The 72,089-nt window shown below is 33.4% G+C and overlaps 4 protein-coding genes and 1 pseudogene across 4 annotated transcripts; 3 read left to right on the forward strand and 2 right to left on the reverse strand.

The window, feature by feature from the left end:
• Window positions 1-15,228: 15,228 nt before the first annotated feature.
• On the forward strand, window positions 15,229-18,449 carry LOC11405289 (protein IWS1 homolog). Its single transcript, XM_003599480.4, has 2 exons — window positions 15,229-15,318; window positions 16,578-18,449. Exons 1-2 carry the CDS (start codon window positions 15,277-15,279, stop codon window positions 18,318-18,320), a joined length of 1,785 nt encoding a protein of 594 aa, XP_003599528.4. The 5' UTR covers window positions 15,229-15,276; the 3' UTR covers window positions 18,321-18,449.
• A 7,695-nt stretch (window positions 18,450-26,144) lies between these two features.
• Window positions 26,145-31,321, forward strand: LOC11411870 (protein IWS1 homolog). Its single transcript, XM_003599483.3, has 2 exons — window positions 26,145-26,240; window positions 29,661-31,321. The coding sequence occupies exons 1-2, from the start codon at window positions 26,199-26,201 to the stop codon at window positions 31,098-31,100; spliced, it is 1,482 nt and encodes a 493-aa protein (XP_003599531.1). The 5' UTR covers window positions 26,145-26,198; the 3' UTR covers window positions 31,101-31,321.
• Window positions 31,322-35,766: 4,445 nt separating this feature from the next.
• On the reverse strand, window positions 35,767-37,590 carry LOC11411871 (late embryogenesis abundant protein D-34). Its single transcript, XM_003599485.4, has 2 exons — window positions 36,879-37,590; window positions 35,767-36,127 (listed from the first exon to the last, which is right to left on the reverse strand). Exons 1-2 carry the CDS (start codon window positions 37,512-37,514, stop codon window positions 35,954-35,956), a joined length of 810 nt encoding a protein of 269 aa, XP_003599533.1. The 5' UTR covers window positions 37,515-37,590; the 3' UTR covers window positions 35,767-35,953.
• Window positions 37,591-40,804: 3,214 nt separating this feature from the next.
• On the reverse strand, window positions 40,805-44,350 carry LOC11426182 (pheophytinase, chloroplastic). Its single transcript, XM_003599486.4, has 6 exons — window positions 44,189-44,350; window positions 43,215-43,966; window positions 42,402-42,628; window positions 41,970-42,161; window positions 41,733-41,889; window positions 40,805-41,222 (listed from the first exon to the last, which is right to left on the reverse strand). The coding sequence occupies exons 2-6, from the start codon at window positions 43,947-43,949 to the stop codon at window positions 40,974-40,976; spliced, it is 1,560 nt and encodes a 519-aa protein (XP_003599534.2). The 5' UTR covers window positions 43,950-43,966; window positions 44,189-44,350; the 3' UTR covers window positions 40,805-40,973.
• A 10,294-nt stretch (window positions 44,351-54,644) lies between these two features.
• LOC112420079 (zinc finger protein CONSTANS-LIKE 4-like) lies at window positions 54,645-55,276 on the forward strand (annotated as a pseudogene).
• The last annotated feature ends 16,813 nt before the right edge of the window (window positions 55,277-72,089 follow it).

Raw genomic sequence — 72,089 nt, forward strand, 5'->3', positions numbered from 1 at the left:
TATAATATTATATCAAATGGATGTCAAGAGTGCTTTTCTTAATGGTGTCATTGAAGAATAAGTGTATGTCAAACAACCTCCTGGGTTTGAGGATCTTAAGCATCCTGACCATGTTTATAAACTTAAGAAATCACTATATGGCTTGAAACAAGCTCCCAGAGCTTGGTATGATAGACTAAGTAATTTCTTAATTAAAAATGATTTTGAAAGAGGACAATTTGACACAACACTCTTCAGAAGGACTCTTAAGAAAGATATTCTGATTGTACAAATATATGTTGATGATATAATATTTGGTTCTACTAATGCATCTCTTTGCAAAGAATTTTCTAAGTTAATGCATGATGAATTTGAAATGAGCATGATGGGAGAATTGAAATTCTTTCTTAGAATTCAAATCAACCAAAGCAAAGAAGGAGTATATGTTCATCAAACAAAATATACAAAGGAGCTTCTGAAGAAGTTCAAGCTAGAAGATTGTAAAGTGATGAACACTCCAATGCATACAACCTGCACCTTAAGCAAAGAAGATACTGGAACTGTAGTGGACCAGAAGTTATACAGAGGTATGATTGGTTCTCTGTTATACCTCACTGCATCTAGACCTGATATTTTATTCAGTGTATGCTTATGTGCAAGATTTCAATCAGATCCTAGATAATCTCATTTAACTACAGTTAAGAGAATCTTCAGGTATATGAAAGGAACAACTAATCTTGGACTCCTGTATAGGAAATCCCTAGATTACAAGTTGGTTGGATTCTGTGATGCTGATTATGCTGGTGACATGATTGAAAGAAAATCAACCAATGGAAATTGTCAATTCCTAAGAGAGAATCTAATATCCTGGGCAAGCAAAAGACAAGCAACTATTGCTATTCCTACAGCAGAAGCAGAATACGTTTCAGCTGCAAGTTGTTGCACACAACTACTTTGGATGAAACATCAGTTGGAAGATTATCAGATTAATGCTAACAGTATTCCCATCTTTTGTGATAATACTGCTGCTATTTGTTTTTCAAAGAATCCAATTCTACATTCTAGAGTCAAGCATATAGAGATCAAACACCACTTTATCAGAGACTATGTTCAAAAAGGAATTTTAGATATACAATTCATTGATACTGAGCATCAATGGGCTGATATATTTACAAAGCCTTTATCTGTTCAAAGATTTGATTTTATAAAGAAAAATTTGAACATGCACTTTGTGTCTGATTAAAAATTTTGCTTGTCTCTGAATAAGAAGTTTGGTTCTGAAGTCCATTCAGAAGCATCTGGTCCATCAGAAGCTCTTAACTGAGGTTCTGAGGAAAATGTGCTTCTGAAGATGACGTCAGCTCTAAAACTTCAGAAGCGGTATTCTTTGCTTCTGAATAGCAAGGCTAGTGGGATCGTTGGCAGTTACTTTTTGTAACAGCTGTCCCATTACCCAAAGGTTAGTTTTCTGAAAAGTTTCTGACGTGGTCTATTTGTATTGGAGTATAACAAAAAGGGCAATGATGTTTTATTTGCTTTTAAACGTACTAACACGCGCCCCCAATTTGTCATTAATGCTATGTTTGTTTGTCTCTTTTGAATTGCAAACGTTTTAATAAAAACACTTAAACAAACACACACTACTCACTTCACAACTCACACTTTCATTTCATCTCAAACCTTCTCTGCTAAGAAACTCTCAAACCCTAGAAACCCTTTTCATCTTCAATCAATCTAATGGCATCTTCTAGCTCAGTTCCGTCTATCAGAATCAACACCAATCAATCATATGTTCTAAAGGAAAGAACTATGACTGTACCCTTGGATAGATTGGACGTTCAAGTGGAATCTTCCATCGATTTTGGTTCGTTGAAAAGGAATGGGATGGACATTGCTGATTATTTTGCCGCTCAGCATATGATGCAATACGTTAGTATGCTGAATGGTCCTTCTTAAATGAATCTGGTGAAAGACTTTTGGGTTAGAGCAGAAGTGTTCGACAGAAAAGCTGCTGAAGAAGAAGAATCTGAGATGGTAAAGAAGAACCTTAAGCTGAAAGGGAAATCAAGAACAGAAATGGGTTTGAAACCGTTTGAAGGAACGGAGATAAGGTCTGCTGTGATGGGAATGGAGATCACTATTACTACAGACATCATTGCAAGAGTATGCAGATGTGAAAACGCTGGTTTATATCAGGTGGATGCTGTTAAAAGCCAGTGGGAAGACAAGGTCAATGAAGTCCTGTTTCAAGGAAATGCAAAGGGAAAATCTTCAGAACTATCACCTGTTCACAAGGTTTTCAAGAAAATTCTGTCAGAATGCATTTTCCAGAAGGGAGGAGGTACATATTATCCATCTTTGGATCACAAGGTAGTTTTGTACTGCCTTGCAACTTATCAAAGAATAAATCTGCCAAAGTACATCCTTCATCACATGTGCTGGGCTCTGAAGGAAAGCCAAAAGAATGGAAGAAGGCAGATTCCCTTTGGAAGGCTACTCTCTGAAATTTTTGTTCAAGGGAAGCTTCTGAAGTATCTCAGAGAAACAGGAGTATCTTCAGATGAAGAGCTGGCAACTGTTGTTGGAAAAATCATTAATGGAAAGACTCTGAAGTCTATGAAGCTAACTGATAAGCTAGTCACTTCCAAAGAGGATTTGGCTGTAGAAACTGTTCAATCAGATCTAATGATGGATTTCCCCTCAATCTCTAAAGAGGATAATCCTGAGGTTCTGTATCAGTTCATCAAAGCTCACTTTGAGCTTACTGGTACGATCATCAGTGTTGCATCTATTCCTGACAAGATTGGAGGAGCACCTCTCAAAGTTAAAGGGAAGAGGTCAAGAAAATCTGATAAGGATGAAGTTGCAGCATCCAAACCCAAGAAAGCTAAAACTGCCAAGACTGAAAGCTCTAATGTTTCTGCTTCTGAAGAAGTTTCTGCTTCTGAAGAAGTTCCTGCTTCTGAAGAAGTTGTTCAGAAGCAAAGAAACAAAAAGCCTGAGGTTCAAGCTGATGCTAGGCAAGCTGCTCTTCAAACCATCAGGGACAAGAAAGCAAGGAGTTTAAAGACTGCTCAAGAGCGAATGAAGGAAGCTGCTGAACAGTTAGAAGCTGAGAGTGATGATGAGCCAAGACCAAAGAAGGCTAAGACTGCTGAACCAATAGAAATGCCTTGTTTCAGACCTACTGATGAACAACTGCAAGATGCTAGGGAGTATGCTGCTTCTGAGATAGCAAAGAGGAAGCAAATGAGAAAGCTGTTTGAAAAACAAAGAGATGAACAGCTCAAGGCAGCTGGGTATGAGCTTGCTCCTGAGAAGGCTGCTGTGATAGCTACTTTAACTGCTGAATTGGAAGAGGAAGCTGTCAAGGAAGGAGTAAAATTGTTATCACAAGCCCTGAAAGGAAAGCATGCTTCAGGAGCTACTTCATCAGAACCAGCATCAAAAGCTTCAGAAGCAGCTCATCCAGAAGCTCATTCTTCAGGTATCCCTTCTAAAGCTAAAGTCAATACTCAGATTCCTGACCTTCCATCTCCACCCTCATCATCCTCCACTGACTCAGATAATAAACCTCTGAGTCGGCACATCAGCAAATTCCTCACAGATTTCAAACCAACCAAACTAACAGCTGATGGAAGAATAGATTATGAGCAAACACAAATTGAATTCTCTCAAGAGAGGATAAACATCTGTGAAAGGTTCAATTTGCCTGCTGATCATTTCTTCCAACCACCCTTAGTTGAACCTGTTAGTATCCAACACCCTGTAACCAACCAAGAAACCAACCCACAAAATAACCAAACTCCACAAAGAGCCTCTGAGGTAGTTTCAGAAGCAACTACTTCAGAAATCCCCCAACAACAAGAATCCTCAACTCTTCACAACGTAGAAAAACATCTAGGTGGTGAAATGCAACCAACACCTACAAAGGCCTTTAAAACAGTCCCTGAAAAGACTGTTTTGGAAAACCAACAAACAGAAACCCAATCTGAAACTCAAACCATCCCAGAGCAAATTGTTCCTGAACATACTGTTCTTGAACAAGGTGCTTCTGACCTATAGCAAAGTGTTCCTGAACAACATGTTCATGAACACATTGCTTCTGACCAACAAACTACCACTGAACAACCCCAGCCTAACACAGAACAACAACAACCAGAATCACCAACCATCAATCTAGCTTCTCCTGAACAACAAACAGCTTCTGACCAACCTTCTACATCTCAAACAACCATTCCTGAACCTTCACCCATCCCAGACACCATCCTGGAATCTGATTATATTGATGAACAGCTTATCAGGTTAAGTGATGCGATTCAGAGACTGATTCTTCTCAGAACAGTTCCTGTACCTCTCATTCACTACCTTGATCAATGGATGGATCTGAAGAAGGATTTCAATGAGTTGCTGGATCAACTTAGCACAAAGTGCATCTCAAATCACTCTGATATGCTGAAGAAAATGTTGGATGATATGCATGAAGCTGCAAGAGAAAACGAGCTTGATTATGTGCCTCTGTTAGCCAACACTCCTTTCTATCCAGAAGATGACTACATTTCAAGGGCTGACATGATTTAAGAAGGGTTGAGAAGAAGACTGAGAGCTAGCCAAGAAGAACTCAAGAAGTAGTCTGAGCAGATTAAGTACTTAATGGAACAAGTGTCTAAGCTATTCAAACCTTAGTTGCACACCAATTTTGCTTGTTTAGATTTTGTTTTAAGTATTGAATTGCTTTGACTATGTATTTTGACTTGTTTATCATGAATTTATCATTACTTCTGAATCTATTGCTAATTTCTCATGTTTATTATAATTTTGGCTCTGATTATAACTGTTGTATCTTAATGTTGTTTGCATTGATACACTGATTCCAGTTTTCCTTTCTTATTGCTCTGATACTCTTTCTTTTGTTTTTTTTTTACTTTTTGTTGATGACAAAAGGGGGAGTAGTTGTATAGTATTTTTAGGCTCTGAGCCTCATTAAATTAACTTGATTAAGTTAACTTTTTGATGAGCTTTGCTCTGAACCATTTTCTTTAGCTCTAAACCTTCTTTTTAATACTTCTGATATTTCATTATCTTGTGCGTATTTTATTGAAATTTAATTAATGAGTATAGAACTCAGGGGGAGCTTACAAACCTCACCTTAAAGATCTATTAGACTCTGGGGGAGCTTACAAACCTCTATCCCGGTATTCAACTTATTAATTAGATCAACAACAATTGAACATTTTAAATACTATTGTTTGTCATCATCAAAAAGGGGAAGATTGTTGGAACAAAATGTGTTTCACAATGAACCTTAATGAGTTTTGATGCTAACAAGGTATTAAAAATTGTCAATTGGTTATTGCTAATAATTGTTCAAATGTACAGGACCAAAAACTAGTCAAGTAATTTCAATAGGTCTTGGAAGAACAATGGAGAGCAAAGGAATTCGAAGCATCTGAAGAAAACTGCGTCTGAAGCTAAAGTGCTTCTGAAGCTGAAGTTCTTCTGAAGTGATGACGTCATCAGAAGCAGAAAGTCATCAGAAGCAAAGTTTTCATCAGAAGCGATATCATCACCAGAAGCTATATTTGATCCGCAAATTCAAACTGAAGATCCAAAGTAGTTGTTTCTCATTTCAACCTCGTCTAAGAAGAACGAAGAATTGAAAGGGAGGTATCAATGATCATTTGAAGTCCATTGAGTATTTGTCCTTCGTTAACAGAGTTGACAAAGTACAAGTGTACAACCACTACCTCCACTACTCTGTTTTTGTCCACGCTACAAGACAAGACAACAGCTATGCCTGCAGAATTTGTGCCTTCAAGATGGGAATGAATTTGAAGCTAATTCTTCAAAGGACTACACCCAAATCAGGCAAAGGATTACTGGTGAATGATCAAAGGATCTCAACGACTCTTTAGACGTGCTAATCATCTCAACGTCTCTTTCACGCCTCTATATAAAGGAGTGAAGACTTGAAGATTGAAGAGATAGAGATATATACAAGTTAAAAAGCGCCAAAACTCTGTCAATTTGATTCTACAAAGCACACTGAATTTCTGCACTGATTTGATACATCTTAGAAATTCAAAAGTCTAGAGTCTTTATTGTATTGTATTGTGAACACCACTGATTGTATATCAAGTGTTCAAGTCAAACTTATTTCATTGTATTTTTGTTTGATCAGAAGACTCTTGCCTGCGTGCTTGAGCATTAGAAGACTCTTGCTTAGTGCTTGAGCATTGGAAGACTCTTGCGTGAGTGCTTGAGCATTTTTGAGAAGTCTCATACTTAGAGAGTATTGAGCATTTGTAATCTTTGTGATTATAGTGAAATCTCCTTGGAAGTGCAAGGGGGACTGGACTACTTCCGATTTGTGGAAGGAACCAGGATAACTGCTTGTGTCTTGCTTTTCTTTTCTTTGCTTTGAACTTTTCCGCTGCATATCTGATTCTGATCATTACATCAGAAGCATTCCCAAATTGCTTCTGAAGTATTATCAGAAGAAGTATTTTTTTGAGAGAAAAAGAAAACACAATTCAACCCCCCCCCCCCCCCCCCCCCCCCCCTTCTTGTGTTTTTCTCACCTTCAACTCAAACCCGTCGGAGAAGTAGATGAGATTAAATTTCTGATCCCCATTGAATATGAGTAGGTAACATATAAGTATATGAAAGTCGAGGAACGAAAGGTAAACGTAAAAACCTTCTCGATTACACCCCATTGTAATGACTTATGCATCCGAGATCAAACCGAACCATGATTCTATCTTTGAACTTTATGGGGGAGTCAACACTGGTGTGGACGAGCCTATTCAACAAAAATCAACTACACAAATGAGAATGATATTACATCTTCTTAAAATATTTTAAGTATAACAAAATTCTAACCCGTGCGCCTATCTAAATAAGTATTTGAAACATCGATTTTTTTACTCTGCAAAAAAATATAATATATTTTAGAGACTAAAAAACAATAGCCTAGCGCCCGTGCATTGCACGGGTTAACACACTAGTAGTAATAATAAATCTTGTGTTAGAAGGGCTTGTTTCATGTGATTAATTTATGTATATTTTAGGCCAAATACCTCCATGGGTCATTTAAGTTTTATGTTTGTTTCAGATAGGTCCTTTAAGTTTCTAAGGTTTTAGATAGGTCTTGTTTCGAGTTTGTTTCGGATAAATCCTTTAAGTTTCTAAGGTTTCGGATAAGTCATTTAAGTTTCGAGTTTGTTTCAGATAGGTCCTTTCTATCAAATCAACTTTGGCTTAACGGATGTTGATAGAAATGACCTATCTGAAATAAACTCGAAATTTAAAGGATCTATCTGAAACCTTAGAAACTTAAAGGACTTATCTGAAACAAACTTGAAACTTAAAGGACCTATCTGAAACAAACTTGAAACTTAAAGGACATGTTTGAAACCTTAGAAACTTAAAGGATCTATCTGAAATAAACATGAAACTTAAAGACCAGAAGAGATATTTGACCTATATTTATGTTGGCGTTTTTAAAAATAATAATAATAATAAAATGGTACACATAGCACCTGTCTTTTACAATTGGAGTCGGTTGAAAAGCGCTTTGAAAAGCATTGGAGTTTTTTTTTTGACAAAAAAAAATATTATTTTTTTAAAAAAAAATCCCAAAGCCAATGAAAAAGTGACATGTGTCACCTTGTCATTGGTTCTGGGATTTTTTTACAAAAAAATTAAATATATATTTAAAAAAAAATTCTCAGAGCCAATGACAAGGTGACACGTGTCCACACTTAACGTTTTTTATTAAAACTAACGGAAACCTAACAGAAGGGACCAAAACGAGACTAAAAAAAAACTTAAAATCCTCAAACAATCTTTTTTTTAGTTAAGGGACCAAAGCAATACCAATTAAATAGTTAAGAGACTAAAAAAGCATTTAAGCCATTATTTTAATTATTGCTAGTATATGGAAGGTCAGGAACAAAATATGTTTTGAAAGCCTTGAAAACCCAACGGTAGTGCAAACCGGACATAATTCCATTAATAGTTTCCACAATAAAAATGCTTTGCTCATGCAGAATCAGATTGACCAGCACTAATGGTCAATCTTCCATAGTGTATGATAGACGAGTGGCTAATCTGCTGGCACACTACATTACTAAAAAAACAAATATTAGTGAGGAAAATTTTGTGAGGGAAAACGTGAAATCCCTCTCTAATTCCGTCATTAAATTTTGCGACTATGGAATTTGTGAGAAATTTCATTTTTTCCGTCACTAATTTCCCTCGCTAATTTTGTTTTTTCTAGTAGTGCTATCTAGCAAAATTTTCTCTTTCAAATCTGGATTGTGTTTGGATTGAAGATGCTGACAGTTGTATTTATGTTGTCTTGTATTGAAAAGGTGTGAAAATGAGAAATGATTCATTAGATTGAAAAGTGGTTACAACATCCTTATTTATTAATGGTTTAATAGATGCTTTGGTCCGTTAACTTATTTTTGGATTTCATTTTGGTCCCCTAACTATAAAGTGTCTCAATTTGGTCTCATGAGTCTTCTGCCGTTTACTATTTTGGTCATCTCCGTTAGATTTTAACATCAAAATTCTAAGGTGAACCATATTTAAAGGTGGTTCACCATAGATCGTATTAAATTTTTTAATTTTAACCATTTGATTTTTTCTTTAAAAGAGGACCGTTGAATTATGTAGGGTCTATTGTACTTTCCTGTGAACCACTAACACCTAACACTTTTCTCATTTTCTTCATCTTCTTCTCTCATCATCTTCATCAATCCTACCCAGGAAAGCAAAAAAATCAGAAGCACAAAACTTCATATAAAAAATTCAAACTAAAACAACAATAAACTTCATTAAATTAAAATACATAAACCTTCAAATAGAATTAAAACCCTGATTTTTTTCTAAAAAAATCCAGAAATCATCATCTATAGCAGCAACAACATCAAGAAATCAAATTCAACCATTTTTGATTCTTTTCATCATCATCATCATGAATTAAAAAAAAATGGATTTCTCCAAATTCAGCACATAAACAGCACAACAACAACATGGTGCTTTGAAACAACAACAACATCATAAAAAATTTATCTCTCCTTGTTGCATGATTCTAAATCAAACACAACACCACACCCAACACCGAATCGCACAAATTAGATGGAACAAACCAGAAGCTGATTATGTAAAAGATAATAGTGATGCTAATTTGTCTGAAATTGATACATGGGGATTAGGGGCAGTAATTCGAGAGTGACTGTGATAAACTTGTAAGAAGGGTGTACGAAAGTGTTTCTGTTTCTAGATATTACATGGGAAAGATAGTGATGGGCATTAGAAATATGAAATGTCTTTTTTATAAAGTGTAAATTTCGATTTACTAAGAGGGATGGGAATAAATTGGCTCATGAGCTAGCCAAATATACTTTAGTATGTTGTGTGGATGAAATCTGTTCCAGATCACATTATGTCCATTTGTAATGTTGGTTTAATTCTTTAATAAAATGTTCTTTTTATAAAATAAAAAAAAATGTTCCTTGAATTTTGTATGAATATGAGAAGGGGTGGAAGGAAGAAGATGAAGAAAGGGAAAAAATTATGTGGTGATGGTTCACTACTGTATATAATGGACCTGCAATATAATGGTTGAAATTATATCATAAATATTTGACATTAAAAAACAAACGGAGGGGACCAAAATAGTAAACGACAGAAGATTTATAGGACCAAATTGAGACACTTTATAGTTAGGGGACCAAAATGAAATTCAAAAATAAGTTAAGGGACCAAAGCATGTATTAAGCCTTTATTAATTTTGTTAGGTCTGCAGCAATTTAACCTAATATTTTTCCCTTATTTGCTGTATTAGGTTAGCAGTAATTTTACCTAACAAATTTCATCTAAAAAAATGCATTGCACCAATTTCATTCATATCCTCTTGCCTTTTTTTTTGACAATATTCTGTACACTTATTTAATACTAAAAAAAATGCATCGCACCAATTTCATGTTTTTCTTGGCAAAATTACACTTTTAGTCCCTTAACTTAATTTTAGGTAACAGTTTGATCCTTTATCTTTTTTTCATTTCAATTTTGTCATTTTTGTTCATTTTCATATACATTTTTAAGCTTAAAATTCATGATTTTATTTTCTTATGGTCTTCCAGTCTTCAAATCTATGATCCTCGTCTATGTTTGCATAAGAATATTAGATTTGAAGCTTGAAAATGTATACGAAAATGGACAAAAAGGACCAAATTGAAATGAAAAAAAGATAAAGGACCAAATTGTTACCTGAAATTAAGTTAAGGGATTAAAAGTGTAATTTTACCTTCTTTTTTTTTTTTACAATATTTTGTACACTTTTTTTTTAAGGAAATATTTGGTACACTTATTTTATTTTTTACATAGTTTTTCTTTAGTATTTGAAGTCCAGAAACTAGAGTCTGAAATCTTGAGTACATTTGCTCAATACTTTCATCATCTTTCATTTTGAACAACTCATACTGATGAACAAGTATAAGAGCTTTTGCTTCTCTGACTTTCTTACTACCTTCATAGTTAGCATAGAGAGAAGCAAACATTGACTTAGCAGTGGATTTGTCATTCATCTTCATATACTCTGCTTTAGGTATAGCTTTAACAAGTGCTCCTCTGATTGTGTGATGCTTCTTGTAGAATTTCTTCTGAGCAGGAGTATGTTTTCTTCTATCAATAGTAGCTCCTTCTTCATTAACGACCAAGTTACCATACCATCTTGTAGTATATCCCATAATTCTTCATCTAAGCCCATGACATGACTATAGAAGTTGGTCTTCCACCAGGAAAATTCTTCAGCATCTCCATTGAACTTTGGAACTTTTCCATAGTCAGATTTCTTTTTGCTACCATAATCATATGGAATAGCATTTCTCGTACTGGATTCAGGTTCCGCACCAGACATGTTTTTCTCAGATCTTTTTCTGTTACACTGTTAAGTGTTTTGACAACAGACCAAGGCTCTAGATACCAATTGAAGGTGAGAAAAAACACAAGAAGGGGGGGTTGAATTGTGTTGGCTTTTTCTTCATCTTCTTCTCCTAAGCTGAAAACACTGATCAGAAGCAGATAGAGTTCTACTTCTAAAGTGATGTTCAGAACTAGTTGCAGCGGATAAACAGAGAGAGAGAGAGAGAGAGAGAGAGAGAGAGAGAGGAAAGACACAAAACAATTTATACAGGTTCCTTCCTCAAACCGGAAGTCAGTCCTGTCCCCCTTGCATTTCCAAGGAGAGTTTTCACTATGTAATATCTGATTACAATTGCTCACCGCTAAAACTAGCAAGAGACTTCAAATGCTCAAGCACAACTGCAAGAGACTTTCTATGCTCCTGAACACAATCAAGAGACTTCTAATGGTCAAGCACAACTGCAAGAGACTTCTTAATTCAAACAGAGACTTCTGAGCAGGAGTATGTTTTCTTCTATCAATAGTAGCTCCTTCTTCATTAACGACCAAGTTACCATACCATCTTGTAGTATGTCCCATAATTCTTCATCTAAGCCCATGACATGACTATAGAAGTTGGTCTTCCACCAGGAAAATTCTTCAGCATCTCCATTGAACTTTGAAACTTTTCCATAGTCAGATTTCTTTTTGCTACCATAATCATATGGAATAGCATTTCTCGTACTGGATTCAGGTTCCGCACCAGACATGTTTTTCTCAGATCTTTTTCTGTTACACTGTTAAGTGTTTTGACAACAGACCAAGGCTCTAGATACCAATTGAAGGTGAGAAAAAACACAAGAAGGGGGTTGAATTGTGTTGGCTTTTTCTTCATCTTCTTCTCCTAAGCTGAAAACACTGATCAGAAGCAGATAGAGTTCTACTTCTAAAGTGATGTTCAGAACTAGTTGCAGCGGATAAACAGAGAGAGAGAGAGAGAGAGAGAGAGAGAGAAGAAAGACACAAAACAATTTATACAGGTTCTTTCCTCAAACCGGAAGTCAGTCCTGTCCCCCTTGCACTTCCAAGGAGAGTTTTCACTATGTAATATCTGATTACAATTGCTCACCGCTAAAACTAGCAAGAGACTTCAAATGCTCAAGCACAACTGCAAGAGACTTCCTATGCTCCTGAACACAATCAAGAGACTTCTAATGGTCAAGCACAACTGCAAGAGACTTCTTAATTCAAACAGAATTACAAAGAAAAATGTTTGAGGTTGAACACTTGATATACAATAAGTGGTGTTCACAATACAAATCAGATACATACTCTTAAGACTCTAGAATTTCTAAGATATGAACTTTGATAAGAAATTCTAAGTGAACTTTGAGTGAAGAACAATTTCAGCAGAGTTTTTACACTTGTAATTCTTGGTATTGTTCTGTTTATAACTCTGAGTCTTCACTCCTTTATATAGAGGTGTGAAAGAGACGTTGAATTGTCAGCTTATTCAAAATAGAGTCGTTTGAAGCTTTTGATCAATCACCAATGATATTTTGCCTGATGTAGTTATTGTCCTATGAAGGATCAATTTTAAATGCATTCCCATTGTGAAGGAACATCGTTGCAGGCAAAGTTGTTTTTCTTGTCTTGTAGCAGAGACAAAACAGAGTAGTGGAGATAGTGGTTGTACACTTCGTACAAACATACTTTGTCAACGCTCTTTGAAGAACAAGCATCCAATGCCTTCAAATCCTTTCAAAATAGTCGTTGCTTCACTTTTTCAGTCTTCTGCAATGCATAGACGAGATTGAACCCATTGAACAGCTTTTGAAGCTCAAAGTTGTATCTCCTGATGAACTGCTGCTTCTGGTGATTTTCAGATTCTGATGAACTTGCTTCTGATGACGTCACCACTTCAGGAGCACTTTGTCTTCAGGAGCAGTTCTCTTCAGATGCTTTAAACTTCCTTTTTGTTGATTCCTTTGCTCTTTATTATTCTTCCAAGACCTTTTTAAGATGTCAAATTTTGTCTATAGTCTTGTACACTTGAACAAATATTAGCATATCCAATTGACAAATTTTAATACCTTGTTATCATCAAAACTCTCAAGAGTTAATATTAAACACATTTTATTCCAACAGTGCGTCTTTGGTTGCTTTCATGGTTAGCTAATTCACACAATAATCACTAGTTCGATAAATTTCCTAACAAAGATAATGTTGCGTTTGATTAAAAAAAATTATCACTCTAATGCTATTATTACTAAATGTTAATCCTAATCCTAAATGCAAAATTAAAAGGACTGACTCTTAATATTAAATAACTTAGTGTTTACTAGACTTGATCTAATGACTTGAGATATTATAACACTTGTTATGTTTACTATGACTCTCTAAAAATGCAATGCAAATTAATTATGACTTAAACTCCGACTCTAAAAAATAAAAGGAAAAATAAAATGTTAGTTCTTATATGAGAAAAGAAAATAAAATAAAAATAAACTAAATGTAAACATAAAAATAAACTATGTTAATAACAACTAAAAGAAAATTAACTATATGATAGACTAGTCTAAAAAAAATGATTCAATTAGGACTAAATATTTTTGGTATTTATGAATTTTTAATTTTTTGGTATTTTTTTTATTTTTAAAACAGAAAATATAAAATGCGGAAAAATAAATGACAAAAATTTGAATGACAGAAGATGATGATGGTTTTAATGAATGTGGTGATGAAGATGATGAAGAAGTTAAGGGAAGAAGATGAAGAAATGGAAAATTAATTAGATTTTGTTGACTCATCATAAGATAAAATAGACTTGTGTAATTCAATAATCCTCCTTTAAAAATAAACCTAAACGGTTTAAATATGATCTATGGTGGACCACTCTTAAGGTTGGTCCACCATGAACATTTGGGATTAAAGTTAATAACCAGAGGTTTATTTGAATAACGAAGGTTAACTTGAAGGATCAAAACATTGATTTTATGAGTTATAAAACCAAACTGAAAACTAAAATTAATTAGATGATCAAAAGACCAATTAAACCTAATTAAAAGACAATAGCAATTAGCAACAATGTCTCATACATTGAAATAACATAAAAAAGAGGAGTGATATTTGTACCATTAACATTAGACAATTTTAATGACAGCCACTTTTCTCCTCTTGTGATTGGACCAAAACAATGGAGAGAGAAATAATAAGAGAGAATAAAAACATATATGAGTATGAGAGAGGAAGTTATTTCGAAAGTTATCAAAAAATAATCGTACAAATATCATTTCTCTAAAAAAACAGTTTTTTTAAGGATAAAAAACAGGAACTTGATCTTGATGTTCGTAACTGTCTGTGACATGATATTGTAGAAACATTGAGTTGTTTGTTAAAATATGTCTAATCAACTATTTTTTTTTTTTTAAAAAGAATGTCTAATCAACATCTCACGCTGCTCATTAATTAATAATTGAGATGAAATGTACTATTAAAACGTGTGAAATTAGTTTAACATGTAAATATTGCTTTCCTTCAAAAAAAATGTAAATATTGCTTCAATATTTTTTTTAAGTGACATTATTGATGGAATGATAATGTAAAGTTATGATAAAATATACATATATTTCATTTATGTTAAAATATTAGTTTTGATTTAGTGCAGATTCAATCAATGACTTTTGCATCTTCAACATTGCAGATCCGAAAACATGAGTATTTTGTTGATTTGAATATAGTCATGTTTGTAGGCATATGTGTACTCTGTCGTCTTATGCTACTAACATAAATGTTGTGATTTTGTTCGCAAATTCGTCCTTTTTGTTTTTAACAACTTTAAATTTCTATTGTATCGATATATTATATCAATTTGAATGAATGAATATCGTTTATTTGTCACAAAAAAAAAACTATTTATTACTTTATCTTTCTTCAATTCTTTTAATGTATTTTTTCCATATGATTAATGAAAGATATTTTTGTAAAATAATTCATAATTACTCTTTTTTTTATAGAATATTGATTACATGTCTTAATTTATATGAGATTGTTAAAGCAACGTATAATTTAGGACAATTATATTATTATTATTATTATTATTATTATTATTATTATTATTATTATAGATATAGATATTTGTTTTAAAGAATGTTTATTATTATTATTATTATTATTATAGATGAGATGTACAATTAGAACATGTGAAATTTGTTTAACATGTAAAATATAGCTTCAATCATTTTCCAAGTGGTATGCATAATAAACGAGCTATTTCTCATAGGTGTTGAGTATCTAGCTATAAATAGGTGATTAACTAGTTATAGGATCATTCATTCAACACTAAACTCATATAGACATTGGGGCTTTAATTTGATTCTTAAGATGAGAGCTGCTCTTGCTTTATTGCCTCTCTTGCTTTTCATGGTAAGTTACACTTTTCTTGATCTTAGTTACTATCAGTAGTATAGTGCTATCTTTTTTTTTTTTTTGTTTATTTAATATTTTTGAAGTTCAATTAATAAAACATTAATGATTATTTTATCAATAATGTATTTAAGTATTTTTGGTCAAATAGCCTAGCTACTATAGAAATTTACCTTAAAGGTGAATAAGTATTGGTTATCCAGGGTTCGAACGCCAACCCCAACATATAAGTATTCGATGCAATTGAAACACAGATGGAATGAGAATAATTATTTAATTATATAGACGGGAAAAAAAAATTAATCAAAGTAATAAATTTTTTACATTTCTTGATATGTGTAATAAGTTAAAAATGAAAACTAAAAAGTAATAGATGTAGTATTTGCACGATTTACTTTTTATTTCATTCATCTCATAATATTTGTCAACTATTCAAATTCTTTTAAAAATATTTTTTGTCAACTTTGCAAATAAAATGTATCCCAAAAACAAAGTCACATTAAGTTTTCAAGTTTAATTTAGATATTTTTGTAATTGTATCCTCTAATTAATGCAATTTTATGAAAAGTAAAAGTTAATTTGTGGTTAATTATGATAGTTTCTAATGTTCAATATCATTTATCACTTTCATTATAATAACTAACCTCAAGATGAGCACGTACTAATGTGCCGTTTTTCCTCTTTTAAAGATGAAAATAATTGAAGTTATACATTTTATTCGATTATGTAAAAAAATTAAATGATTTCTTATATTGGGTTAGATTTATGTCCACATAGACTTTGTTTTTCTTCTTTCATCAATAAACTTGCTCACCTAATTGAAAACAAAAAAGCAATGATATGATGGAAAAAGATTAGGTCAAGGGTAAAATTAGAATAAAAAAAATCTTACAATATCAATTTTGGCATATATTTTGATCAAACATTTATGACAAATAAGATTAAATTAAATTATTTTTAGTGTTTACTACTGTTCCTATTGTAGTAAAAAAAATTATACTTATATGTAAGTATATTTCTTTTTATCTCTATGTATATTTTTTTCTAAACTTTATATGATATTATATTATGGTTGTTTTTTGACTCAATAATATATTGTCCTAAACACGTCGTAATCTCAATCAAAATCGGAGGAGAAGCAAAACCAAAAGGTTGTTTTTTGACACAATTATTTTAAAGGATATCAACACTACCTTAACTAGGAAGACCATTGTTTTTTCTTTTGGCTTCTTATTATTTTTTTTTTTTCTTCAATAAAGTTTGTAGCAATTGTAGAATCAAGAAATGATCTGCGAGAACATTGGAAACTAGTCATGAAAGACCAAGATATGCCGGAAGAAATTCAAGGACTCCTCAACGCCAACACTAAAAGTAATATCATGACCATGGACCATTATTCTAAAGGTTCAAAATTAGGTTGTGAAGAGCTACTTGTTAAAGACACACTAGTCACTAATGAGAATGTGTTTGAAGAGAACATTGAACCAAGACCCAATATTTCGTCATATGAGAATGATGAAACTAACATTAAGGAAAACAAGAAAGACACCAAAGATTTTGAATCAAGGCCCAACATTTCAGCTTACGGAGATAATGACATTAATGCTACGGAAAAGAATGGAGACACTAAAGATTTTGAACCTAGACCCAACATTTCAGCTTATGGAGACAATGAGATTGATGTTAAAGAAAAGAAGGGAGCCGCTAAAGATTTTGAACCAAGACCAAACATTTCAGCTTATGGAGACAATGATATTGATGTCAAGGAAAAGAAGGGATCTGCTAAAGATTTTGAACCAAGACCAAACATTTCAGCTTATGGAGACAATGACATAGATGTGAATGAAAAGAAGGGAGCTACTAAAGATTTTGAACCACGACCCAACATTTCAGCTTATGGAGACAATGACATAGATGTTAATGAAAAGAAGGGAGCTACTAAAGATTCTGAACCACGACCCAACATTTCAGCTTATGGAGACAATGAGATTGATGTCAAGGAAAAGAAGGGATCTGCTAAAGATTTTGAACCACGACCAAACATTTCAGCTTATGGAGACAATGACATATATGTGAATGAAAAGAAGGGAGCTACTACTAAAGATTTTGAACCACGACCCAACATTTCAGCTTATGGAGACAATGACATAGATGTTAATGAAAAGAAGGGAGCTACTAAAGATTTTGAACCACGACCCAACATTTCAGCTTATGGAGACAATGAGATTGATGTTAAGGAAAAGAAGGGAGCCACTAAAGATTTTGAACCAAGACCAAACATTTCAGCTTATGGAGACAATGACATAGATGTGAATGAAAAGAAGGGAGCTGCTAAAGATTTTGAACCACGACCCAACATTTCAGCTTATGGAGACAATGACATAGATGTTAATGAAAAGAAGGGAGCTACTAAAGATTTTGAACCACGACCCAACATTTCAGCTTATGGAGACAATGAGATTGATGTTAAGGAAAAGAAGGGAGCCACTAAAGATTTTGAACCACGACCAAACATTTCAGCTTATGGAGACAATGACATAGATGTGAATGAAAAGAAGGGAGCTGCTAAAGATTTTGAACCACGACCCAACATTTCAGCTTATGGAGACAATGACATAGATGTTAATGAAAAGAAGGGAGCTACTAAAGATTTTGAACCACGACCCAACATTTCAGCTTATGGAGACAATGAGATTGATGTTAAGGAAAAGAAGGGAGCCACTAAAGATTTTGAACCACGACCCAACATTTCGGCTTATGGAGATAACGAGATTGATGTTAAGGAAAACAATGGAGCCACTAAAATTTTTGAACCAAGACCCAACATTTCAGCTTATGATAACAATGACATTGACACTAAGGAAAAGGAGAAAGCTGCCAAAGATTTTGAACCAAGGCCTAATATTTCGGGTTATGGAAACAACGACATTGATGCTGATAAGAATGAGGAATTCACAAACGATTTTGAACCCAAGCCAAGTGTCACTAAATCTGATCATTAAATGTAATAATGAAATAGAATGCAACTTCAATATGTGATGTAACATATTTAAATAAGTCGTTGCAGCTTCATGTTCAATGATTATGTAGTGTGTGTATGATGACATTTTGAATAATTGTATTATTGTCAAGTTAAGAGATTGCTGATGGAACTTCCTAATTGTTTACCAAGAAATGTAAGTAGCCTTGGTGATTATAGGGTTTTTCAATAGATTAGCAAAGTATTCATAATACAAAGCAATGGAAATGTATAAATATTAAAAATGATAAAAAAGACTAAACGACTAGTATTTCTATAGTCCCTCCATTCCAAAATAAGCGTTGTGATAGATTTTTTCACAGATTCAGAAAAGCACTAAATTATGAAAGATGATGCAATTTTACAAAAATTATCCTAATAAACAAACTATTATTAACCATTTTCATAAATGTACAGTGGAATATAATGACTTGAAAGTGGTGTAGACAATGTCAATATTACTTTAGGAATATAATTGGAAAATAAATAATTAATTTCACATTAAAAAGGAATTGAAAGATACAACATCAATATAAATTGTAGAAAATGACTCACATTATAGGCCGCTGAACCATAGAACTTCCTTGAAATATACTATTTTATTTTTTTGTTAAATCAACTCAATTCTGATTTTTTTTATTAAAAAAATTAGAAATATAAAAAAAAAAAAAGATGGTAAAATCAATTAATTAAATTGCCTTGTGAGATGAGGAAGTGTTTCATATCAATGCAAGAAAGACGGCACAAGAACCTGGATAAAAAGAATAACAAAACTGAATTTCCTGAGAACATCATCAAATCTGATAAATATGTCATGTTATGCTTCATATTACACAAGGGAGGTGCAAACAACTCTATAGCTCTATAGAGCTGGGCCTCTCCAATTTTGGGGCCCAAAATTATTATGTTTTGATATATAATGCACAAAACATGTTTATATATACTTGTAGCATTGTGAATTTAACATCAGTGAAGGTGTGGCCCAGTGGTAAAAGATGCTAGTGTTATGCGTGTTGATTGCGGTTTGATTCCTATTGATGGCTACTGTTCACATTTTACTATTTTTCAGCATTACGCTAGTTTATTTTTCTCTGTTTTACAAAAAGTTTGTATTTTTTTAGGAGCCAATTTTTTCAAGAGAGCCGAGCCTCAGATTTTACAGGGACGTCCCTGCTTACAATGCAATAGGAAATGTTGTAAGTTCAAAAACACAAGATGTGTAATTGCTCCACGTATCAAGAGGAAGAAACGATAAATTCTCGAGTACTTGCATTTTAGGAACTTATCATTTACGAAGATATCGGAGACACATGGAAAAATAGTTTGACTCACATTATAGACCATCTATCGGGAATGTAGTGAGAGATGGAATATTCCAGAGTTCCAAACGTTGAAGACAAGTGCTGTTCATAAGCATTTTAGGAAGAGACATCAGTGTATGATCCCAACCAATCGATACATGTCGTAGCAGAGACGGGGAATCACTCCTAAGCAACCATCGTTGGATATAGGAATCCATACATGACCTTGTTTTGTTGAAATTATCAGAAAAATAAATGGATAATGCTTTTCCAACATGCTTGGTTCGAAACTTGGACTTGGTGCGTGAATAATTTGATTGTAGGCTACACACTATTGGGTTTGGTGCGTGAATAATTTGATCGGTGGTCTAACTGAATAGGATATGATACCATATTAGTTTATTCAATTTTTATACATATTCAGCCAAAAACTATTTTTCCATGTGTCTCCGATATCTTCGTAAATGATATGTCAAACTATTAACTGGAACTTTATAATTGAATACATCATTTCTATACTAAAAACTGCAAGGTTCATAATTTTATAGACCTTTCAAGGTTCAATAGATCAAAATATTGAAACAGATAATGTTTGACTCACAGAACATACACACAGAACAAAATGGACTGAAGTTTTGTCTTTATCTTGAACAACAAGCAATGTTTAAATTCCAAGAGGAAAATAAAATTTAAAATCTAAATTTAAATGAGTGAAACCGCATAACAGCAACAATCACACAAACATACATTGTATGTTGGTCTAAGACTAATGTGAAATTATTGGTTAATGCACCATTACAACAAACCAGTGTGATCCCGTGCTAAGCAACCTAACCAGTTGTGCCATTTTGAAAACATCCTTCATCTACTTTGATCCTTGTTGTGCCAATGTTCGGCTGCTCCAAGATTTCTGGCTCTGAAACTATGGTTGGCTTCGGCTTTGAGGGATTAGCGTTAAAAAACTCTGCGGAAAATCTGGATTCCTCCATAGCGATGGACACACCAGAAAGGTGTTTTGTTAAAAATCAATTGGTTCCAACCCTTCCAAATAAACCACAATGTAACACCGAATAAATGGCTAGCCATGGTATCCGAGTCTGTGATCCACTGTGCTAGCCTAATCTGTTGAGGAACATGAATGCCAAGAGCTGAAGGAAACCAAAGTTGTTGTCGACTGTCGTATATTTGTGACTGTTGATACCAAAAACGAAGGCAAAAAAAAACGTAAATATCAGTTAGTTGAATTGAGCATAACTTCGGAGAGTTAACAGCATGCATCATGGACAAAGAGTACAATAAAAAAATAACATGCAAGTGAAATATTATCATAAAATTGAGAATCATACACAGAAATGGATAACTCGTTGCGATATGAGAATGTGGAAGTGTTTGAATTGAATTGCATGGATTCTGAATACAAAAATTGAGTTTCATTATCTTCTCATTATTGATTAATAATTTAACATAGTTTTAGAATTGTGAAAGTAAATTTTGGTGTGAGTCTTGTTTTGCTCAATTTGATAATCATTGCATGAAAATTAACCGTTTTCATATCAATTCAATGAATCTAGAATTTTCTCTCGATTTCTCTCTTTCTTCCTTGTTAAGCTTCTGCATTTCTTCTACTTTCACCATGGATATGGTGAAGTTTAACATGCTTCTTGACCTGCAAATTCAAGAGCTGAGAATTTTGATTCCATTATTAAATTTGACTATGCATAGTTTGCTTATTTATTTCCAAGAGATATCACATCAGTGGCGGAGCCAGAAAAAAATGTCAGGGTGGGCCACTAAAATTAACTATTGAAAAATTGTTTAAAGTCTCGCAAATTAGACTCATAATTGAATTATTTAAATTTTTCGGGTGGGCCACTACACCAATTTGCGGGAATTTGGATCAACCGAAACCTAAAACCGACATAAAATTGTATAAAATCTCGCAAAATAGACCTATAATTGAATTATTTAAATTTTCGGGTGGGCCACTACACCACTTTGCAAGAATTTGGATCAACCAAAACATAAAACCGACACAAAATTGCATAAAATCTCGCAAAATAGACCTATAATCATTTTTTTTACTTTTTCGGAGTGGGCCCACCCCAGCCCTTGAGCTCCGCCACTGTATCACATCATCATGAGATAAATAAGTACTTCACAACGAAACCTACCTCGTCTCTATTTGAGATCCAATTTATACTATTAAATCCTTCTAAGATCAACTATTAGAAACACATGATATCGAGACAACAACATTTGGATAGATTAGAAAAAATAATTGCTCGTTTAAATGACCGCCATTGAGATTATGAATACACACACTTCATCTATTCTTTATATGTATAATATAATTCATAAAATCCATAACAAATCAATTATCTCACACACGAATTGAGAGACCATCTTTTAAAATTCCACTTGTTATTCATGAGATTGCTACCTAAGGCATATTCACTAATTTTAAATCATATATTAAGCGCTTTACTTTCCGATCTCTTTGCCTCTTAAACACTTCACTTCCCGATAATTAAGTATAGCTGACTCAACGGTAGTTAACTGTTGTCGATTTGCTCAACGGTAGTTAACTACCACCAAAGATATTTGCGTCATTTCAATGTATGTTTAGGAAACTTTTAATGTGAGAAAAGCAATTTTTAATCATTTATTGCATATGCGAAACCCGTCCCACACGCTAGCTTATTTAGTGACATAAAATTACAAATAAAAGAAACACTGGAAATGTATATGCAATATTGATACATTAAAAGACAATAGAAACAATGACTCACACATTGAAATAACATAAAAAAAAAAAAAAAACATCTTTAAAAAAACAAGATTTTTTTCTCGAAGGAATAACAATATAATAATGATATTTGAATAATCATTTGATGACAATTTTTTGAACAATATTTACTTTTTTTTTATTAGTCAAAAACATTAAAAAAACATAATATAAATATGAAAAAAGATTTGTCATATTATTTAAATATCACTTATCTTAAAAAAAACAAAAAAAGAACTTTTTTAACGGGAACTTATACGAGGGATAAAAAACAGAAACTTGACATGATATTGTAGAAGGTACATTGAGTGGTTTGTAAAAAGAGAATTGCTAGGAGCCAAGCAACAGAGCTACTAATTTCTACTGAAACATACTTTCCTTCCGATTTGTTTTTTGATGATAATAAATAAAAAGTTAAAAAACAATAAAAATAAAAATTGGATAGCCGGTAGCCAAACAAGTAGGAATGACGTGGCTGACTGTAGGAGCGTGTGTTGATGTGGTGGCGCTTGGGTGTCATAGTTTTTTTGTGTCAGAGGTAACTTTGTGTCTATCTCTCTCTTAACAACTCATTCTCTCTCATCTAAATAATTTATTTTAATCATTCTCTTTCATCTAAAATAAACTTATGTCATCAATGACACTAAAAAACTATGACACCCAAGTATTTTTCGTGTTGATAAGCGTCTGTCTAGCAGTTCACTTGTAAAAATGTTGATCATTGAAAAAAATAAAAAATATGTCTAATCAACGTCTCACCCACTACTCTTTAATTGCTCTTTAAAATTATTGAGATGAGATGTCCAATTAAAACGTGAAATTATTTTAACACGTAAAAATTGCTTCAATATTTTTTTTTTTAGAGGAATTGTATTATTTGAACAATCATTTTATAGATAATTTTTGAAACAATCATAATTTTATAAAGGAAAAGAGGTATTGATACAAAAACTAAAGAGTACTGATATATGTACAACCATTTGGTACAACTTTGATGACAACTTTTATTTACTCTCTTCTCATTGATCCAAAACAATAGAGAGAAAAGAAGAGAGTGAATAAGAATATAATGTGAGTTGAGAGATAAAGTTGTCAAAAAATTGTAATAAAGTGGTTGTACAAACATTATTTCTCAAAAATAAAATAATAGAGAGAAAATAAAAACATAATATGAGTATAATAGAGAAAGTTGTCATAAAGTTGTCAAAAAATAGTTGTAAAAATATCTTCTTTTTTTTTGAGAAATGATATTTGAACATCCATTTACTGACAACTTTTTCTCTCATTCTCACGTTATTTTTTATTTTATCTCTCTATTGCTTTGATTTTCATACAAATACTTACTTTTTCTTTCTTTATCTCATAAATTATCAACTAAATGGTTGTTCAAATAACGGTTATCATATTTTTTACCCAGCCAACATCCATAACCGACTGATATTATTAATATTTACTATTAAAATGCATGTAACATAATCCCCGTGAGCTTAGCTCAGTTAGTAGAGATATTGTATTTTATATGCAGGAGCTGGGGTTCGAACCCCAGACAATCCACTTCTCCACAAATAAATTGTGTGAGCTCTAGCCATTAGACTACTTGAACAAAAAAAAAGAAATGCATGTAACATAGTAACACCCACTTGTTTAGTCCTTTCCCATCTTCTGTCACTTCTTTCTTTGACTCTTTCTTTAGTTTTCTGACTCTTTTAACAGCTAGCTACATTATACATGTTATAGCTACTTTCATTTTCAATGGCTGAGATCGACCACTACGTGAAACTACATGAAACAGTTACAACAGGGGATTCAGGTCATTTTTAAGGATGCAGATTTTCTGCTGTAACAGCAGGTGTGTATGACATGTGAGTCATCCGATCAAATTTCAGTGGCTGAGATTAAAGTGTGTGAAAACTGACATAACAATCTAAACTGTTGGATCCATGTTCATTGGCTGAGATCGACCACTGCGTGAAGCAGTTACAGCAGGGGAACCAGGTCCTTTTTAAGATGCAGATTTCCTGCTGTAACAGCAAGTGTTGTAAGACATGTGATCCATCCGATCAAATTTCAATGGCTGGGATTAAAGTGTGTGAAAACTGACAGAACAATCTAAACTGTTGGATCCATGTTCAATGTCTGAGATCGACCACTGCGTGAAACTGCGTGAAGCAGTTACAGCAAGGGATCCAGGTCCTTTTAAGGATGCAGATTTCCTGCTGTAACAGCAGGTGCTGTAAGACATGTGAGCCATCCGACCAAATTTCAGTGGCTGAGATTATAGTGTGTGAAAACTGACTGAACATTCTAAACTGTTGGATCCATGTTCAATGACTGAGATCGACCACTGCGTAAAGCAGTTACAGCAGGGGATCCAGGTCCCTATTTTTAATTATTTCTTTTCTCTCTAGTCTCGTTCTCTCTTCATATTCAGAATTTTTTTTCTGACCCTTTTGTCCAAAAAAAATTCAGGTCTGACCCCCTTTGAAAAAAAAATTCCAAAATGACCCACTTTTGGTTTTTTTTTTTTTTTGTCTTTTTGTGCGTTCCCGCCATTTGAAACGGCGGGACTGGCCGCCGGTTTGACACGTGTGAAACTGGATGGTTTATATATCATTTCGTCGGATAATTTATCGGTGAAAAATATATATTTCGTCGGACAATAATAAATATATATATTCGTCGGAGATCCTAAATTATCCAATAAAAAAAACAAAAATGAAAAACTGGATGGTTTGTGGTGTGTGAAACTGGTTTTAAAAAGGATATATATTATTATAATGTACAAGTTGCCCAAAAAAGCAAAAAACGAAGAAAAAAAAAAACTAAAAGTGGGTCATTTTGGAATTTTTTTTTTAAAGGGGTCAGACCTAAAATTTTTTTGGACAAAAGGGTCAGGATTTTTTTTTTTCTTCTCATATTCACTACAGGAACAATTTTTTAAAAAGAAAAGTATAAAATAGAAACATGATCTTGATGTTCGCAAGTTTGACAAACATTGACTGGTTGTACAATTGGTTAAACAATGTCTCACACACCGCTAGTTACTCCATCAATCTCAAATTATGTCATTATAGTAAAATTTGTATGTCTTAAATTAGATGTCATTTTATAATATAAATGTATCTTTTTCAATTCTTTTAATTTATATTTTCCATATAATTAATAAAAGATGTTTTAGTAAAATAACTCATAATTACGCTCTTTTAAACAATATTAATTGGGTTTTTTAATTTATCTGAGATTGTTAAAAAGATATATAATTTGAGACATTGACATTTTTTTTTTGTCAAGTAGCCACTAGCTTAGTAGCTAGAGCTCACATAATTTAATCGTGGAGAAGTGGAGTGTCTGGTGTTCGAACTCCGGCTCCTGCATATAAAAAACAATATTTCTACCAACTGAGCTAAGCTCACGAGGATATTTGTTGTTATTATTTGAGACATAGAGTGTCTGGGGTTCGAACCTGTCCGAGGTTCGAACCCCGGCCCTGCATATAAAAAGCAATATTCCTACCAACTGAGCTAAACTCACGGCGATATTTGTTGATATTATTATATTATTATTATTAGATTATTAGATGTATAATTAGAACGTGTGAAATTTGTTAAACATGTAAAATATAGCTTCAATCATTTTCCAAGTGGTATGCATAATAAACGAGCTATTTCTTATGGTTGTTGAGTATCTAGCTATAAATAAGTGATTAACTACTTATAGGATCATTCATCCAACACTAAACTCATATAGACATTGAGGATTTGATTTGATTCTTAAGATGAGAACTGCTCTTGCTTTATTGCCTCTCATGCTTTTCTTGGTAAGTTACACTTTTCTTGGTCTTAGTTTTTATTTTTGGTAGTGGTTTCTTGGTCTTAGTTACTATCAGCAGTATAGTACCATCTTTTATAAATAAATAAAAAAATACTAGTACCCTCTAACCTCTAAATATATACTCATATGTTACTTTTTAATTGTCACTATTTGTAGTTTCTTTTTATTTATTTATTTATTATTTTTTAAGTTCAATTAACAAAAATTAATGATTATTTTATCATTAATACATTTAAGTATTTGATGCAATTGAAACAGGAGGAATGAGAATAATTATTTAATATATTAACAAAAAAAAAAATTTAATAAAAGTAACATAAAATTTACATTTCTTCATATGTGTAATAAGTTAAAAATGACAACTATAAAGTAACAGATATTTGCACAATTTATTTATTATTTCATTCATATTGTCAGCTTTGCAAATAAAATGTGTCGGCAAAACAAAGTCAATTCTAGTTTTCAATTTTTTTTTTTTAAGAAACAAAGATGGTATATATTAACAAAAGGCGGTGAAACCTCCTAAGTACAAGATGTATTAAGAAGTCACCCCTCAAAGAGTCAAACAAATGTAGTAATTACAATAAACCGGATGCGTCGATACCTAAACAAAGCATAGGATCTGACCACCACCTTTGAGAACCGTACACAAATGTGACTTTACTAGCTTTTAGCCACCATAAAGAGTGCAATTTTACTTTATCTGATAAGCCTTCAATGGATGTTTGGGTATTATTAAAAAGTCTGTTGTTGCGTTCATTCCAAACCATCTACACACAAAATAACCAAATGAGCTGCATAAAGGATCTACGCGCCCTAATTTTCAAATTTAATTTTGATATTCTATTTAATTGTACCATCTAATCAATACTACGTCTATCACGTACATGTTACTTATTTTTCAATTTTCATTTTAGATAATGAGAATTAATCAATGACTAATATGGTTAATTTGGTAAAATTGTTACTAATTTCCTTAATTTGTAATAATTAATTCTATCTTTCAATATATGATTTTTCATTGCACTTTTGTTTAAAAATATCGAATCATTGTCTACAATTTTCTATACGCACTACTAAAGAATAGAACTGTTTCATATTTTCTTTCTTTACTATATATTAAAAAAATTGTTTTAATCTCATCATTTGCACGCATGCCTCAATGCACTCTTATCTTTCTTATATCCTTGAATTTATTTATTTTTTAATTTTAAATATATCTATTTTTTCAAATATCTTCTATATGTTGTGCACTTAAAACAGTTTTTTTTCCTTGCTAAATCATACTTTCAACTTGGTTTTGTCCCTAGATTTAACTATTACTTAAAACAATTATTCAAATACTTTTTTTTGAAGGAGTTATTCAAATACTATTATAAAAATGACAAAATAGTAAATAAATAGTTTAAATGAAAAGTAAAAAGGGAAAAATCCAATCAAAATTAATGAATCCTCTTTAATTTTCCAAATTTATTATATATTATAGAAGCATGGGTTTAATAGATCAGAAACTACTATATTTTCTAATCAAATATTATTATTCAAATGATTCATGTTTCTCAATTGTCGTATGATTTCATTCAATAAAAATTATATATATATATATATATATATATATATATATATATATATATATATATATATATATATATATATGGGATAGGATCAAATGACATCAAGGTGTCAAATTAAATTTGACACCAAATCCTAACCATTAATACAATTTTCATCTAACGGTTCCCATCAATTCATTAAGTGCTCACATGCTTTTAAATGACATACTTTTTAATTTTAGAAATAATTTATTCTTTCTCCTCTTGCTTAATTACTTGAAGGTGTCTTTTAGCAAGTTATTCTATGAGCATTTGTTAAAAGACATCAACTAATTTTTATGAAGATGTATTTTAACAAAGTTATAACTAAAAAGTAGAAATCACACCTTGAGGTGTGGGTTGCTAAAAGACACATTCATGGATGCGTTCTAGCAAAACCCCATATATATGAGATAAGATCAAATGACACTAAGGTGTCAAATTAAATGTGACACCAAATTTTATCCATTTAATTTGTTTAATCCAAAGGCTTAAAACAATCACTAGAACAATTAAAACGATCAAATATTTCTTGATTTCTCTTGCTATATCTTTTCTTTAATGTTTGATGTTGCATTTATGTATGAAATTAATTTCTCATATATGCCCTTCATTTCAATTTTTGAGTATTTCGCTTTCCTTGATCACTTCTGTTGCTGCAACACTTAGGGTGTGTTTGTTTCAAGTTATAATTGTTGATTCCCGGGAATAAAATGATAGAAATGTATATGCCTATGTTTGTTACAAGTTTACTAAAATTTATTCCTTGGTATAAAATGTTCCTGGGAATAGAAAAAATTTCCCAAGGAAAAGGGTGGGAATAAAGTTCCCATGGAGATGGGAATAAATTCATAAATAGTTTACCTATTATAATCCCTATTTTTATGGTTCCTAGGAATATTATAAAGCTAACCAAACATATTTTTCCTAAATTCCTTGGAATAAAATTCTCATCTTTATATTCCAAGGAATGTTATTCCTAGGAATAAATTTGGTAAACTTGAAACAAACACACCCTTAGTTTTTTTAAATCGATATTTTGTATAAACTTTATTTGCAACAATGCTAATGTTCTTTTTTAATAACACAAGTTTTTTCCGGTAAATTGGTTGAAATTTATTTATCACTTAATTTAATTTTACCATCCATCGATTTGCATTCACGGTAAAAAAGTGGAGTGAGATTCAGACACTTATAACTATACAGAAATTGAGAAAATTATGTGATACAAAAAAAAGCAAGAAATAATATAAGTGATGATGGACGCAAGAGAAAATTTTGAAATTGAAATGAAGGGCATATGTGAGAAAATAAATTCAGACTTTAATGAAAATACGCCATTAAAGGAAAGATAGAGAAAAACAAATCAAGAAATATTTTATTACATTAATTGTTTTAGTGTTTCTTTTAAGCCTTTGGATTAAACAAATGAAATGGATGAGATTTGGTGTCATATTTAATTTGACACCTTGGTGTTATTTGATCCTAACCCTACATATATTATGAGATGTCCCTACTAACTGAACTAACTTATAGGGACACTCTCTGACTCACACCTTATCAAAGGCATCTACATTTTATTCTAGTCCCAACACTTATCATATTCCATATTTTTTCCTTGTTCTGTTTTTTTTTTTTTTTTTTTGTAAATAATCTTTTCTTGTTCTATTGAATATAAATAAAAACAGAGATATCATAATCTTTTTGGGGGAATCACTTAACACAACTATTTTAAAAGATATCAACACTAGATTTACTAAGCATTTCGACCATTGTTTTTTCTTTTGGCTTATTATTGTTTTATTGCAATAAAGTTTGTAGCTATTGTGGAATCAAGAAATGATCTGCGAGAATATTGGAAACTAGTCATGAAAAACCAAGACATGCCTGAAGAAATTCAGGGACTCCTTAATGCCAACATTAAAAGTAATCTCAATACCCAAGAGAAGGCGTTTAAAGAGGATCTTGAATCAAGACCCAATATTTCAGCATACGAAAATGATGGCACTAACACCAAAGAAAATAGTAAAGATGTTAAAGATTTTGAACCAAGACCCAACATTTCAGCTTATGGAGACAATGACATTGAAAATAAGGAAAAGAAAGGTACCGTTAAAGATTTTGAGCCACGACCCAACATTTCAGCATATGGAGACAATGCCATAGATGTTAAGGAAAAGAAGAAAGTCGTCAAAGATTTCGAACCAAGACCTAATATTTCAGCTTACGAAGACAATGTCGTTGATGTTAAAAAAAAGAAGGGAGTCACTAAAGATTTTGAACCAAGACCCAATATTTCAGCTTACGGAGAAAATGACAGTGATGTCAAACAAAAGAAGCAAACCATTAATGATTTCGAACCAAGACCCAACATTTCAGCTTATGGAGAAAATGATATCGATGTTAATGAAAAGAAGGCAGCCGCTAAGGATTTTGAACCAAGACCCAATATTTCGGCTTATGGAGACGATGTCATAGATGTTAAGGAAAAGAAGAAAGCCGTCAAAGATTTCGAACCAAGACCTAGTATTTCAGCTTGCGGAGACAATGTCATTGATGTTAAGAAAAAGAAGGGAGTCACTGAAGATTTTGAACCAAGACCCAATATTTCAACTTATGGAGAAAATGACATTGATGTCAAAGAAAAGAAGCAAGCCACTAATGGTTTCAAACCAAGACCAAACATTTCAGCTTATGGAAAGAATGACATCGATGTTCATGAAAAGAAGGCAGCCGGTAAGGATTTTGAACCACGACCCAACATTTCGGCTTATGGAGACAATGCCATTGATGCTAAGGAAAAGAGGGGAGCCACTAATGATTTTGAACCAAGACCAAACATTTCAGCTTATGGAGACAATGACATTGATGTTAATAAAAAGGAGGGAGCCATCAAAGATTTCGAACCAAGACCCAACATTTCAGCTTATGGAGAAAATGACATCAATGATAATGAAACAAAGAAACCAGTCGAAGATTTCGAACCAAGACCCAACATTTCAGCTTACGGAGACAATGACATTGATGACAGAAAAAAGAATAATGTCATTTCAGATTTTGAACCAAGACCAAACATTTCAGCTTATGGCAACAATGATATTGACACCAAGGAAAAGGAGAAAGCTGCCAAAGATTTTGAACCAAGGCCAAATATTTCAGCTTATGGCAACAATGATATTGACACCAAGGAAAAGGAGAAAGCTGCCAAAGATTTTGAACCAAGGCCAAATATTTCAGCTTACGGAGAAAAATGAGGATTTACAAAGGATTTTGAACTTGGGCCTAAATGTCACTAAATATTATCCATAAATGTAATAATGAATAGAATGCAACTTCATTATATGATGTAGCATATTAAAATAAGTTGTTGCCACTTCATGTTCAATGATCACTTAGTATGTATGATGTATTAAGCTTTTTGAATAATTGTGATATTGTCAAGAGATTACTAATGGAGGTTCCCATTGTTTACTAAGAACCAGATGCAGCCTTAGGGTTTCAATGGAATAGAGAAGTGTTAGTAATACAAAGCAATGGAAATGTAAAATACTAATTACTAAATGAAAAAAGACTAAACTACTCTTAATATGATACAATATATGATATGACAAAAGGAGAGATGGATTTGAGACTGTGCACTGTAGAGAGCTTGAGCTTGAGCTGGATGTAGGGAGATTTATTCTTTGTGCCACTCTGTTGTCTGCAAGTGCAAAATTTTAGCATGAGAAAGATTCTATTTTAAATTCTATAATTGCAAAGATAACATGAAGTTTATATTAGAAGCATCATTCAACATTGAATTCATTTTTTTCTAGTCCTTCCATTCCAAAATAAGCCTTGTGATTGATTTTTTTACAGATTAAGAAAAGCTCTATATGAATAAAAAATGTTGATATTCTACAAAATTATCCTAATTATCTATTGGTTTATTAACTATTGTCATGTATTGTGACATTCATCTTTCTCTTCGCGGGGATTAGGGTGCTATTCATCTTTCTCTTCGCGGGGCTCATATTGTGACTTGGGTCATTTATTATTTTGACAGTAATGTGAGCTATTTTGGACCAATGTTCCTGCTTTTGATACCTTTCTTCTAACACAGGGCATTCCTTAATGCTCAGTACCTTAAGAGAGGAAGGAAAAGTGTCTTCTGGCAATGACTGAAGTCTTCGACAGTACGTGAATTCAAGTTTTTCAAGAGAGGAAAGGTGTTGAAGAATATTTCTTTCTAAGGATTTCTTTTTATAGAGATTAGTGATTGACAGTATCATCACATCCCCCATATACAATCTTGAAAGAGCAGTTAGGTTCAAGCAAGCTCCTTTACAGGACATGACTGAAAATGATTCGAGGAAGGTTTAGAAATTACAAATGATTACCATAGAAAGAAACATTTACATGGTAATGTAAAATAAACTAAGCACTGCATTGTTTAGAAGTAAAACAAGGTTCATAATTTTATAGACCTTTCAAGGTTCAATGAATCAAAATATGGAAACATAACGTTTGATTCACAGAACATACACACAAACATAATGGACTTATATTTTGTCTTTATCTTGAACAACAAGGAATCCTTAAATTCTGAGAGGCTAAAACAATTTAAAATCGAAATTTAAATGAGTGAAACTGCATAACAGCACCAATCACACAAAGATACATTGTATGTTGGTCTGAGACTAATGCGGAATTTTTGGTTACTGCAGCATTACAACAAAACAGTGTGATCCCGTGCTAAGCAACCTAACCAGTTGTGCCATTTTGAAAACATCCTGCATCTATGTTAATCTCTGCCGTGCCAACGTTCGGCTACTCCCAGATTTCTGGCTCTGAAACTATGTAGCCTAATCTGTTGAGGAGCATGAATGCCACCAAAGTTGTTACCGTAAATCGGTACATGTGTCACTGTTGATATCAAAACAGATGGAAAAAACGGAAATATCAGTTAATTAAATTGAGCATAACTTATGAGAGTTAACGACATGCATCATCGACAAAGAGTACAATAAAAAATCACATGCAAGTGAATTAGTATTAGAAAATTGAGAATCATACACAGAACTGGATAACTGGAGCCTATTCCACCCTCCTTTTCATCTTAGTCTTTCATCAACCCATACACGGCACTTGAGTTGTGATGTAAGAATGTGGAAGTGTTTGAATTGAATTGTATGGATTCTGAAAATTCCAGAAAAATTTCATTAATAAAGTATACAAAAAGTGAGTTTCATTATCTTCTCATTATTGATTAATAATTTAACAGTTTCAGAGAGATGACTGACAGTTAGATCAACCAGCGAAATGGGAAGCAGCTGCTCCTTGAGCAACGAGTTAACAATATCATCGCCTCCGATATTCATTGATGACAGAGTAGTAAGGCCTTGGAGACACCATTCTGCTACTGGCTTTGTTATTCTCACGGAAACAAAACAAAATGCTCGTAACTTGGGAGGTATGAAACCTCCTTCGTAGAATAACTTTAATGTTTGGAAGATTGTAGAGATATAACGCTACAAGTGCGGTGAGGGTGTCCATCCGTTGAGGTAGTGATCGTAGTTCCTTGCAACGACTGAAAAAGATTTTGGAGGGATGACGAACTAAAGGAAGAAGTTTCTGAAATAAAAATGGATTCCAGACTTCTACATTTATCAATGTAAAGAGTTTGTAGAATAGGGAAACAGTTCAATGGAAAAGAGGTAAGTGTGTCGCAGCTTTTCTGTAGATAAAGAGCCACCAGTGATGTGTAATTGCTCCACGTTTCAGGAGGTAGGAATGTTAAGCTGTCACAATTGCGAATATGAAGTGTTTGCAAAGAAGTGGGTAGACCATTTGTAGGAAATGCAGTGAGAGATGGAATATCATCGAGATTCAATTCTCGAAGACAACTGCTGTTTATAATCATTTTAGGAAAAGACAGTAGACTATCACAGCTTCCGATCCTTATATCTTGCAGGAGACATGGAGAATCACTCTCAATGTAAATATTTTTTATTGAGGAGAGCCAATGCGGAGTAGGTGATGTTACCAAGAGATGATCACAAGCATATATTTCAATTCCTTCTATGGAAGGAATATAATGTAACATATCGAGACCTAACTCATCCTTACAAAACCGGCTTGTACGGTGAGGAGTGCCTCCTCTTTATAAACTCTTCTCAAGAAACCTATCTATCCGATGTGGGACTAAATCCCACCCGAGTGTTGACTGCTAACATATAACAAGGCAAATTTCCCCTCAGTTCAGGACAATTAGAAAACTTCATAGTTTTAAGACGAGGGAAAGGAAATATGTGATCATGAAAAGTTAGCCATTCCTTCCAATTTGACATGTTCTCAAACTTCAACTTCTCAAGAGATGGAAACGGTTGGAATGAAGAATTGGAAGTGCCTCCTTCCCTTCCATAGAACTCCAGGCCAATTGTCTCCAATATCGACATACCTCCTATACTTAGATCCTTGAGACAAGGTAGTTTCCCTACTGGAGGTAGTGTCACACAATATGCAAAATTATCGATGCAAAGAGAAACCATGTTAGAAAATGAAGAATCTCCCAATCAACATGGAAAACTTGTCCTGCCATACAAGAAAATGCTCAGTATCTTCAGGTTGGTTGATGGTTGTAACATTTGAAGCACATCTTTGTCTTTAAGAGAGTCATCAGTTTCATCGCCCCATTGTAGCGTTAATTCCTCAATATGTTCTTTGTTCTTCAAGTCAGCATCATATGTCTCCCCAACATCAATGACATTATGCAGGTCCTTGATGAATAATTTTCCGCGTAGCTTAGCAAACCTCCCAAGTCCCAAGCTCTTTGACACTTAAACCAACATTTTTCGTGCCTACTACATAGACAGAAGGTTTTTTAGTTCAACAAGTTGCTTTGGCATCTTCATTATGCTCGTAAAATCGATATCAAGGTGACGTAAATTAATTAACTTTCCAATGTGTTCCGGAAGTTCTGTGAGAATTGGACACTCTGATAGAAGCAAGGTTTGCAAATGGTAGAGGTTGCACATTGTATAAGGCAAGATTTTGATTTTAGTGTGAAAGAGATCAAGATAGCGCAACTGCACCAAACTACCAATTGAATCAGGTAGCACAGTGATGTTAGTATATCTTGATAACGATAACACACGCAGCCTTCGAAGTGTAAGGGAGCAAATCAACAACCACATTTCAAGATAGGTAATATTGATAACCATAGAAGCCAATGGGTAGAAAGCTTCTCAAGCATTTGAATTTGTAGAGAATCTGAAACTTCTTGACAATGTCATACTCTTGATTATATGACAAATGACGACCATTTTCAGAGTTATCACCGCCAAATTTAAGCTTGTGACAACTTTTTCCTGATACGACTATAGCTAAATCATTAACAAGGTCATGCATGACAAATATTTGTCCTTCAGAATCACCATGCAGTTTCTGAATTAATGATCTAGATAACAATTCAGAAAAGCACTCATCACCTACTTCTTCCATAGCTTTTCCATCTTGAGAATGATCAAGGAAGCCTTCTGCCATCCACAACAAAACCAATTGCTTCCTATCAAGTGGATAGTCCTTCGGAAAAATCGAACAATAGGCAAAACATCTTTTCAATTGAGAGGAAAGATATTGATAGCTCAGAAGCAATGCAGGCAATATGTTATCATTTGGTAAGCTCCATCAACTGAAATTTTCTATCTTTGATTTGACTACGTTGCAAAAGTCTGGCATCTTACACTAAATTCGTGTTACAATGACTTATCTTAAGGGTCCGAATTGTTATTCTTATGCTACTTTATTTATTTAATATTGTTATAATGATTATTTTATTTTATTTTTATATGAAACTTTCGAATATATTCTGATTGCAAATTGCAAGTCACATTGATTCTATATGTTGGGCATGAAGATATGCTACATCAAAATCCCAAGTGAAAAATAAGTTCCCAAACTACTACTATTAAATTTCACATGTAAAATAACTCAGTGGCTACAACTAATTAGATGCAAATAAACTCACTGGTAACTACTAATTTACATGACTTTGTTTGTATAATGTCAAGTTAAGCTTATTTTAACAAAAAAAGAAAAAAGGAAATTTGTAAAAGACCATGGTTCTTCATGTTTCTTGGTTGAGTTTAGCTGCTGTGGCCATGGATGCAGCTATTCCACCAGGTTCAGCAATATTCATCATTTGTTGTGTTGATGAATTCTTATGCACCTCTGCATCATACACAGCTTCTGCGTCTTCTATCGTCACCGCCCTGTCCGCCGCCAGCTTATCCGTCGCATCCTATATATATACACACCACCAAAAAATGTTACAAAGTACTAATAGGATCGATGTTTGAAACCTAGACAACCTAGTTAGTTAGTACTCTTTTGCGATGTTATTGATGCAAAGTATTCACCGACTTTCCTGGCTAATTTCTGCTTGAAAATGTAATTGGCTACCAATGTAAGTTGTTGTTCTAGTTTAATTACACCAAATGAAGTCACTGGCTACCAATGTAAGTTGTAGTTCTAGTTTAACTACACCAAATGAAGTCCTAGTGAGAGCTTACAACATATAGGTAAGAACATCGTATAATATATGTAAGGGTCGGGATTCAAATCGCGACCACAAAAATTAAATTTCTAGCAATTAAATTACTTGATTAAAAAAAATGAACATTAAATCTATGTTTGGTATCGCGATGGTTACACCAATATCAAGTTTTCCCATGGTGGTTTTCCCAAAGCTACACTATGTAACTTCTACAGTGGATCACCGTGATTCAGATACACCGCCGTGATTATAAATGATTTCACATTCATGTTTAACTTTATAATTAACATGATCATAAAAAAATTATAAATTACAAAATCTTTCCAGTTAGCTTAATGCAATAATTTTATCTACAAAAATAACAATTCTTACAATCACTATAATTGCTTATTTAATAAACCTGAGTATTTAACTAACTAATCAAAAGGGTCCTAATAAATTGTGATCTTGTATGAACATTTCAATCTCAAGTAAAAGCAGAGTTCTTATTTCATACCGTTAACACATCAGAAAGTTTTGTCATCTCTTCAATCCGATTAGCATGGCTGTTGAGAGTGGCCGCAGATTGCGCCGTAGCCCCGACACCGTCAGGCCTCACACACCTCTCTCCGGTAGCCCTAATCTCAGCAGCACTGATCGCATCCGCATCATTCTGATCCACCGGTTTATCACCAACCGATATCCCTGCAGCTTCTAACGCCTCTCCGATGGTGATCGGATCGCCATCTATAGCCGCAGAGCCCATATTCATAGGCACAAAGTGCGCATCAGGCTCCACGCGCCGCCCTATAATCTGACCATCAACCGCCTCCGTCACAACACGACGGTTAGCAGCCGTTGTTTCCGTCACACGAATACCATGATCTTTGACCATTTCTGCTATACCATGACGACCAACGAGGCATTGTCCAGATGCCTCGTTGATCAGTGCGGCCGCTTGCATGGCTGCAGCAGGACTTCCTGGCTGTGCCTGTCCTAATACGTTGAATTCTGCTGCAGCCATATTAGCGGCCGCTTGTGGAGAGATTGTTTCCGATGCTAAGTCACCGGAGACATTGAAAACTTCACCGTATTTGATGGGTTCTTGGTTGTTAATCTCTTCTTGAAGCCTAGTTGGTTGGCCATGGCTCATTGTGTTTCTTTTTTGTTTTTTTTTTGGTTGAAGAAGGGTTTGGAAATTGAGTGAGTGGTAAATTTGGTGACAGTTTTTTTGGGTTAAGTAAATTATTGTGGGTTGAAAAGCTGCATGGAGAAGTGGCACGTGTAGGTTGTGAAGTAATGAAGGGTGAACGTGTCGTATGATTACGTATCCACGATATGAGTGATGTGACATTGTTTTGTCCAATGGTAGGTTCCATACGTGTTTTTGGCGTGTAGCACTTTGGCCTTCTTTTTTCTTTGAATGCATTACGATGTCGATGATAAGGAATGAATGTAGTTAAATATTGTCAGAATGAGTAATGAAGATATTTTTACTGCAGATTAGTTACAGGAAATCTGTAAGAGAATTGATGTTCCCACATTTGGTTTGGCTATGCCATACGAGTAAATTATTCAAATGCTCCTCGGCAGTTAACTGTCGAATTATGAAACCGGCTGCAGTTAACTGCCGAGGAAAACTTCGGCAGTAAACTACCGAGGAAAACTGAAAACTTCGGCAGTTAACTGCCGAGGAAACCTCAAATCTGTTTTTTTTTTATTTTTTTTTTATTCTTTGAGAATATTCTGCGGTCTTTATCATTTTTGATTGATTTTTCTTAATAATTCGTTTTTAATTTTATTGATTTGCCTTCCTTATTTATTTTAATTGTATTACTCCTTTAAATCTTTTTTTTTTGTTATAACTGTTTTGATCTTCAACAATAGTGAATATTTTATTTCCAAAGAACTTTCACGGAATTTTCTTCTTTTATTTCCTTTTTACGGAAATATTCACAATTATTTTAATTGTATTACTCATTTGGTCTTTTTTTTTTTTTTTTGCCTATTTTATTTCCAAAGAACTTTCACGAAATTTTCTTCTTTTATTTCCTTTTTCTTTGTTTTAGGCTTAACATTTAAGTCCTCAAAAAACATTTCAATAAGTGTAAAAATTAAGTATTTGAATATTGTTTTGCAAATTACTTAAATAAAAAAAAAATCTTTATACACAATTATTTTAATGTAGAAAATATAACAACATATCATACCTTAAAAAAAATCGTTGTGCACAATTATTTTAACGATTTTTTTATTGTTATTTGTATTTAAGTAATGTGCAAAACAATATTCAAATGTTTAATTTTTACACTGATTTAAATGTTATTCTTATTAAGATATATACACATAAGTATAATACTGCAATTGTTTAAAACGTACCAAAATAATGATTGAAACATTCAAAATCAATAAATATTATTAAAGACAATTTATGGTTTTTGTCAAAAAAAAAAGGTTTGTTATTAATGACAATTTATGGATATTGTCAAAAAAAAAAAAAAAAAAAAACAGGTTTGAGGTTTCCTCGGCAGTTAACTGCCGAAGTTTCAGTTTTCCTCGGTAGTTTACTGCCGAAGTTTTCCTCGGCAGTTAACTGCAGCCATATTTCTAAAACTTCAGCAGTTAACTGCCGAAGGGTATTTGAGTAATTTACTCGTGTGGCACAGCCAAAGTAAAAGTGGGAACAGCAATTCTCAATCTGTAAAAGAAGCCTCACTCATAGGTTCCATTTGGATTTGAGGTTGACTAATTTGGTGATTTTATATCAACTTTTTTTTTTCTTTTCCAGTGGTTTCCGACTCATCAATAGTGAACGACTAATCCGGCTCATACGTAAAGACATGCACATTATCCAAACGTTGTTCCTCTAGGAATTGAACTCGGTATTCTCCAAATACATCCTTGGAATGAACTTCTTGTCATTGGAGTCCAAACAACTTGATTTCTTTATATCTATCTCTTTTTTAATCAATCATCGAAACCTATATTTTAATCCACAAGTCCTAGCTCAACTGGTAAAATGCAGAAATTGTTAGGTCGGATGCCATGATCGGGGTTCGAACCCTGGTACCTCTACTTGTGTGTGAGTTTATAATGACTTTGTCATTTCGTCTATCTAAAAAAACATTATTTATTGCATGTTTTGTTGTTATTATTTTATTACTAAGATTTGTAGATAGTTTTTTAATTCCCTAATTGATGGTGTAAAATTAAATTTAAATTTAAATTTAAAAAATAATTAAATTATTAATTGTACAAAAACATGTTTATAGGAACCGATTTAGTTATTGTTAATAGATTTATTAATAAAATTATTGAAGGTAATTTAGATATATTGATTCGGGAGTTATGACTTGAGGAGTGTATTTTGGATTTCTTTAGTTGCCTATGAGCAATCTAAAGGGACCAAAGAACAATTTTCTTCCTTCTATATGAAACTTCTTAATTTCCAACAATATCATTACATCATAAGTAGACAAGTAAAAATATGTAGACAAGTTTATAGGAGAGCAGAAAAGCAAGCTTGTGTGGCTAGTTTTTTTTTTTTTTTTGTCAAGTAGTTAATGGCTAGAGCTCACACAATTTAATTGTGGAGAAGTGGGGTATCCGGAGTTCGAACTCCGGCCTCTAGGTTCGAACCCCGGACCCTGCATATAATATGCAATATCCCTACCAACTGAGCTAAGTTCACGAAGATTTCTCTGATTGGAGAGTTGTTTTAAAATGACACGAAGAGTCTTTGAGAATTTTCAAAACCCATCAACATCATTAGACTTGCATACAAAGTAAGAATATATCCTTCCTTTTCCTTTCCCATCTCTAAACAAACCCAAAAGTCTAAACAAATTTTGGTGGTGATTGTGATCAAACCCTGCTGCAGTTGATATTTTTAATATTTTTCAATGAACTCTTTCTATGATTTCTACTTGTTATCTTCATTTCAATGAACCATATTTGAATGAGATTGCAAGTAACACCTACTTTGTAATAGCATGGTACTCACTATTAGTGGTATTAACTGAATTAGTTTGATCTTCGTGCATTATTTAACATACCTTAATCATGTTTTTTTCTTAAATATAAAGATAAATTGTACTCACTCCGTCTTTATTCATTTCACATATATTAAGAAAAATGTATAAATGAATGAGAGAAAAAAATGATTTTAAGTGCTCTTGTTAAGTATTGGTGCATTCTCCACTATCATAAATGCAAATTGAACTATATTAAATTGTGAGTGATGAAAGTAACATTAATTAGAAGTATAATTGAAAGAGAAAAAAATTAATATTGTACTAAAAAGTGAAATGGATCATTTATTTTAGAACAATTTTTTTTTGCACAATGCTCACTTATAGGACGGAGGGAATATCATATAAGACTTTGAATTTGTCTCAATAAATATTTTCAAAATAACAACTTTTTACAAATTTTGCTAATAGATATTAAAGATCAAAAGTATGTATTGGTAAGAAAAAGTTATGATTAATATATACAACATTAACTTTCTGATTCTAAAAGAATTGTGAATGGATACTTTGATACAAATCATGAGCAAGAAAAGACAATGTACAAAGTGGATTTATATTTGATGGTGGCAAAATTCACCATCTCATTGAGATTCAACTACCACCTTCTTGGACTTTGAATAGAATTTGAGGTAAGATCTTATCCTCTCCCAAAGTGAGACACTAGAGGCAAAATATCTGACTTTCACTGATTTTTTCGAACTTTTTCTAGGAAATTCTAACTCCCTTTCAATAGTTTGGTTTATAGTGTCTATTTCTTCAAGCAGAGGCAATGAGAGAGAGCCGTCGGACTCTAGGTTTCTAATCCATCCACGAAGTAAGAAGTTTATGACCTGCAAATAAATAAACTTGGATTAATTATTATATGATCATAACAATCTTAAAGAACTAAACAATGAAGAACAAATAACATGAGGTAATTCTTCTGGATGCTTTATAATGACAACTATGAAGCACGGACACTAGTCACGACATGGACACTGACATTGCTAATAATTTGAGAAAATCACATAATTCAGTGTAATTATGTGTCGGTGTCAGACACAACACGTGTCCGGCATCGGAACACGCCTAATCCGAGGAGTGTCTGTGCTTCATAGACTCAATAGCAGGTGGCCCAACAGATCTTGCATAAACTCTTTTATGATCTAAGAATTACAGCTGAGCTTAACCGCTTAACATAACCCTACAGAATTAGCTTGTAAGATGAGGGATGCCTCCAACTTACAAATTCATTTTCAGGCCTAACTCGTATCCAATGTGCGGCTCTTAACATATATTGCACTTAAAAAGAAGCAAGAACAGAAAGAATTGTTCAAGTTAATAGGTCAGGAATTGCATACCTCAGGGACTTCATCATGAGGGCAGTGACCAGCAGGGCTGATTTGATAATATGGTGCTTCAGGAACCTTCCTTTTAACCTGAAGTCCCCATATAGGTGTCACCCAAGGATCTTCTTTTCCATACATGAGGCAAATCGGCACCTTGTTCGCTCGACATCTAAAACATACACACCGCAAAAACCATTAACATGTGTATCACGTATATCTAATACTAGTTAAAGATTTAGTCGTGTCTACCTTGATAATGTTTCGCTGAAGGATAATTCCCCTTGGGGGGCAAACATAATTGAAGCAAATGAGGCTGCCGCAGCAGGATGTCTTGTGGTTTCGATTATGCGTGAAAAAACGTTATCCACATTTATTGAATGATCTGCGTAAACCTGATTAAGTACATCGGCAATACTTTTCGGATCACTAATTTTCTCCCACCTAAAGGAAACAAATTAATAAGAATCAGGTAAAATGTAATAGATATGATAAAGGGCACCTGGAGGTGTACTATCAGCAGTATAATATCACTCAGATGATCAACTATTATATTCGCAAATGAATGACTATATTGGCGACATACAAGAAATGTACTAATCAGAAGTTCGCAGCTAAAATACTAAATCATATCAGGAACTAAGAAAAAAACGAAGCAATAAATAAAAATGAAGCCATACTTACACCAACTCTGTAAGTTTCTTTATATTTGAAGGTAGAGGGAATGTTCCGGCCCATGGAAATACTTTGGCAAGTCCAGGAGATTTTACTGGATTTGGCAGAAACCCCCAAAAAGGTGTTGCATTAAGCAATGTCACGCCTTTCACTAAATGAGGATAGCATGCAGCAAAATATAAAGCAACGTATCCTCCTAGTGAGTTGCCTACAATATAGACCGGTTCACCGATGACCTGAAACGAATTTGTATAATAACATTTAGATTATAGTGATATAAAAACTTCCTCAAATATTATTTTTGAAGATAGTGCAGAAAAGTTCAGCAACATTACATATTTGAGTAAGCATTATAAGTATAGGAAGCATTAAAGTGCTGATGATTACAGACAACATTATTTATGGAATACAAGAGTACTTCTACATCGATTTACCTAACCTCGTTTGGATAAACAACTTAACTAAGCGTTTATAGCATAGATTCAAACTGTATTCATATAAGCTATAAGCTGTTTCATAAGCTATCCTAGAGAGCTTAGGGAAATAGGCTGAAAACAGTTTATAGATATGTCATAAGTTGTTTTTATAAATTCTGCCAAACAGTCTCTCAAGTGCTTATGCTAGTAGATAATCTCAAATAAGTCAATTCAAACAGAATTTTCTTTTTTAGACAATAATCCAGCATAAGTTGTTAGAAAAAAAATCTAAAACCACATAGGAACAAGCAAATTTGCCAAGAACATTTTCCAGTATACTATTTGAGCAAACAATGGATTAAAATAACTAAATATTTGCTGCTACCAAACAGTGCAAGTCATTTACCTCTTCAATGAAGTACCGAACTTGATCTTGCCATAAATCAACCGAATACACAAGCTCATTCGCCCATGGTTCAGTTTCATCTCCAAAACCCCAAGGCGAAACATTTCCACTCGATGTAACCCCTCCTTCCTTAGACGAAGGAGCAGGATCTTCAAAAGGCAAAGACATTCCTTGTCCTAAAAAATCCAGCGCCCAAACTCGAAAATCACGACCTAAATCCATCAACTGCTTCTCATAATGAAAAGAACCAACACCGAAACCCGGCAAAAATAGAACATTTGGAGAATCCAAATTTTCACAACCAGCTTTCTCATAATGAACATTCAATTTAGGTTTCCATCCCTTAAAACAACTACGTATAACCGCACCGGATTCACCGTTTGATTCATCCGGTAAACCAGGAATCAAAACCTTTGAAGCAGGTACATCAACCCCTACAATATCTCTTCCTTCACCTTCATTAATCACATAATCACCATAACTTCCACTATTAACCTTAAATTTGAGTCTTTTAGAGCCTTCAAAAACACTTTGTGACCTAAACCCACTTTGTTGATTACCCTTATCATAAAATCTCAATGACCCAATTGTGTAAAGATTATTGATATAAAAACCTCCATTTTTTCTAATATAAAAAACCCTTGATTGAGTTGAATTCGAACTATTTTTAACTGATTTTGTCTTTGTGTTCATAACTTGACAACATGGTGCAGAACCATATGAAAGAGTTTCCATTTCTTAGCAACTATGTTCTACAGAAACCAACAACAGAAAATGATTCAGTATGCTAAAAATTCAACTTGATTTTCACAAAAACATGAACAAAGTAATATGAATTTTTTTAGAACAAATCAAATATTATATGTGTTTCATACACAAATAATTGAAACTAGAAAAATTAGTTCTTCAAACATCAATTAAACATGAACATGTGATAATTAATAAAAACATGAACATGTTTATGGAAACATTACCTTAAATTTAGTGAAAGAAGAAGCATGAGAATCTAGAACTACTCAAAGAATCTGGTATATATTAGTTGTTATAGGATTAAGAGCAGATCCAAAGAGAGATATACAATAGTTTAGAGTTGCTTGGAAGATTCTACTTCCTCTATGAGCCAAGAAAAACCGAATAATATATTTTTATGAGTTTAATTTATACACACTTACACACTTTTTTTTTGGTATTTATAAAATTTTGTTTAATAAATGCATCTGATAAATATAATTTATTTTCAATTTATTAAAAAATAATAATTTATTTTCTTTTCATTTTAATAATAATTATAAAAAAAGTCAAATAGTTTATTAAACTAAAAAAGACTTACTATAATATTAGATGACTTATACAAAATTTATTTTAAAAGTCTATTAAATTTTAAATTAAATTTAAGAAAAAATTTATCTAAAAACAGTTAGATGAGATGATAATATTTCTCTTTTAATTTAATCAAAGTTCATAAATTTAATAAAATTTTTCATTTATTACAACTTATTTAATTCGAATGATTAATCTCTATAGTTATGCGTATAAGATATATCCAATTTAATTTTTTATTATTTTTATATAAATATTGAATCTAAAATTATATAGTGGAGCGATGATTAAGTATTCCTTGTATTCGTTAAATGAAGAGATTAAATTAACTACGACTTTTTTTAATATAAAGTTAACCATGTTTTTTTTGGAGCTGATTATATATAATATATATTATATATAACTATGCTGATGGAGTTGGATGAAGAAATTAAGTTAAAATGAGGAACTTTGTTAATTTAGTTAAGAAGAAATCCTGAAACCTAATATTTTAAATTAGTTGATTAAGAAATTAGTTTAAAAAGAAAATAAATTAAACTAGCTTCCATGTTCGAATATTAAGTCTTCTATTAGGTAAATATAATTGTCTTGCAAACTGAGAAAACATGTGATAAGTTTGGTTTTGTCTTCTACAGAGGAATCATCCCCACAACGCACGCAGTTTGGACAAAATTAGACAGAGCCAAAGTTCTACCCACCACCAATATTTCATATTGGCCACACATTAGTTTTGATTTATAGTACACACGTGTCCAACATGGTAGGAATTCAAGTGTATGATTGATAGAATGCTACCGATGTTAGAATCACTATGATCCACCACGATTTTTCATAAGGTAAAAAGTGTAGTTTTTGGAAAATAATGATGGATCATTGTAATTCTGATATATTTATCGATCATTGTGATTTTGACATACTCCATCTATTCCAAAGTATAAGTAAAAATTGGTCAATAAAAATTAGGCTTAATTACCTTTTTAGTCCTCTAACTATTTAATTGGTATCGGATTGATCCTCTAACTAAAAAATAATTTATTTCGATCCTTTAAGTTTCTCATCGTTACTACATTTAGTCCTTTTTGATAGTTTTATTCAAATAAACGTTAGAGTTTCTGTTATGTGTGTCCTCTAACTTTATTTATTAGTATCATTTTGGTCCTATGCCTTGTTAAGGTATTATGATTAAATAGTGACTGATATTATTGGTAACTGTTATGGTTCATATGTATGTGTGAAATAGGAGGTCAAGTGCCCACATAGCATAAACCCTAACGTTTATTTGAATAAAACTAACAAAAAGGACTAAATTTAGTAACGGTGAGAAACTTAAAGGACCGAAATAAATCATTTTTTAGTTAGAGGACCAATCTGATACCAATTAAATAGTTAGAGGACCAAAAAGGTAATTACGCCTATATAATTAATGTATTTGATCCAAAATTTGTATCAAATACATCAACATATGTTAATTCATTTTTGCTTATATTTTGAGACGACAATAAATAGGTTTTTCAAAATAACATAGCTTACAACACACATTTTTGAACGCATCCAATCAAATTTATATGGGACATACAAAATTTAGTAAGATCTAGGTAGTAAATTTTAGACTTAATTGCGGATTGGATTCTCATATTTTCACCATTTTGGAGAATTGATCCTCCTATTTTAAAATTTGACAATTTTGATACACCCATCAATTATTTGGTCTAATATATCGTGACATAACATGTTTAAAATGATATTTTTAAGGAATTTTTTTAAAACTTAATTGATGTTGATTTTCATCACTAGATCATATATCACGACAAATCCACTTGGGTTAGTCTGATGATATTGATTTGTAACCTTAGAGTGTGTTCTTTCTCATGGTCACAACTTCGATTCTCTCTGGTATTTTTTATTTATTTTTCGACAAATTCTCTCTGGTGTTAATTTGAGTGAGCTAATTATCTTCTTTAAACAAAATCATATGCCAAAATTATGAGTTTTTTAAATATGGAGAACAATTCTGCAAAATAGTAAATATAGATGGACTAAAATTGTAATTATAAAAAATGAAAGTGTTTGAAAATGTATGTCAAAGAATATATTTTTTAAATCCTAACTGTGTTTTTGCAAAAGTTCACTCTTCATTTTTTTTTTTAGCTCGGTATCGTGCCCGTACGCGGGTTCGTTGGGCTGCGTCCGTGACTAGTAAATTTTTGTAAGAATAGATTAGGACTGGTCCTCTCGGTACGGTTTATTACGATGTATTCCTGTATAGATTGTACTTGGGTCAGGTCTCATGCCCCCCAATCTTTGTATCTTTCTTTTTGTTTAATATAATTTTTATTTTGCCTAAAAAAAAAAGGTATGTCAAAGAATGTGATGTTAGTACTCATTTTTTCCAAAACAGCAAGTAAAAATTCAAGAGTTTTTACGGTGAAAGCTTTGATAATCTGTAGTTCAGATGTAGTTCAAATGCTCAACAATACGTGTATTGTAAAGTGCGTATCAAAGTGTATAGACAATTTATTGTAAAGTGTATTGTAAAAGTACGTGTTAAAATATGTCTAGTTAAGATGCTCAACAATTTATTCTTAACAGAAGTCGATTTATCACTTAAGCCTGTTTGTTTTGGCTTTTCAGCATCAAGAAGTGATTCTACAATTATCAAAAGTGAAAAATTGAGTTTTCAATGGTGTTTGGTTTGGCTTTTAAGAATGATGTAGGATTTTTACATCTCATAAAACTATTTACACATAAGTATAATAGGATCGTTATAACACCCCGTTTTCCCAACATAAAATTTCCATTTAAATAATCAGAGTATTCATCATAAACGGAATGTCACACTTCTTTTCTTAAAACATAATTGGAATAATTAACTAATTTTCCTTCAAAGTTCAATCAACATAATATTCAAATCATAATCATCATCATATAACAATATAAGTCATCACATCATAAACTTCATCTTATAACAACATAAACAACACATCATAAACTTCATCTTATAACAACATAATCAACATCATAATCATCATCATAAGCACTTCGTTAACGACACATGGGTAAATAGCAACTTAACAACAACGACACAACTTCAACTTAACAATGCAACTTAGACTTCTTATTCATCTTAGACCATCTCAAAAAAATGCAACTACAACCTCTTAATCATGCATGTGGTACCAACCATGGCATCAAACCCCCAACATATTGAGCATAAATACACTCCCATGGCATCAAGCCCTAAACTTAAAGAGCAAAAGCTCACATGGCATCAAGCCCTCAACGTATTGAGCATAAATACACTCTCATGGCATCAAGCCCTCAACTTAAAGAGCAAAAGTTCACAGAGCATCAAGCCTTCAACGTAAATGAGTATGCATGGACTCAACAACTAATGCAACAACAACCAACAACTTCAACGACATCGTCAACAACTTACAACTTTAACGACATTGACAACAACTTACAACTTTAACGACATTGACAACAACTTACAACTTTAACAACTTGACCAACATATGCAACTTAATGATTTAATAATCAATACAGCAGAAACATCAACATACTACAACTTCACAACATAACATCATTAATAATAACAACTTGAATGGTATAACAACATTATTTTCTATATCATACATTTTCCACATAAATATATGTAACTCAAATTATTCAACAACAACATTCACATAATATATGTATTTCAAATTATCCAACAAAGATATTCACGTCAAACCAAATTATATCTATCACAACATAGGTTAAATACTCTTAAACACCCTAGTTGAACTCATAGTACTTCTAGTTTTGAGGTTTGGAATTATTCCTTAAGTTTTGGATTAACTTAGACCTCCTTGGAGTATTTTCATCATATCTCAAGAGCCAAAAATCATTTTCACATCAAACCAAAGCCACTGGAAAGCTAACTCAATTATCTACAACTTTCATGTTTACACCAAAGGCCAATTCAAAACAGAAACGTGTGAAAAAGACGCAAACACATGAAACAGGACGTGCTGTCAGAGAGCAACTCGGGAAAAACTCACTTTTCACCCCCAAAATCTCAATTTTAACTTCCCTATGCCCAAATTTGATCCAAAAACTTGTCTAACCATTTCTATACATGTTAGGGCACTCAAAACCATATATAACATTGCACTAAAAATATCTCATGATCTGAACATCACTTCTACACAAATTCAACGGATTTTCTACTTTATTAACAATCAATTACAACTTCAAAACCTAATTCCCAAATTCTCATAACTACAATCTACAACATGCTAAATTCAATTTCAGAATTATACAACTTAGAATTAGAGAAAGTTAGTCTCACCCTTACCTTAAATTAGATAATCGGACTCTACAAGATTGCTCCTCTTCTCGCAAGATTCTTCTCTGACTTCTCTCTTCTCTTGGTTTTCTCCCTTTTTCTCCAAGAACAGGTTTCACGTAATCATTGTTTTCTAATTCTAACTCTCCCCTTTTATATAAATCCTTAACCTACTTATTTTCTCTTATTTCCAAATCTGCTCTCCAAGTCTCAATATTCTATTCTAATATATATATATATAAAATATTTCTATAACAAATAACAAATATATCTCTATACATATATATTTCTACACCAAATAAGAAATATATTTCTACACCAGATAACATATATATTTCTACACCAAATAACAAATATATTTCTACACCAGATAACATATATATTTCTACACCAGATAACATATATATTTCTACACCAAATAACATAATATTTCCACACCAAATAACATAATATTTCTACACCAAATAACATAATATTTCCACACCAAATAACATATATATTTCTACACCAAATAACATAATATTTCCACTTATTCCACTAAACTCTTCTAATTTCCAAAACAGCTCCCACAACTTAATCTTATTTTATTTTCAAATCTTATTCTATTAAATAATAAAATAAGCCACTTAATAAATCAACAACACATCACAAAAATCATATAAATCACATAAGTCATAAAAATAAACTCTAAACTCAATAAAATAAATAAATATTAAATTAGGGCGTTACAATCGTTTCCGCAGGGACTTGCGTATTTCATAAGCATTTTCACAATATTTGTCACATTAAGTGTTTGGGTATAAATTGTTTGTTTGTGTAAAACTATTTTCCTATTCGACATAAAAGTAAAACGAGAAGAGATAGGGTTATTTCGCTTGCGGTCGGAGACACTAACCAAGTGTAACAGCTGCAATCTCTCATGAGCTTCCTTCTTTTGTGTCATTGCTTGTCATTTCCTGCATAAATTGGGTAGAATCAAACATGTAAAACATAAATGGTGTTATCGCGATTTTCGGGTGTCAAGTCATTAATTAGGCTTGAACCTTTCAATCTTTGATATTTTCTATTTTTTCTTGGGAAGGGCAAAATTGAGAAAAACCCTTAGATTCTAAGTTCGGGGGTCGCTTTCGCTACGGGAAGGTGTTAGGCACCCGGAACGATTATGGTATTCCATAAGAACCGTTCTCCTAAGTTTATTTCTACGCTTTATTTTTATTGCCTACTTATTAAAAAAGAAGTTTTATTTGAGTGAAGAATGGGGGGAGAAGATGATTGAGATTTTATTTTACTTGGCTTGGAGGAGTTTTAACTCATTGCCTACGTACCCTTTTAAGGGATCAAAACCAAACGTAGTTCATTCTCAAAAAATGTTTTTTGTGTGTTTGGTTGATTTTAGTTTTTTGTTGAAAAATGGTTTTGAAGAAAAGAAAGAGGCCTTAAAGGCATAAGAGAAAAAAAAATGGTGAATGGTTGGTTCAATTGTTATTAAAAAAGTCTAAGTAGGGATTAGGATTCATTTGGATTTGTTTAAGAAAATAAAGGAAAAAAAAATCAATGGAGTTTTGACTCCAAGGTTTGTTTGGAAAAATTTGAGTGATGGAATTGGTTTATTATTTTTTTTGAAAATTGACATTTGTCTAAAAATCGCGTTTCCTAAGCATACATCTAAACGGTAAACATGCAACGTGTGTGCGTGTCGGTGCTTGTGTCGGTGTACATCACTTATAGTGTCCATAGTCCTTTACATTGAGTCCTAAATACATGCTATGGTCTTGCAAGGAATTAAAAAAAGAACTAATCTATCTAAAATTATTACAAATCCCAATTGATATAGAAATGAATAGAAAAAAGATGCCTAAACTATGGGATGAATGAAATGTGAGATGAAATGGTTAGTATCATAAGTCATAAAAATAGTAGAAAGGTAAACAAAATTGAATAGAATAGCAAGAGAAAAAAAAAAAAAAAAGTAATGAAATGAAATAAAATGGCAAAATATACCTAAAATTGGTTATGACACTTAGACATGCATATGACTTATAATTCCCTCATCATAGCCATTTTTAAAAGAGGTTTGATTTTGAGCTATGATGTGATGATGATAAAGACATATACAAGCCAAGCATTATAACACAATTCTAGGAATATTTTACACTTTATTTCTTGACACAAAAAAAACACATATTTTTTTATCAATTTTAATCATGAAAAAGAAAAAGAAACAATAAAAATAAAATACATCAAGAAATATGTAAGGATTCTTTTTAGGAATTTTTCTAAGCACAAAAATGCCAAAAAGGTGTAAAACTAGTATTTAAAAATAAAAAAGGAAAAACAGTTAAAAAAAAGAAATAAAAAAAAAATTGGCTCAGCAGGGTTAATCTGGACCGTTGGATGAATCCAGAGGTCCAGATCTAAACTCCAAGGTCCCATCATAGCCACAGGATCTAAGATCCAACGGTTTTAAAAAAATAGCACAAAAGAGAAACAACTCAGGCAGCACCGTGACCGTCAGATCAAAGATCTGACGGTTGAAACAGAAAACACACCATATTTTGCACAGGAGAAAATACACATGATTCAGGATCACAATACGCTGTAGCCATTAGATCAAGGAACGATCCAGATCGGATGGCTATTAACACGATGAAGCACTGAATTAATGTATACGCGTGCGTACAAGAACGGACAAAAAAAGAGCATTATAAAAAGAGCTTTCAACAAAAAAACAACACAAAACACAACTGCTTCTCTCTCTAAGGTTTTCTAGAGAGAGAAGCTCTGAAATATGCTTTGTCTTCTCCGGTGAGCAACGGTTTTCCGGCGCGGTGGCCGGTGGTGGCGCCACCGCGCCGGAGTTTTAAACTCCTCCGATTCAAAAACTTTTTACGTTTTTAAACATCCTTTTTCTTCCTCTTTTCAAATTCGAAGTCGGTTTTTGAAAGCAAGTACTCACAAAGCGTAGATCTAGGTTTGAAAATACGAACACACAAATCGAAATATTACCTTTTCCTTTTGAATCGAACCTGCTTCTCTTCGTATTGATCAATTCAGAGATGCTACCGTTCGCGGCTTCAAGTTCGCTTCCGATTTGCTCCTTTTCCGATTCGGTTTTGTTCCTTCTTCTTCTCTTTCCACTTCTCTGTGATCGGTGCTGGAGTTCCTCGCCTCCGGTGAGGAATTCGTACCTTGAATTGCAGGGGAATCAATTCAATGATGAAGATTCATCAATGAATCTCTGAGAATTGATGAATTTGTTGATGGATCTGGTTCTGGCAAAAGTTAGGGTTTGTTATTGTTCTTGATTGTTCTTGGAGAACTTTCTGTTTTGATCTGTAACTGAAAGGAGAGATATTGTAATTTCTGTTTGTGATGTGTCAATGATTGTGTATCTGATCTGGAAATTTCTGACACTGTGTTGTATTTATAGCTGACATGTGTAGCTGAGAACCAATGAAAAAATGACATCTGTTTTGGGACCTTTCTGTAAAATAGAAAAATTGAAGGACTGGACTGTAATAAAAAAAGGACTAAAATGCAATTTTTAAACTGTTTGGGACTGAAATGCAATTTTAGAAACTGTTTGGGGACTAAAATGCAATTAAAAATAAAATTGGACTAAAATTGGTAATTTGGAAAAAACTTAAAGTGAAACCAAAAATAAAATCAACAAAAGGACTAAAATGAACCAGCTACAAAAATGAGGTATTTTAAAATACCTCTCTGCCGAAATTTTGACAGGAAAAGACCAAAATGCCCCTAGGGACTAAACTGACTCAAATTGACTCAGATGCAATTTTTGAAATGATTTTTAAACAAAGACTCAACAATGATTTGTACAGACAAATTGAAAAGACTCAGAGGCAAACACAGGGACTAAAATGGGTTCCACTATAGGAAATGACCAAAATACCCTTTTGTATGATTTTTTGAAATAAAATGCAAGAAAAGTAATGCGACGTTTCAGAGGGTTCTTAAATGACTTGTAATGCCAGAAAAGACAGAGGCAGTAAAATACGTTTAAAAAGAGAGTAAAGATTCAGAGTAAAAGAACAGAGAATTGACAAATATCAGTGTTAAAAGAAATTTGAACGAGTATTTTTAGGTCCAAAATCAGGGTATAACAAATGGTAAAAATACACTCAAATGCTAGCGTTACCTTAGATAACTTGCAAAACAAGTCACTAATTTGCCTAAGTTAACACATGAAATATGTTACTTTTTGAGCACTTATTAAAAAATTGCTTCTATCCTCCAAAAGCAATTATCCTTGAAGCTACAAATCCTAGCTTTTGGCTTTCCTAGAATCAATTCTAGATTAAATTTTATATTTTGATTATTACAACCTATTATTTTCCTTTATTGCCCTTTATCAATTCTCCTTCTTTTTGCTTTGTAATTAATTTGATGAACAAAATTCAATCAGAAAACTTAATGAACCAAATTAGCCCTCGAAAAATGTTTATGGTCATGAGTTATCAAATTTTGAATTTTCCTTTACGGTGTCCCCATTCAGATTTACTGTATTCTTTCTTTTACCTTTTTTTTTACGATATATTTTATCATTTTTGGCAACTAACTCTAATATTATTTAACTTAAATATATTTTATCAAAAAATATAAAATATATGAACAAATATTTTGTAAAAAAAATTAATTTAATGATCGTATTTATTATTTTTAAATTAATATATAAAAAATTTATTTATTTAAATTAAATAATATATCTACATTTAATGTTGATCAATATATACATTTAACTATGCACATTTACCTGAATTTAGCTATGTTCATTTTAGTAATTATACATTCAAAAGCAATTTTGATAAAAACTATCCAAACAACATTCATTTTGTTTAATCAATTCTGCATTTTTGTATCCAAACATAAATTAATTCTCTCAAAATCAATTCTGTCACAATCAATTCTATCAGAATCAACTCTGTCAGAATCAATTTTATCCAAAGCCGAATCAAACACACACCAAGTTCATTGACCACTATGCTATCTTTTATAATATTTTTACACTATATAAAAATTAAACTCAAAAGATCCCCTGGTATTATATAGCCTCAATAATATCATGTGTAATTCTTGTACACCGATCTGAATAATTTAATTTTTGCTATGTCTGAACACGAAGACAAGCATGTTGGAAAGGGTTGAGCTGAAAACTGAAAGGTGTACAAGAAAACAAAGATAACTTGTCGTAAATAACTTGTCTTTAGGTTTACGGTGATACACGTTTGTTATGTGTGCCATTCTATGCTATTTATTAATTAATTAATGAGTCTTCTTCTTTAGCTTCAAACGGTCAAGACAAACAACACCCATATGATCGTGAAATAATACATCAGTTTTGTTGTCTAAATAAACAGGTCCTATATTGCTATTAAAAAAATAAAAATAAAAACAGGTCCCATAATGTGTTGTCGACGACAAGCATTACATTAAGGTTACTGTTGGTTAGTGGTGGTGATGTGAACCACTCGACCCCAAATCAATGGCTATGATCATGTCGTCCTATAAGCAATTATTTTACGAAAATTGCTCTTCTCCTAACATAATTTGCTCACTCCCAACTAAACTTCTCAAAATATCCTCACATGACTTAAGGAACATAGGTGTTATACTCAACATGATTTAGTCATTTTGGAAATACAACCTATATGACTTAAGTCATGTTCAATTCTCCTTCAACAGCTTCCTCCCCCGTTCTTTCCAAGTTGTTTGTCGTATTGACTTGCTTCTTATATTATGAAATTCAAATGCTATGAACGATTACTCCCGCCGCACTTTTTTGCCGTTCTGATTCTGTGTTTCTATGCATCAACTGTGATTCCACTATTTACTATGCTAACAAACTCTCTTCCCGCCACGAGCGTGTTTGGGTGTGTGAAGTATGCGAACAAGCACCAACTTCTATCACGTGCAAAGATGACATTGTTGCTCTATGCGTCACGTGCAATTCCGACATCTACTCCACCAATCCACGTGCCCGTCGTCACGAACGTGTTCCCGTCAAACCTTTCTTTGACTCTGCTGAATGCGTAGTCAAATCCTCCATAACCGCTGCAGCAGCCGACACGTCCTTCAATTTCGTCGTTCCTACTGACGACGGTTACGGTCAAGATATGCTGAAGCAGCCGCGTGGCTAATTTTGGATCCTAATTTTGGATCCAAACTCACTGAAACTCAAGATATCAAAACTAGAGAGATGTTTTTCTCTATTATGGATTCGTTTCTCGATTTTGATTACTCAAACAACTTCCATAACAATAACTGCAGCAACACGATGAATGACAATGTTGTTCCAGTTCAAAGTAAACTTACTCCGGTGCCAATTATAAATCATAACAACTTGGAAAGAACAGCGGTGGAAGCTGCTGAAGGAGAATCGAGTGTGACTTAAGTCAGGGAGGTTGTATTCTAACATGACTTAAGTCACATTGAGTATAACACCTGCGTGACTTAAGTCACGTAGGAGTATTTTGGGAAGTTTGGTTGGGATTGTGCAATGTCTGTTGGGAGAAGAATAATTTTCTTATTTTACCCGTTGTATTCAATTGAGAGTAGAGAAATTAAGCATAACAGATGGATCAGTCAACTTGCCCATATTTTTAGTTGGGTTTAGCCCTTCAAAAAAGTTAGACTATTACTTTTCTGACCCTATCACCTTCTCGCGCGCTGTGTTTTTTACAAAAATGCTCATGTGATTTTCGGAATTTAGAATCCGAACTGAGCTTTTCCTTTATTATGGGATGAAAAATGCGTTTTTCACAAATTTAGATTTTATAATCCGAAAACCTTAAAAAAATAGGGCATGTTCCTTGCTTTTTTCGGATTATAGAATTTGAACTGCCCCTAAACACCCTTTTTCAAGGAAAAAACAGTCTGCATTATATAATCCGAACTGTATCAACACAAATTATGGGTTTGTTTATAGCATGGATCACCAGTTTAAGGACAATAGCATTAGCTGTTCTTAGTCAAAAATTCGATTTTGGGGTATTTGATCAGATTGATCCGAAACTTTCCTAGAAAATCAGAAAAAAAAAATAATCAAGGATCAAGACTCCCTTAAAAGGAACATCTTTTGGAACTCCGTCCCTCAAAATCTAAAATTCCATCGTTTAGATCCATTTTATTTTTTAATTTTTCATATTGATGACATTGAGTCATACACTATTTTTAGAGTCACTTTTAGTTAAGTTTTTAATCTATTTTTATTAGTTTAATATTAATTTTAGAGTCGTTTTAAATAAATTTCCGTTTTTAATTTATTGAGTCAAATAGTAGTATATAATTATTATTAGTAGTATTATTATTAGTGTGAATTGTCACATGAATAAAAAGAAAGCAATATGGAGGGCAGAACAGCAAAAAGAATAAGAATAAAAGGAATGTAGCTCATTGGCCCAATATGGAGATCATTTGGATTTGATAGGAAGCGACGTTGGCAAATGGGTTGGAAAATTGCTTTTCTAACGTTCAAAACGTCATATTGACGGTGGCATTTAGGGTAGATGAAGGAAAGAATTTCCCACCATGAGAAAGATATTTTTTAAGCACTAGATCAAAGAAAGACCATAGTATTATCATAGTCTCTCAACATTATATTATTTTTACATCATCTTTCATCATCCTTCTCTCTTCCCTCTATGTCTCTACTCACCCACCACCACCACCACCACCACCACCAAACACCAACAACAACAACAAATAGAGAGCACATTTGTTCATGGAGTCTCAACAGTAGATTTTCTTTCAAAACAAAAATAAGACACTTTTTTTGTTGCTGAAAAAGGAAAGAAAAAAAAATAGGAAAACGGTGGGATTAACATCAACTAAATTTCTTTCGAAAATAATGAGTAAATTTCAGTATAGATCTTTACCTTAAAAAAAAAAAAAAAAACTTCGTAGATCTTATACTTTGTCTGCATTTTGCTTCTGAATTTTAATATTTAAGGGTTTATTTTTATGTATGAAGAAGTAGAAGCAAGAATGGAAGCAAGATATTTAAAGGTTTATTTTCTTAGTTTTCTAACATTTCTACATTACAACAATTAAGAAATGGGTTTGATGTTGGTGGCGGTGGTGATTGTGGGTGAGTGGGACATGGAAGAGAGAGGGGGAAGATAGTGTAAAAAATAATATAGTGGTGATGGAGTATGATAAGAGTATGCTCTTTATTTAATCTAATGGTTAAAATTTATTTTCCCATGGTAGGAAATTCTTTCCCTCACCCACCCTAAATGCCACCCATATTGACACATAGAAATGATATTTTTACCTCCAGAGATAGTTAACTGCCGTTTTAAATATACAGAAAAAAAAAAAAAAAAAAATACTCCAGCGGTATACCGTGGAGCATGTGTATTGATTTTTTTTTACCATCTTGATCCAGCGTGAGTGTAACAATTCCTACTTCCTAGTTCATGTTTTCACTTAACGATTGGATAGGCTTTGCCATTGAGTGAATCAGCACCTTTAGTCACCTTTCCCTATGAGATCAACTTTGAATATTTGCTTTATGCAAGGACGGTTACTAATTGATAATAATTATTGAAAAATAGTAATGTTTTAGAGATGCTGCTTCCATTTTATATAGCACCTGATCTGTACTTGAGAATTCGACATCTCCATCAAATGCAAAAGGAATTTTCATCCCCATATCTTAATTCATGTACCTGATTAATCATCTTTATGTGCACATGCATCAATTGAAGGCTTTTGAATATTTTGCACATGCATCAATGGTTGCCTCCCCTTTGCCTTCTTTAGTAGCAAATGTAGAAATTTTAGATACAAACATCGATAGTCTTGTCACTAAAAATTATGATGTTGATCTCATTCCCATTGTGGAGTTAGAAGGCAACACTGTTCTACCAGATTTCCCATCAGATCAAAGCAAGATTGATAACATTCGTGAAGAAGCATTTGATTCAAATCTCTGTCGTGTAGAGTTAAACAAGGATGTGGTACCGATAGATAATGCTCAAGATGATCTAGGTAGGGCCATAGTGGCGACAAACTCTAACTTGTGACACTTTACTGAAAAATGTTATTCATGACATGCAAGTTTTAGGGCTAGTTCCTACTGTGGCTCAACAAACTATGGATTTTCTGAGTGACTCATGGGCTAACATGGGTCAGAAGGAAGATTTTGTTAATTCAGACTCAAATCAACAATTTCAGTTGGTGGTTCCAAAGAAAAAGAAAAAGAAATTAAAGCAGAACTCTGAGACTAGTAAAGGGTTTAAGGTTGGGGCTTTCAGTCGTTCGCCTCGCTAGCATTATGGTTTAATGTTGCTCCACTAGCTCCTGGTTGGTTTATCTGTTTTGCTTTTTTTTTTTTTGTTTTTTTTTTTTCCTTTTCCTTTATCCTTGAGGGTTTTGGTTTATGTCCCCCTCTCTTTTGTACTTTTTTCCTATCTATATATTTCAAGGTGTTGCAGTTGGAGATCCCTCTGCACCCTTTCTTTTGCTTAAAAAAAAAAAGGTTTTGAATTTTTATTTATAGTTACAAGTTTGCGACCCAAAACTACACCAAAGTTGAGCAAGGATGAAGATGATGATTTGTGTAGCCATAAAAATCAATATAGTGCTCCACGGTAGTTAACTACCGCTGAAGCATTTTTATTTTTGTTTTTTTATTTTTTATTTTTTGTGTTGTATACTTGGAACGGTAGTTAACTACCGCCAAATAAATCCAGCGATAATTAACTACCGTCGAGGGTAAAAACGTCATTTTTATGTATTATTATGATGTTTGAGAATTGTTGTTGACACATTATCTTTGGCTGAGAAACACTAGTAATTTACCAAAATGCCCCTCGGCAGTTACCTGTCGAATTATGGAACCGGCTGCAGTTAACTGCCGAGGAAAACTTCGGCAGTAAACTACCGAGGAAAACTGAAAACTTCTGCAGTTAACTGCCGAGGAAACATCAAATCTGTTTTTTTTTTTTTTTGACAAAAACCATAAATTGTCATTAATAATATTTATTGATTTTGAATGTTTCAATCATTATTTTGGTACGTTCCAAACAATTGCAGTATTATACTTATGCGTATATATCTTATTAAGAATAGCATTTAAATCAGTGTAAAAATTAAGCATTTGAATATTGTTTTGCACATTACTTAAATAAAAATAATAATAATAAATCGTTAAAATAATTGTGCACAACGATTTTTTTTAAGGTATAATATGTTGTTATATTTTCTACGTTAAAATAATTGTGCAAAAAGATTTTTTTATTTATTTAAGTAATTTGCAAAACAATATTCAAATGCTTAATTTTTACACTTATTGAAATGTTTTTAGAGGACTTAAATGTTCTTTTTATATATAATGTTTTTTTGTTGCATTTTTTTTTATTGAATCACCATTTTAGGTCTATTAATTACCGATGACAAACATTTTTATTTGTTGTTGTTGCTGTGTTTTTCATGTTAATTAAATTAATAATATCTGAAATATTAGTATAAAGTAATAATAGGTTAGTCAAACCTATGAATAATGAAAGACATCAATGAAATTAATTACTAATAATTACAAATATAATTATTCTATCCTTTCTAACGTTTTTGTTGTTGCATTTTTTTTATTGAATCATCATTTTAGGTCCATTAATTACCGATTGCAGATATTATTCATATATCATATTTCTTCATTTATGACAACAAAATCATATGAATGAAATCATAAAAATAATTATGTTTAATTCCTTAAAAGGATTAAAGAATTAAATTTAATTAAGGAAAATTTAGGTGTATTTCCTTATTTAATTTTAGGTTTGAAATTTCTCGGCAGTTAACTGCCGAAGTTTTCCTTGGCAGTTAACTGCAGCCGGTTCTTTTAAATTTCGGCAGTTAACTGTCGAAAGACATTTGAATAATTTACTCGTGTTTCTCAGCCAAATTAAATGTGTAAACAGCAATACTCGTGATGTTTTGTATGTTAGAAAAGCAAATATCAATGGGTGGAAGAAAACTAGATCACAAAGAGTTAGTATAAAGGGATCACGTTTTGGCAGAAGCAAGGGGAGACAATATTCACATTTTTGGAGACAAATAACAAAACACACACAGGCTTTACGCGAGAGAAGACTATGGGAAATTGAAGGAAAGCAGCTACGGTACATTAACGATACCAATCAGAAAGAAATTCAGGAGCAAGATCGGCAACTACGAAACTCTCGGTTTTGTTTCCTTTTCTTTTTATGTTGTTTATTTCTATGAACATGAGAGTTAAGCTTTTAGATTGATTGAGCCATGAAATGAGTCTTTTGTAATCTATGGGCATGTAATTTATTAAGTACTTTCTTTGATATCAATGAAAACCTATTCTTTATTCATAATTGGTTGTGTTTAATGCTTTTCAAATAATTGTGTTTGACTACTAACCCTAACTTCTTAGTTATATGAATTGAATGTTGGATATTAATTGAGTGCTAGCCCTAGCTATTAAACCTGATCTAATAATTTTGTTTAGCTTTACATATGATACTAGAGATAGGAAGCTGCGAGTTATGACATTAGGGTCAACGAACTAAATATTGCTTCCGCAGTTACAAATCGTCTTAAGAGATTAAGAGGTTATAACTTAGGAAAGGGTTTTGACTTAAAGATTGATCAAAACTATTAGGTTAATCCGTCTACAAGCACGACCGTGTGCCCTACAAGCACCATTGTGCACCTTATGTAGTATAAAATAATTGTTATAAACTCTTAGAATTCTTTAGTTATTGATTTGTAACTCGAATTTTATAAATTGTCTGAGGTTCTAGGCTATAAATAGACCTAATTTCTGAGGAAAAAAGGATATAGGACTACTTGTTAACTTACTCTATACATTCATGTTCATGACTTCTCTGCAATTTCTTTTCATGCACTTTAAATTTATAGTTATTTACTTTCATGCCTTTATATTCCATGTCTTTATACTTTAGTGCCTTGTCTACTATGATCATGAGTGAGTAGACTTTCTAGTCTTAGGTTTGTTGGACTAATATAATGATTGACTCCTATTCAACTGAAGTCTAGAATCTATTTTATTTAAATTCTTTTTCTAATCTAATCTCATCATTTTTAAGCTTAATAACAAATATCAAACGAAGGATCGAAAGATGAAGTTTGATATTATTATTTATCATATCTCAAATATCAAATGAAGGATCGAAAGATGAAGTTTGATATTGGATCAAATGAGATTAGACAAGATAAACAAAATATGAGAATAATTTTGTGAGTCTTGGGATAATAAGGTTAGTCTCAATGATAATCAACCATGAGAATAAGCTTGATTATTATTGAGATACATTTATATATTCTAAAAGGAAACATAAAATACCAAAGAACACTTTGTACTTAGAATTGAATTTAACATAAAATAGAGAAATAGATAGGGAATGTTTATGATTTAGTATTATGACAAACACAACAATCTGTTGGAACAAAATGTGTTTCACAATGAACCTTATTAAGTTTTGATGATAACAAGGTATTAAAAATTGTCAATTGGTTATTACTAATAATTGTTCAAGTGTACAGGACCAAAGGCTACTCAAGTTATTTCAATAGGTCTTGGAAGAACAATGGAAAGAAAAAGAAATTCTGAGCATCTGAAGAAAACTGCTCCTGAAGCTAAACTGCTCCTGAAGAGATGACGTCATCAGAAGCAGAAAGTCATCAGAAGCAATATTTTCATCAGAAGCAAAAGTTTTCATCAGAAGCAATATTTTCACCAGAAGCTACATTTGATCCTTTAATCAAACTGAAGATTCAAAGTTGCTGATTCTCAATTCAGTCTTATCAAAGAAGAACGAAGAACTGAAAGGGAGGTATCAACGGATATATGGATAACACTGAGCACTTGTCTCTCATTAATAGAGTTGACAAAGTACAAGTGTACAACCACTACCTCCACCACTCTGTTTTCTGTCTACGCTACAAGACAAAACAACAGCCATGCCTGCAGAATTTGTACAACTCAAGATGGGAATGAATTTGAAGTTTATTCTTCAAAGGACTACACCCAAATCAGGCAAAGGATCACTGGTGGATAATCAAAGGATTTCAAACGACTCTTTAGACGTGCTGATTATCTCAACGTCTCTTTCACCCCTCTATATAAAGGAGTGAAGACTTGAAGATAAAACATAGATATACATAAGTTCAAAAGCGCCAAAACTCTGTCAATTTGATTCTACAAAGCACACTGAATTTCTGCACTGATTTGATACATCTTAGAAATTCAAAGTCTAGAGTCTTTTCTGTATTGTATTGTGAACACCACTGATTGTATATCAAGTGTTCAATTCAAACTCAATTCTCTGTATTTTTGTTTGATTAGAAGTCTCTCGCCTGAGTGCTTGAGCATTAGAAGTCTCTTGCTTAGTGCTTGAGCATTGGAAGACTCTTGCTTGTGTGCTTGAGCATAGTTTTGTGAAGTCTCATACTTAGAAAGTATTGAGCAGTTGTAATCTTTGTGATTATAGTGAAATCTCCTTGGAAGTGCAAGGGGGACTGGACTACTTCCGTGTTGTGGAAGGAACCAGGATAACTGCTTGTGTCTTTATCTTTCTTTTCTCTGCTCTGTTCTTTTCCGCTGCAATCTGACTCTGATCATTTCATCAGAAGCAATCAAACTGCTTCTGAAGTTTTATCAGAAGAAGTATTTTTTAAGAGAAAAAGAAAACACAATTCAACCCCCCCCTTCTTGTGTTTTTCACCTTCAATTGGTATCAGAGCTTGCTCTGTTATCACAGCACTTAACCGTGTTACAGTTCAAGATCTTTTAGAAAAACATGTCTGGAGATGAGGAATCAGTTACTCCAAAATACACAAGTGTCAAGCATGACTATGATACTGCTGACAAGAAAACAGACTCTGGAAAAGCTCCAAAGTTTAATGGAGATCCAGAAGAGTTTTCATGGTGGAAAACTAATATGTACAGCTTTATCATGGGATTGGATGAAGAGCTATGGGATATACTGGAAGATGGAGTTGATGACCTGGATTTAGATGAAGAAGGAGCTGCTATAGATAGAAAAATACATACTCCTGCTCAGAAGAAGCTTTACAAGAAGCACCACAAAATCAGAGGGATTATTGTGGCTTCTATACCTCGCACCGAATACATGAAAATGAGTGACAAATCTACTGCGAAGGCTATGTTTGCTTCTCTATGTGCAAACTTTGAAGGCAGCAAGAAAGTAAAAGAGGCTAAAGCTTTGATGCTAGTTCATCAGTATGAACTTTTCAGAATGAAGGATGATGAGAGTATAGAAGAAATGTACTCAAGATTTCAAACTTTAGTTTCTGGATTGCAAATACTGAAGAAAAGCTATGTTTCTTCTGATCATGTTAGTAAGATTTTGAGAAGCCTACCTTCAAGATGGAGACCCAAAGTAACTGCTATTGAGGAAGCTAAGGATCTAAATACTTTAAGTGTTGAAGATCTTGTTAGCTCACTCAAAGTGCATGAAATGAGTCTAAATGAGCATGAAACCTCTAAGAAGAGTAAATCCATTGCTTTACCATCTAAAGGAAAGACCTCAAAATCTTCCAAAGCCTACAAAGCCAGTGAATCTGAAGAAGAATCACCTGATGGAGATTCTGATGAAGATCAATCTGTAAAGATGGCTATGCTGTCCAACAAGCTTGAGTATCTGGCAAGGAAGCATAAGAAATTTTTGAGCAAGAAAGGTAGCTACAAGAACTTCAAGAAAGAAGATCAGAAGGGATGCTTCAATTGTAAGAAGCCTGGTCATTTCATTGCTGATTGCCCTGATCTTCAGAAGGAGAAGTTTAAAGGCAAATCCAAGAAATCAAGCTTCAACTCCAGTAAATTCAGAAAGCAAATCAAAAAGAGTTTGATGGCAACCTGGGAAGATTTGGATAGTGAATCTGGTTCTGATAAAGAAGAAGCTGATGATGATGCTAAGGCAGCCGTTGGGTTGGTAGCAACAGTATCATCAGAAGCAGTATCAGAAGCTGAATCAGATTCAGAAGATGAAAATGAGGTATATTCCAAAATCCCTAGACAAGAACTTGTTGATTCTCTAAAAGAACTTTTATCACTGTTTGAACACAGAACCAATGAGTTGACAGATTTAAAAGAAAAATATGTTGATTTGATGAAACAACAAAAGTCAACTCTATTGGAACTGAAAGCTTCTGAAGAAGAACTCAAAGGGTTTAACCTCATATCAGCAACATATGAAGATAGACTCAAGAGTCTTTGTCAGAAGCTACAAGAAAAATGTGATAAAGGTTCAGGCAATAAACATGAGATTGCCTTGGATGATTTTATTATGGCTGGAATAGACAGAAGCAAAGTTGCTTCTATGATCTACAGCACATACAAGAACAAAGGCAAAGGGATTGGATATTCTGAGGAGAGATCCAAAGAATACAGTCTCAAGAGCTACTGTGATTGTATCAAGGATGGATTGAAATCCACCTTTGTGCCTGAAGGTACAAATGCTAAAACTGCTGTTCAGTCAAAACCTGAAGCTTCAGGTTCACAGGCTAAGATCACATCAAAGCCAGAGAATCTTAAGATCAAGGTAATGACAAAATCTGATCCTAAGAGTCAAAAGATTAAAATTCTGAAAAGATCAGAACCTGTTCATCAGAATCTGATTAAACCAGAATCTAAAATTCCAAAACAAAAGGATCAGAAGAACAAAGCAGCTACTGCTTCTGAGAAAACAATACCAAAAGGTGTCAAACCTAAAGTATTGAATGATCAGAAGCCACTCAGCATTCACCCTAAGGTACAAGGGAGGAAAAGTAAAACCTCCAAAGCTAACCCAAAAGGACCCATGAAGATATGGGTACCTAAATCTGAATTGGACAAAAATGCAGGTGTGCTTAAGGGCAAGAGAGAAACAAAGGTCATGGTACCTAGACAGCGGATGTTCAAGGCACATGACTGGAGAGAAAGCTTTGTTCCTTACCCTTACAATGAAAGATGGAGGAGAAGTGAAGTTTGGTGGCAACCAAACTGGAAAGATCATTGGTACAGGTACTATTGGTAATTCCTCCATCTCAATTAATAATGTGTGGCTAGTAGATGGTCTGAAGCATAACCTATTGAGCATAAGTCAATTTTGTGACAATGGGTATGATGTAACATTCAGTAAGACCAACTGCACACTAGTTAACAAGGATGACAAATCCATTACATTCAAGGGAAAGAGAGTTGAGAATGTCTATAAAATAAATTTCTCTGATCTGGCTGATCAGAAGGTAGTTTGCCTTCTGTCAATGAATGATAAAAAATGGGTATGGCATAAAAGGTTGGGACATGCTAATTGGAGATTAATTTCTAAAATTAGCAAGTTACAACTGGTCAAAGGATTGCCTAACATTGATTATCATTCAGATGCACTTTGTGGTGCATGTCAGAAAGGGAAAATTGTGAAAAGTTCGTTCAAATCTAAAGACATTATATCAACCTCCAGACCCTTAGAATTACTCCATATTGATCTTTTTGGTCCAGTTAACACTGCATCCTTATATGGAAGTAAATATGGATTAGTCATTGTTGATGATTACAGCAGATGGACTTGGGTAAAATTCATTAAAAGTAAAGACTATGCATGTGAAGTGTTTAGCAGTTTCTGCACTCAAATACAATCTGAAAAAGAATTGAAAATTTTGAAAGTCAGAAGTGATCATGGTGGAGAATTTGAAAATGAGCCATTTGAACTTTTTTGTGAAAAACATGGGATTCTCCATGAGTTTTCTTCTCCTAGAACTCCACAACAAAATGGGGTTGTAGAGAGAAAGAACAGAACCTTACAAGAAATGGCCAGAACCATGATCCATGAAAACAACTTAGCTAAACATTTTTGGGCAGAAGCAGTCAATACTTCATGTTATATTCAAAATAGGATCTATATCAGACCTATGTTGGAGAAAACAGCATATGAACTCTTTAAAGGAAGAAGACCCAATATCTCTTACTTTCATCAGTTTGGATGTACTTGTTACATCTTAAACACTAAAGACTATCTGAAGAAATTTGATGCCAAGGCTCAAAGAGGAATCTTTTTAGGTTACTCTGAAAGGTCAAAGGCATACAGAGTGTATAATTCAGAAACACAATGTGTTGAAGAATCTATGCATGTAAAATTTGATGATAGAGAGCCTGGAAGTAAAACTTCAGAGCAAAGTGAAAGTAATGCAGGTACAACTGATTCTGAAGATGCATCAGAATCTGATCAACCTTCTGATTCTGAAAAGTATACAGAAGTTGAATCTTGTCCAGAAGCTGAAATCACTCCAGAAGCTGAGTCTAATTCAGAAGCAGAACCTAGCCCAATAGCACAGAATGAAATTGCTTCTGAGGACTTTCAAGATAACACTCAGCAGGTTATTCAACCTAAATTCAAGCACAAATCTTCACATCCTGAGGAGTTAATCATTGGAAGCAAAGATAGTCCTAGAAGAACAAGATCACATTTTAGACAAGAAGAATCATTGATAGGACTGCTTTCAATAATTGAGCCTAAAACTGTTGAAGAAGCTCTCTCAGATGATGGATGGATATTAGCTATGCAAGAAGAGCTAAATCAATTCCAAAGGAATGACGTGTGGGATCTGGTACCCAAACCTTTTCAGAAGAACATTATTGGAACAAAATGGGTATTCAGAAACAAGCTGAATGAACAAGGAGAAGTAACCAGAAACAAAGCCAGACTTGTTGCTCAAGGCTACAGTCAACAAGAAGGCATTGATTACACTGAAACATTTGCTCCAGTTGCAAGATTGGAAGCAATCAGGTTACTTCTATCCTACGCAATTAATCATGGCATAATATTATATCAAATGGATGTCAAAAGTGCCTTTCTTAATGGAGTCATTGAAGAAGAAGTGTATGTTAAACAACCTCCTGGGTTTGAGGATCTTAAGCATCCTGACCATGTTTATAAACTTAAGAAATCACTATATGGCTTGAAACAAGCTCCCAGAGCTTGGTATGATAGACTAAGTAATTTCTTAATTAAAAATGATTTTGAAAGAGGACAAGTTGACACAACACTCTTCAGAAAGACTCTTAAGAAAGATATTTTGATTGTGCAAATATATGTTGATGATATAATATTTGGTTCTACTAATGCATCTCTTTGCAAAGAATTTTCTAAGTTAATGCAGGATGAATTTGAAATGAGTATGATGGGAGAATTGAAATTCTTTCTGGGAATTCAAATCAACCAAAGTAAAGAAGGAGTATATGTTCATCAAACAAAATATACAAAGGAGCTTCTGAAGAAGTTCAAGCTAGAAGACTGTAAAATGATGAACACTCCAATGCATCCAACCTGCACCTTAAGCAAAGAAGATACTGGAACAGTAGTAGACCAGAAGCTTTACAGAGGTATGATTGGTTCTCTGTTATACCTCACTGCATCTAGACCTGATATTTTATTCAGTGTATGCTTGTGTGCAAGATTTCAATCAGATCCTAGAGAATCTCATTTAACTGCAGTTAAGAGAATCTTCAGGTATCTGAAAGGAACAACTAATCTTGGACTCCTGTATAGGAAATCCCTAGATTATAAGTTGATTAGATTCTGTGATGCTGATTATGCTGGTGATAGGATTGAAAGAAAATCAACCAGTGGAAATTGTCAATTCCTGGGAGAGAATCTGATATCCTGGGCAAGCAAAAGACAAGCAACTATTGCTATGTCTACAGCAGAAGCAGAGTACATTTCAGCTGCAAGTTGTTGCACACAACTGCTTTGGATGAAACATCAGTTGGAAGACTATCAGATAAATGCTAACAGTATTCCCATTTATTGTGATAATACTGCTGCTATTTGTTTGTCAAAGAATCCAATTCTACATTCAAGAGCCAAGCATATTGAAATCAAACACCATTTTATCAGAGACTATGTTCAAAAAGGAATTTTAGATATACAATTCATTGATACTGAACATCAATGGGCTGACATATTTACAAAACCTTTGTCTGTTGAAAGATTTGACTTTATTAAGAAAAATTTGAACATGCATTTTGTGTCTGATTAAAAAAAAAAAAAAAATTTGCTTGCCTCTGAATAAGAAGTTTGGTTCTGAAGTTTATTCAGAAGCATTTTGGTTCATCAGAAGCTCTTAACTGAGGTTCTGAGGAAAATGTGCTTCTGAAGATGACGTCAGCACTAAAACTTCAGAAGTGTTATTCTTTGCTTCTGAATAGCTTGGCTAGTGGGAACGTTGGCAGTTACTTTATGTAACAGCTGTCCCATTACCCAAAAGGTAGTTTTCTGAAGAGTCTCTGACGTGGTCTATTTGTATTGGAGTATAACAAAAAGGGCAATGATGTTTTTATTCGCTTTTTAACGTACTTACACGCGCCCCCAATTTGTCATTAATGCTGTGTTTGTTTGTCCCCTCTGAATTACAAACGTTTTAATAAAAACACTAAGTCATTTCACACATTTCTCACTTCACAACAAACACTTTCTATTTTCTTCTCAACCCTCTGCGAACGTAAGCGCATTCTCTCATCCTCTCAAAACTCTTTAGAACCCTAAAACCACTTCATATCAATGGCTTCTTCAAGTTCTGCAACTGGTTCATCATCAAACAAACAACAAGGAGAAGCTCCTGCATATGAGATAAAGGGAAGAACCATGTCAATCGAAGAATGGGATCTAATCATTCAAGCGGAAAATCCAGTGGATTTCACTTCTCTAACTCATCATGGATGCGACTTGGTAAGATTCTACAAAAAGCAGAAGCTGATGAGTTACTTCAGTCTTCTCAACGGTCCTACTTATGAAGTGCTTGTCAGACAATTCTGGGTAAGAGCTTCAGTGTTTGACAAAGTTGCTGCTAAACAGGAAGAAGCTCAGATGATTCTGGTTGATCCTACTTTGGAGGGAAAAACCAGAGAAGAAATGGGTCTACTCGCCTTCACTGGGACTGAGATTAGATCAAACGTCATGGGGATTCCTGTAACAATCAATGAGCATGTGATTGCTCAAGCCATGAGAAGGGATGCTTCTGGGACATACGATGGAGAAGAAATTCCTAACCCCAGAACCAGCCCATGGAAGGAGATAGTAAACAACACTATCTATGGATCAAAGGATGCTAAGCCTTACAGCACCTTAAGCATGGAAAAGAAAATGCTGCTGAAGATCCAAAATGAAAACATTTTTCCCAAAGGTGGAGGAAATGATCAACCTTCACTTGGTCACAAAGTCTTTCTGCATCACACCATCTCTCAGGAAACAACAATGAACGTTCCCAAGTATATGTTTAAATACATGATCAAGGAACTCAAGAAGAGCCAGATGGAGAACAGGAAGTTTGTTCCCTATGGAAGGCTGCTCTCCATCATCTTTCAAGAAGGAGGACTCCTAAGTGCCCTGAAAGATGTGGGTATTTATGATAATCAGAAGCTGGGAGCAGTCACAGGGAAAATAATCAATGGGGCAACCTTAGTCAAGATGAGGCTGATTTCAACATGCAGCAAACTAGATACAGATATGCATGAATCTGATGTCATATCTGATCTAGTCACTCATCACATCCCTATCTGCAAGAAAGATCCCCTGGATGTGCAGAGGGCCTACATCTTGGACTACTACAAGAGCTACAACAAGAAAATCAGCCTGAAAGATATTCCAGAAGAAATGTATGGTGGTGATCTGCCTGTGGCCAAAGGCAGAAAATCTAAAAAGAAGCAGATCACCAAGGAAGAATACCTTGCTGAAGATGCTACTGAGGTGGGTGCTCAGAAGCATAAGAAAGCTAAGAAGGAAAAATCTGCTATGTCCACCATTCTTGAGGAAGTGGAGGATTTGGATGATGTCCCTCTTATCAGAAAAAGGACAAGGAGTACTCAAGAAACAGCAGAACAGCCTGCTTCTGAACAAACTGGTTCTGAACAAGCTGCTTCTGATCAAGCTGCTTCTGAAAAGCCTCCAAGTCCCAAAAATAAAAGAGAAGCTGCTCTTCAGACCATCAAAAGGAAAAGGTCTAATTTAACAAGAAATCTGAAGACAGCTGAAGGAAGAAGGGCACAAATGTTGGAAGAACTGGAAGAGAACTGGGATGAAGACTCAAGCCCTAAGAAAGCAAAAAGGACTGCAACTTCTGAGCCCATAGTCATGCCCAGCTTCGAAATGACTGAAGAAATGAAGCAGTATACTAGGGAGGTTGCTACATCCAAGATAGCAGAGAAGAAAAGGATGAAGATTTTGTATGAAGAAGAAAGGGATGAACGTCTCAAGGCTGCAGGGTATGTGCCTACTCCTGACATTGCTGCTTTAGCATCGGAGTTAGAAACTGTTAAGTATGGAGCAACTCTGCTTTCTCAAGCCTTGAAGAATAAGCAAGCTTCAGGAGCAACTTCATCAGAACAAGCTTCAGAAGCTCCAGAAGCAGTTCATCCAGAAGCTCAGTCTTCAGGTAATCCATCTAATGCTCCAACTAATACTCAGATTCCATCTCTACCCTCTTCACCCTCTTCATCATCAACAGAATCAGATGACCAACCCCTTAGCCAACATATAGACAAGCTTCTAAAAACCAAACCTACCAAACTAACAGATTTAGGAACACTTGACTGGGAGCAAACTCAAATAGAATTTTCTAAGAATAGAATTAAACTTTGTGAGAAATTCAATTTGCCTCCTACTCATCCACTCTTTCCAGATAATCCTGAACCTGTTAGTGTACAACAACCTCAACCCAACCCAGAACCTACAACAAACTCACCACATAACTCAACCACACAAAAAGCCTCTGAAGTAGTTTCAGATGCAACTACTTCAGAAACCCCCCAACACCAAGAATCCTCAACCCTTCACAACTTAGAAAAACATCTAGGTGGTGAAATGCAACCAACACCCACTAAAGCCTCTAAGACAGTTCCTGAAAAGACTGTTTTGGAAACCCAAACAGAAACCCAAACCATCCCTGAGCAAACTGTTCAGGAGCAAACTGCCTCTGAACAAGTTGCTTCTGACCAAACAGCTCCTGACCATCAAACAACAGAACAACAACAACCAGACTCACCCACTATAATAGACTTAACCTCTGACCAACCAACCACATCAAATACAACTCAAACTGAACCTTCACCCATCCCTGACCATATCCTAGAGTCTGAGTATATAGAGGAACAGCTGATCAGACTTAGTGATGAGATTCAGGCACTGATTCTTCGCAGAACAGTTCCTGCACCTCCTATTCACTATTATGATCAGTGGATAGATCTTCAGAAGAGCTTTGATGAGTTGCTGGATCAACTCAGAACCAAATGTGTGTCATCTCACTCTGCAATGCTGAAGAAGCTTTTGGATGATATGCATGAAGCAGCTAAGGACAAAGAGCTGAATTATGTACCTCTTCTGGACATCACTCCTTTCTATCCTGAAGAAGAGTATATCACAAGAGCTGCAAGGATTCATGCTGGGCATGTAAGAAGAATGAGGGAAAAGGATGAGCTACTTAAAAAGAAAGATGAACAGATCAAGTATCTCTTAGAACAGCTGTATAAGCAAGCCCAACCTTAGTTGCACACCCAACTCTAGCTTGTTTTTACTTTTGTTCTGTGTAGTCTTATCTTTGTACCTTAACCTTCATTTATAAATATTATCATTGTTTCTGAAATATTATGTTCTATTTTTTTTAACTCTAATGATATTTATTGTTTTTAATGTCATATGCTCTGATACTTCTTGCTCTGATACTTATTATGTTTTTATTTGGTTATATGCTCTGCTACTCTGTCTTTTGTTCTTATTCTTTTTTGTTGATGACAAAAGGGGGAGTAAATGTATAGTATTTTTAAGGCACTGAGCCCTGCTATAACCACTTCTGATTTGATTTTATAAGTATTTTATTGAAATTTAATTAATAAGAATAGAACTTAGGGGGAGCTTACAAACCTCACCTTAAAGAACTATTAGACTCAGGGGGAGCTTACAAACCTCTGTCCCAGAAGTCAACTTATTAATTAGATCAACGACAATTGAACATTTTAAATACTATTGTTTGTCATCATCAAAAAGGGGGAGATTGTTGGAACAAAATGTGTTTCACAATGAACCTTATTAAGTTTTGATGATAACAAGGTATTAAAAATTGTCAATTGGTTATTACTAATAATTGTTCAAGTGTACAGGACCAAAGGCTACTCAAGTTATTTCAATAGGTCTTGGAAGAACAATGGAAAGAAAAAGAAA

This window comes from Medicago truncatula, chromosome 3 (genome assembly GCF_003473485.1).
Source record: "Medicago truncatula cultivar Jemalong A17 chromosome 3, MtrunA17r5.0-ANR, whole genome shotgun sequence".
Classification (NCBI taxonomy): domain Eukaryota; kingdom Viridiplantae; phylum Streptophyta; class Magnoliopsida; order Fabales; family Fabaceae; genus Medicago; species Medicago truncatula.

Excerpts from the sequence above, each read along its gene's own strand:
- LOC11411871 (XM_003599485.4), bottom strand. The coding sequence starts at position 37,514 with ATGAGCCATGGCCAACCAACTAGGCTTCAAGAAGAGATTAACAACCAA. Across the intron at positions 36,128-36,878 it reads AACTTTCTGATGTGTTAACG|GATGCGACGGATAAGCTGGC; the intron begins GTATGAAATAAG and ends GTATATATATAG.
- LOC11405289 (XM_003599480.4), top strand. The coding sequence starts at position 15,277 with ATGAGAGCTGCTCTTGCTTTATTGCCTCTCTTGCTTTTCATG. Across the intron at positions 15,319-16,577 it reads TGCCTCTCTTGCTTTTCATG|TTTGTAGCAATTGTAGAATC; the intron begins GTAAGTTACACT and ends TCTTCAATAAAG.
- LOC11426182 (XM_003599486.4), bottom strand. The coding sequence starts at position 43,949 with ATGGAAACTCTTTCATATGGTTCTGCACCATGTTGTCAAGTTATGAAC. Across the intron at positions 41,890-41,969 it reads TTCAGCGAAACATTATCAAG|ATGTCGAGCGAACAAGGTGC; the intron begins GTAGACACGACT and ends TGTATGTTTTAG. Across the intron at positions 41,223-41,732 it reads CTCATGATGAAGTCCCTGAG|GTCATAAACTTCTTACTTCG; the intron begins GTATGCAATTCC and ends ATTTATTTGCAG.
- LOC11411870 (XM_003599483.3), top strand. The coding sequence starts at position 26,199 with ATGAGAACTGCTCTTGCTTTATTGCCTCTCATGCTTTTCTTG. Across the intron at positions 26,241-29,660 it reads TGCCTCTCATGCTTTTCTTG|TTTGTAGCTATTGTGGAATC; the intron begins GTAAGTTACACT and ends ATTGCAATAAAG.